Below are 72,089 nucleotides of genomic sequence, written 5' to 3'. Positions count from 1 at the left end.
AATATAGATATAATAGAGATACAATTTCCAAACTATTGACCTTCAAAGAATTGCAAATCTCTAACTCGGAAACATTCGCGTTTGAAACTTACCATTTTCAGACATTGCAAAATCAGATCATCTTGATTGCGGTTCAATCGAAATCTTGACTTGTGCTTGTCCTATACATCTTGATGTCGTATCTTGACTTGAAGTTAAGATCAGGGGTGGGAACATCTCCAATGTTAACAGTACTCCATCGCAGAACCAAATCTTGACAATATTGTTGAAAGGTACACAAAACTTGTTCATTTTGGGCCAATATGTCTCTTCCCAAAGCTGCTTCAGTTGTGACTGTTGTTTTAACGGATATTCAAACTGGCCAGACTCGTACAGCAGTGGAGGTCGTTGGAATGCAAGAGGTCACACACAGGGCATACATATGCTTACGTGTAATACGTTTGGGCTATACGGTTTTCGCGCGCGCGGCACTTGGCTCTGGGCCAAGACAATTATAATTGGCGCGCGCCGCAGCTAAGTGAAAAAGTCGTCAAAACGGGCGATATATTTTGGTTGAAACAATGATGATAACGACAGGACATCAATTTTATAACCATCAGCTAGCTGACCACAACTTAGCCTTTTTTTTAGTCGTTCAAATTAATAAGGCGTCCGATAATTTCGTTTAGGAATTACGACGTTGCACATGAATTCGTTAATGACTTTTTTTTATTTTATTAAGTGAAAAACGGACGTTATATTTTGGTCGAAACCATAACACACTATCGACGTAATGTAAATAACCAACAGCCGACCACAATTCAACGTCATTTTTGAGTTGCTGAAAAGACCGTCAGAAAACGGACGTTATATTTTGGGTAAAACCATGACATAACGATATTGTAACCATCCACTGACCAGAAATCAACGTCGTTAATTGATTCGTTGAAATGACGTTAGAAAACAGACGTTATATCATGGTTGAAAACATGACCTAATAACGACGTCAAATATTATAACCAGCAGCCGACCGGCAATTCAACGTCGCTTTTTAAGATGTTCAAATGACGTCAGATAATGGACGTTGTATTTTGGATGAAAGCATGACATAAGTACGACGTCAGTTATTATAACCAACTGCCAACCACAATACAACGTCGATTTTGAGTCATTTGAACGACGTTAGAAAACGAACGTAATATCATGGTTGAAAACATGACTTAATAACGACGTCAAATATTATAACCAGCGGCCGACCATAATCCAACGTCACTTTTTGAGTCGTTGAAAAAAAAAGTAAAAAACGGACGTTATATTTTGGGTAAAAGCATGACATAATAACGACGTCATGTAAAATAACCAGCAGCCGACCACAATACAACGTCATTTTTGAGTCGCTGAAAAGACGTCAGAGAACGGACGTTATATTTTAGGTAAAGCCGTGACTTAATAATGACGTTAAATATTTTAACCATCAAACGACCAGAAGTCAACGTCGTTATTTGATTCGTTGACACGACGTTAGAAAACGGACGTAAAATCATGGTTAAAAACATGACCAAATAACGACGTCATATATTATAACCAGCAGCCGACCATAATTCAACGTCACATTTTGAGTCGTTGAAAAAACGTCAAAAACGGACGTTGTATTTTAGTTAAAAGCGTGACATAAGTACGACGTCGGATATTATAACCAACTGCCAACCACAATTCAACGTCGTTTTTTGAGTTGTTGAAACGACGTTAGAAAGCAAACGTCATATCTTGGTTGAAAATATGACAGAATTGCGACGTCGCGAAAGGAAACACAAAAATAACAATAATACAACGTTGTTTTTCAGGCCGTTGTAAAGACGTTGACAAAACAACGTCATACCATGGTTGAAATTACGTTTGGTAATATTCCCGACCAAATTCCAACTTACATTTCGACGTTGTTGTTATGTAAAATTCTGACGTTAAATTGTCGACACTAAAGCAACGTCCGGCAGACGTTATAATGACAACGTCGTCTTTTGGTCGACTAAAACAACGTTAATTTTCGGTTATGTATGGTTGATCCGACGTTGCGACCATAATACAACCATAATACAACGTCAGTCTGACGGTCGGTGCCTGCTGGGGTAGAATAACACTTAAAATACACTTATTTTGAACTATTTAGACTTGGGTCATGAAAAAGTGGCATTTGGAATATTAAATACGATAAATAGCGGCAAATAGGGTATGCAAAGTTTATTGACTTCTTAAGGGGCACCATGGGTCAAATATAAAAGTTCACGCATCTGAAAATTCTGTTCATGTCACGAAGAGCCAACTTTTAGACTTGGGTCATAATAAAGTGGGGTTTTGAATAGTAATCTTATAAATATCTATAAATAGGGCATACAAAGTTCATTGACCTCTTGAAGGTCACCAGAGGTCAAATATAAAATGCCCTTACATGAAAATGCTTTTCATAGCATGAACACCTAACTTTTAGAGTTGGTTCTTGAACAAGTTGGGGTTTAAAGTGTAAATCTTATAAATAACTATAAATACTGTACTAAATACTGTATAAATACTATAAATACTGTATACTCATTGACCTCTGAAAGGTCACCGGAGGTCAAGTACGATTTTGTTTGTCATCTGATCATTATTTCCATTGCCTGAAGACCTTTGACATAGACTGAGGTCATAGGGAGGAGGTGTTTTCAAGAACAATTATTATAATTAGTGTATGTAAAGGTCATAGACCTCTCAAAGGTCACCAGAGGTCAAATATGAAATGTCTCCGAATCTGAAAGTTTTCTTCATGGCATGAAGAACCAACATGCGAAGTTTCATGCTTTAGTCACAAAGTACACAAATGTATCACATATTTGACCTTAACAGCCCCACTATAGCTACAATCAAGAGCCAACACGACGGTCGTATTTGATAAGCTGTTTTACAAAGGACTGGACTGTTTGCACCATTTGCCAATATAATGTAAAACGCTTTCTGATAGCTTCCGACCCCCGTATTATTAACATAAATAAATCATAGGTTATAAATTTTAACAAAACTCACAAGTGCCGTCCTTTTTTTTTTTTTTTAATATGCAGGTATCTATTTGTATTGATATTTATTTGATGTTGTTAAATCCTACTGTTACGTTTTTACTCAAACGGTTTCGCTGTAGATCATTATTCATGAAAGCACTGCTCTTTCTAGCCATGTAATCTCTTAGCATGGGTACCCATCTTTGATCCAATCTGATATAATCTCGACACTTCTCACTAGCATTTTGTGGGAGGGCGTATTGACTTAGCTTTTGTGACCGGGTAAAGGACATGGTTGCATTGGTGAGACATTGTTCGTTAACGGCAGCATTTATTTGCCGAAATGTTTCCAAATCATCCTGGAAGCCGGGCCCGTAAGCGTGGATTTTGTCCCACAGGGTCCTGTTAAAATGCCGGTAGAGTTTCACGTCAGCGTGGTTCAACTTGTAGATCTTCTCCATTAGGTCACTAGAGAGGTTTTTCCGAGCGGAGGACTTCCTGACGAGTTGTGAAACGTAGGTGATGTCGTCAAAATCCCAGCACAGCATCTCCTTGAGAAGAATCAAAGACTCGTCAAAGTATTCTGTAATCATGACCAAGTCCATTTCATGACTTAGTGCTTCGAACGTTTCACCAACGGTTTTATTATCTTGAGTTTCCTGGTCCAACCCCAGATCAAACATCTGTCCGTTCCTCATGAAAGGGAAAAAGTGCTTTACCTTGGTCGAAAACCATTTCGGGGGTATCTGGAACATGTCTGTCATGGCATGCTTAGGCATGCGTTTGTCCATATGGTAGAAGTTGAAGGCGGATTCAAACTGCGAAGCAGGCTCTCTGATGATGGTGAAGTAAAAGGCGTTAGGAATCAGGGCATCCTGTTCAGATCGATTATATCGTGCGTGGTTCGCTAGAATGTGGAAGCCTCCCAAAGCTGGCCATACCAAGTTACCCTTGGCGTCCTTGAGATCATACTGAAACACACGTGAGGCTTGAAACTTGACAAACTCGTAGAAGACGTGTCTTTTGGTCGGTAAGGCAAAGTTGAGGTTGTTTTTGTACCCGTAGCGCTGTAGCATGGTGGTGACGGTGGAGCTGCCAGTTTTGTGCGTCTTGACGAACACAATGCGTTGTTTTGGTTCGCAACGCACAGCACTTGATGATCTCTCAGTGCCCATCCAGGAATGCCATCTATTAAAAACAATAAAGACGAATTGACTTCAATTTGACAACAATTAATATTAATGATGGAGATGAATTTTCAGAGAATATATTGCACTTCTTCATGTAGCAATCGCGATTTCTTGATCGAGTTTTGGTAGACGGTATAGTTAACCAGATAGCCGATTCGTCGGTCACCAATGCCGGCCTTTTTTTGGAGTTTGGTGTCGAAATCTTGAATTCGTCTTCCAACTTGACTTAATCAATGAAAACATTAGCCTCGTATAAATATTTGGATCCAATGTTCCTGAAGCTGAAAATGCTACAGATCCCTCGCAATTTAGCCATCTATGAGGTATGTAATTTTGTGCCACAGGGACTTATTATAAGAAGGGCAATTTGTGCATTTCTTGTCTAAACTATAAAAAAAAATACATCTATAAAGTAGAAAGGAGGGCCGGCACCAGACCATAACCCCCCAATATCTCTCGTCTTAAAGATTCCTCTCTGTCTCTGAGTTGTTAATATTATAAGTGGCGGGTACTAGACAAAATGTTTCCGTCTTGTAGGGGCCGGCACCAGACCAAACCCCCAATATCTCTCTCAATATTAAATTTAAAACTCTCTATAAATAAAAGGAATACGTATGGAAAAAAAAAGATCGATCCCAGCAGGCTATTAAAAATACCCAGATCTATCAAGAGTGAGAGAAAAGAGGTGTTCATCACCCACAATCCTAGTAGTATATCGGCGGGACAAACGCTGAGGGTCAAGTTTCCTCAGTTGGGCGTAGACGACGTGATCGTCCCGGCACTTGTAAAGTAGCTTTCAATTTAGAACTCGACAGTGGAAGCGACAACAATAGAAACTTTTTTGGCAATTGGCGGTGGATTATAGCTGCATTGAAGAGTTCGATAATCAAAAAAATATAGCAATCTTTGAACGAGAAAATTATACTCGTCGAGACTATATTCAGGCTATAAGGGCTGAAGCGAGTAAATATAAAAACTTGACTAAAAAGACACTAGATGAACTCAAACTAATTGTAGACGAACAACATCTAGAATACGTACCGACGGGTTATTAAGGTCGTTTTTTTAAAAAGGATTTCATCTCAGCGATCAAGAGATTTAAATCTCCCGAAAATTTTCAAGAGGCCAACTTCAGAGGTACGAGATGGTTTAGAAATAACTTTTGAAACTGGGAACTGATTCCGAGACAGTTTAATAATGACGTTGAACTGTTTTTTCGCACCCACGCGCGGCAGATCGAAAGCAAAGTCGTATCAGAACTGAAAAAACTCAATAACATGAAGCTTCAGATTCCGATAACAGTGAGATACGTTAAAAATGTACCTGATAGAGAACGGGTGACTGCTGAACTTACCTTTATCAGTAACAATATGGTTACTTTGAGGGGAGTCGGGTAAAGCAAATTCTCAAAGAAGCGATCGATCAAATAAAAAAAAAACACGCGAGTCATACAAATCGAGGATCAGGTTGGGTATTCGATAAAATACTCGCGTTTTACATTAACGTAAACCGTTATGCTCAAGCGGGAGGTGGTTCTTACATAGAGCTACCCGACTATCTCAAAAATAAAAAGGCGATTATCAACGTACACAACAAAGACAACGAATGTTTGAGATGGTGTTTGAGAGCCGCTCTTGGTAAATATACGGACAAAGTAAAAAAGCGAATCGCAAACAACCCAAAATATAAGGTCAACGAAGAGAGAACTACGATATACAACACGAACGATGGATTAAAATTTAAAAATATAGACTTTCAAATGTCTAGGGTAGAAAGACACAATAATATATCGATAAACGTTTTTGGTTGTACTGAGCAAGATAATATACATGTATTGGCATTATCTAAAAACGCAGATCCTTCCGTTGAGGCTATCGATCGGTTGTTGTTTTCCGACGGTGATAAGAGTCACCACTGTTGGATAAAACAATTTTCTAGATTATTTTATACCGTAACGGCAGATCAACATCAGAAATATTTCTGTCGAAGATGTCTGTCACACTACAGAACGCAAGAAAAACTAGACAGACACAAACAAGATTGTGAGGGAATAGACAAGCCTCCGTCTAAAATCGTTTTTCCCGAGAACAACATATTAAAATTTAAAAACCACAGATTTGCACAGGACGCACCATTTGTCATTTACGCCGACTTTGAATCGGTACTAGAAAAAAATCCGCACGATAAAAAAGGAAAACATGCAAAAGACAAACATTCACAAAGCAAGTGCTTATTCGTTGGTAGTCGTTAGATGTGATGGCAAAATATGTATCGAGAAACTTACAGGGGCAAAGACGCCACAACTAAGTTTGTAAAGAAGATGTTACAATTACAACGTGATATCAATTGCATATTTGACTATCCCATACCCATGGAATTTACTGAGCGAGATAAAAAAGATCATGGACAAACAAATGCGTGTTGCATTTGCGAAAAACAATTTATCCCAATTACTCGAGCAACTGTCAGTGCCAGAAACCTAAAGAACCCAAGACGACAAAACAAATAAAAGAATATCAGTTCGAAAATAGTAAGGGATTTATTGAGTCTAAATGTCTCGACTGCAAAAAGAAGATTAACAAATTTAGAAAGGTGAGAGATCACTGCCACGTCACTGGTAAATATAGAGGCACCGCGCACGCTTACTGTAACACCAAGCTACGAGTTAAATCTGGTTGTACTCCGATACCGGTCGTCTTACACAATTTACAAAATTACGACGCGCATTAATATGCAAGGCATTTCTGTTTGCAAAGGTAAATTAAATCGTTTACCCAGAATTTCAGAAAAGTACATTTCGTTTTCAATCGGAAATCTACGATGATGTATAGACTCGTTCGATTTTATGGCGTCATCGCTTGACAACTTCGTCAAAGCTTGTCCAAAAGAGATAGAACTCGAACTATTGCAAGACGTAGACAAACATTTATTTTTTGAGAGAGCGAAACGAGGAGGCATGTCGCGCGTCGGTAGCGCGAGATACCACAAGGCAAACAATAAATATCTGCCCAACCACGATCCGCATAAACCAACGAGTTACGTGACGTATCTAGGCGCTAATAACCTATACGTTTGGGCTATGAGTCAGTACCTACCGTACACATATTTTAAGTGATTAAAGCCTAAGGAATTTAATACAGAGTATATCATGTCGATCGAGGAAACGTCAGAAACGGGCTATTTTGAGAGGTAGACCTAGATTATCCAGCTACTCTTCACGATTGGCACAACGATTAGTGGGGCTGTTAAGGTCAAATATGTGATACAATTGTGTACTTTGTGACGAAAGCATGAAACTTCGCATGTTGGTTCTTCATGCCATGAAAAAAAAACATTTCATATTTGACCTCTGGTGACCTTTGAGAGGTCTATGACTTTTACAGATACTATTCATAATAATTGTTCTTGAAAACACCTCTTCCCTATGACCCCAGGCTTTGTCAAAGGTCTTCAGGCAATGGAAATAATAATCAGATATCAAAAAAAAATCATACTTGACCTCCAGTGACCTTTCAAAGGTCAATGACCTATACAGTATTTATGGTTATTTATAGGATTTACACTTTAAACGCCAACTTTTTCAAGAACCAACTCTAAAAGTTAGGTGTTCATGCTATGAAAAGCATTTTCATATGAAGGGCATTTCATATTTGACCTCTGGTGACCTTCAAGAGGTCAATGAACTTTGTATGCCCTATTTATAGATATTTATAAGATTTACTATTCAAAACCCCACTTTTTTTGTGACCCAAGTCTAAAGGTTGGCTCTTCGTGACATGAACAGAATTTTCAGATGCGTGAACACTCATATTTGACCCATGGTGACCTTTAAGAGGTCAATAAACTTTGCAAACCCTATTTGCCGCTATTTATCATATTTAATATTCCAAATGCCACTTTTTATAACCCAAGTCTAAATAGTTCAAAATAAGTGTATTTAAAATATTATTCTACAGCATGTCATGAATTCAGACCCCAAGGACAATTTTATTATGACCTCTGATTTCCTTTACCCTTTTTGAAGGGTAGACAGGGGCGCACAACAGAATACAAGATACATTGGACAGGAATCACACTCTAACATTGGCCAGTGGGCCTGGTAAAAAGGTTAAAAATGTGGTGACCCATGTCCATCTAGATACCACAGAGTGTAATAAGTACACAAGAGTGACTATTGTTAGACATTTGTTCATATTACATTGTAAAGAAAGTCCAACAGTCTTCTTTCCAATTTTTTTGTGGGATTTTTTTTGTCACCCCAATTTTTTTGTGGGATTTGAATTCATTACATGACTTTAAAAAAAAAGGCGTCACAAAAAAAGGCGTTTTGAAAAAAAAAAAATAGCGAAAAAAAAGTATATAAAGTTCATTGACCGATTTAAGGGTACGGTCATATATGATGTCACCATATCTGAAAATCCTTTTATGTCACAAAGAGCCAACTTTTAGACTTGGGTCATGAAATAGTTGGTTTTGTGAATAACAAATCTTGTAAATATCTATAAATAGGGCATACAAAGTTTATTGACCTCTTGAAGGTCACCAGAGGTCAAATATGAAATTTATCCACATCTGAAAATTTTCTTCATGGGATGAAGAACCAACATGCGAAGTGTCATGCTTTATTTAGTCACAAAGTGCACAATCATGTCACTCAACAGGCCCGCTAGATTACCCGCTAGCACCGGAAAACACAGTCATACCCGAGACCGACCTGTCGGAGTATCAACGAAATCTGTTGTCGGCAGAGCCTAGTAGCAAAGTACCCAAATTAACCTGCACGCTAAAACCCAAACGCAAGTACGTTTTGCACTACGTCACGTTACAGCTTGATATCGAGCTCGGATTAAAACTCAAAAAGTACATCGCGTTTTAGGGTTTAAACAGAAGCTTTGCATGAAGTCGTACATCGATAAAACCACTTAACTCAGAACTAAGCGACCTTTAACTTTGAAAAAGATTTTGTTTTAACTCATGAATAATGGCGTTTTGGAAAAACGTTGGAAGACGTTAGAAATAGAATGGACGCGAAGTAAATCAGAGATGATGAGCATAAAAGATACGAAATGATAGTGTCTAAACCAAACTACAAACAGACATTGATCTTTAAAGAATGTGAGCTGTCATTTGTCGAAATGTACAAGACTAAAACAGTATTAAATAAACGGATCTACTGCGGAGTGAGCGTATTGGATCTCTCAAAGACGCTGATGTACGATTTTATTTTAATCGAATGAAAACGACGTACGGAGACCGAGTCAGATTATTGTATACGGACACGAACAGTTTACTCTTAAGCGTCTACACTGACGACGTATACAAATGTATATGCGAGAAAATAGACAACAATACATCTTTTCGAATTATCCGACGTACGTTCATCCTTTGTACGTCCCAACCATTAGTAAGTGATTGGTAAATTTAAAGACGAGTTTGGAGGTAAAATATTCAAAGAAGTCGTTTGCATAAGGCCTAAATAATGTACTCGATTTTAACCGCTGACATCAACCTAAAAAAAGCCAAGGGAGTCACAAAATCGGTCACCTCTAAGAAATTAAAACACCCTCAATACTACGACTGCATCTTTAAAAAGAAATTTCATTACGAAACGATGACTCAAATTAGATCGAAAAATCACATCCTTTACACCGTATCTCAAAATAAACTATCGTTGAGTCCGTTGGACACAAAGAGGTACATTTTACCGGACGGCATAAAAACGCTGGCTTTTGGTCACTACGGCGGTAATTGCGTGTCCTCGGGAAGCTCTTGTCTAACAAAACTCCTTTTTGGGCCGTCTTGCAGGTAATACAGCTTGGGGCCCGTCATCACTTTTTTTCCGTTAACCATTTTAAATTGACTCGTTCTTTTTTCAATGTTGAATATGTCTACGCTCTTAATTGGATCCGTGGCTCTTCTCGAAGTACCTCCCTCTTGTTCGCCCGGGTAATATAAATATCTAACCATAGCGTTTTGCCAATATATCCAAAACATCAGTCAAGGCATGTTTCAGGATCAACACTGGAAAAAATTAGCATGTTCTTTGGAGACAGCGATACTGAAAGCGGGCGTGGAGTAGCCAAAGTTAAATTTGACGGGTTGTGACCTCGGAGACTAGATCTCCGGAGACGAAGATTTTAGAAGTAGCGACGACAACAACGCTCACGGATCCGGTAGGAAACTTGGGGATGGAAGAGGCATCAACGTTCAATTTATCAGATTTTGGATCTGTTAGAGTCAGACTATAAATACGTATTTGAAGCGAAAGTCATCATTTGTCCTACCATCTTTAAAAACAAATCGTACATCAAAAGAAAGTGGGTTCAAGCAGATCCCGAGGTGTACCTCTGAGATCCGGAATTGTACAAGATGACGATCAACGAAGCGATAGATAGTTTCAGAAAAGCATTCGAGGGTGTTGCTACGCTGTTTATTGTAGACGATTGATCTTCAGATCACGAGATTAAATATCGTCAAACTACGTGCGCTTTAAGCAAAATCGCGTAAATCACAGTTGTTGGTTGTTGACTCAAAAGTATAACAGCGTTTTAAAAGATTATAGAGAGAATAAGGCTTGGTTGGCATTATTTTACTGCAAGGATAAAACATCTTTCGATCAAGCGTTAGACGAAAATAACGTCGTACCCGCCGAACTAAGAGATCATATAAAGCGACGTTTGAGAGATGTTAAATATAGTAAACTTATCATAAGGACTGAGCCTCCAGTTAGTTACGAGCTACTTGAGTAACTAGGTAATCAACAATTAATAGCTAGGTAATCAACAACTAATACCTAGGTAATCAACAATTAGTAGCTAGGTAATCAACAAGCTACCCAGCTGGCTACAGCTAGCTTTATAACTAGTTATAAGTAAATATGATCGTATTATTCGAATACTTACAATTTTTTGCTATTAGTCATAGCTCTTAATTTATCGTTTTACACTTACGAGTATCTACGTTACCGTACTATCATCCACAACGTATCATCTAGTTTTGTTGTTTCAGCTCTGCTCAAATAAAACTCGTTTGTAAATAAATGGAAGACATTAAACTTGCATTAAGCACATCCAGCTCGACCGATCAAAACACAGAGTATAAAGATCGTTTGTGCGGTGTAGTAGCAGCTGGAAACACTAAAAAGTACTTAGGAAAAGAGTATACCGTTAAAATATCGAAGGTCTTGACAGTAAGGAACTCGAAAAGCTGTATCATCCGTACGAAACTAAATTTGGAAATGAAATCGTTAAAACTGTTGGAAAGTACAGTTTAAGTATATTTTCGAGATTGTTAGGTGTTGTTACACCCGTCGAAGTTTTACAGTTTTAGGATATAACGTCACTATAGATTCTGAAGAAGAACTGACCAACGACTTGAGTTCTGATCCTATTATAAGCGCGAGTATGGCTGGTATGTTTGTTACAAGAACGGAACTTTTATATCACCCTTGATAGCTACGTTTTTCACAACAGAACATTTGAAATTTAACAAAACTAATATAAAAAATGGAATATCAACAAGCAGCCACAGCAACGCCTGTGGCTCAACCAGCAGAGACAGAGACACCCAAACCAGTAAAAACGCCGACGGTAACGAGAGTGACCAAGACTTAACATCCTAAACGAATACAGCAGGGTAAAGCTCTAGCCGAGCACAATATACGGATGAAATTAAAATTAGCAAAAATGGATGTAACATCGGACGACGCTACGAGCTCACCGGACTACAGCTCTTGGGCGATGTGGGGAGCTGTAGCATCGATAGTTGGACTGGGGGTGTTATTACTGAAAAAAATGTAAGGCAACTGGACCGGTGGTACAGCCAGTGCCTACAGTTACAACGCAACCCACTACACCCAGCGCCCCCAAAACACTAGACATGGAATAAACAGTAATTTAAAAAAATGTTATATGGCTCTGGCCACGCAAACTTGGTTGGTGACCCAGGGTATACTACCGGGCAGTATCGTCAAAATGACGTAATTTAAATGGCTTTATAAAATAAATGGCTGAAGGAGGATTTGAGATAGATCCCCTTGACCCATCGCAAGACAACGACGAAGAAGATGGTGTAGCAGAGACCAATCTAGATGACACTTTTGATACTCCAGATACACTCGCCCACACCACTGACATAGATGACGTTTCAGATAGAGGAAATGCAATGTTTAAAACTAATCCTCGCGTTGATGAGTTTTACGATACTTATAACATATACAATGAACCAATACTTCCGCGATACGAAAAATTTATTTTACAAATCTCAGAAAGGCTTAGTAAGGTTGACGGTTCAAATTGACCCAAATAGATTCTTGAGTCTGAGGACTATAGAGTTAAATGTAAGAAAGATGGGTCTTGTAGGCAGAGATTTCATTAGAAACAAATTTACGCGTTACGAACGTAAGAAACTCAGCGCCGAAAAAAGTCAACGATTGGGATCGATACAACCCGAGACTATTGAGTTAAAACAACTACCCAGAGCCGCCGATGAGGTAATCGAGATTATAGACGATTTACAACGTGACACCGGCGCTCAAACAGAAGGATTAAATTACAGAGAACTTGAGGGTTTAAACAAAATTCTTTAGACGTTGAGAGGTAACCTAGAACTCAATTTAGCGTGTCTCACAGAACTCGACCGAGAGATAGCAGACAAGAGACAAGAACACGACGAATCTCACAGCGAGGAAGGTCGACGAGAGTTAAACGATAAATTGAGCGACTCAAACGCTGAAAGATCTGCCAGATTAGAAGCCGTAAAAACCAACGAACGAGGGCTCAAAAGTCAGATCGCTAGAATCAAAGAAACGATTAATAAAATATGAGGTGGAGACACGACTCTGTGGAAAAAGATTAGAACTCTGTTTAGAAAACAAGGTGTGACCGTAATGAGTATTTTAGCCGCTTTGAGTTTAGCCATCAGCACGATAGTGAGTAGTATCGTCGCTAGCGTGAGAGGTGCGGGTGCCCCACCCACGCCATCGCCGACGCCTCCAAAACCTACTCCATCAAAAGGCGGTATAAAAGAGCAGATCCTAAACAACTCACTCATTTTGCATCTGCTCTTAAAAAACTCGAAGTGAGCGCGTTGGGTGCTCTGCCGGATATCATAGGCAGCGTTTTATGTTTGAAATTTAACGCACTGAGTAAGTCCGTATCGCGGTTGGCCGAACACGTGTGGGCTTTGTTTTTGGGTGCGGGAGCCTCGCTTTTTGCGTACCTGCAAAAACGAAGGTAGAGAGTAATTAAAGTTTAAAACAAAAAAGACCTTACCAGCACAAAGTTGGTAAGCCTTTTTTGGGGGATTAAAGTGTGACTTAACGCATTGCCTCGTAAGCCAAAAATCCAATGCCAACGATAGCTAACATTCCTACCGTCAACGATAATTTTTATTTATTTATTTTTTTCAAAATCTTTATACAAAATATCAGCTCAAAGGCTGTTTTACATTATGGTCCTGTGATAAGAGATAAAAACGTTAAAAAACAGTGAGAGAAAAACAGCAATTAAAATGATAACATAATAAAACTAACAATTAACAATGACGATAATAAGAATAAAGAAAAAAAAACTATTATTTTTATGTTATATATATATATAAAAATAGACATTTCTCCAACCCCCATCCTCCACCCTTTACGTTTATAAAACCGTTAATGATTCATTCTTTACCTAAGCAGGTAAGTTGTTCTGTAAAATAGCACTGGTAAAATTGTTAAAAAAAAATAAAAAAAAAATAAAATAAAATGTTGAGCATAAAAAAGTACTTGAAAAATATAGTTTCTTTTACATACATTTAAAACCATCGATGAATGCTTCTGGACCTTAGCAGGTAAGCAGTTCCATATAACCGCACTAGAATAATTAAAAGATTGCTTAAACACATTCAATGTTAGGTTTAGGGGGAAAAAGAGAATCAGCGTTCCTTGTATTAAATCCATGCCTATCAAAATACATCTCAATATTATTACAAAGTCTGTTAGGGGCTAAACCAGGAACACATTTATACATATTACAAGCTAAATAGAAATGTCTCCATTGATCAAAGGTCTGCCAGGAAAGCGCTCTAATAATTTCCTCACCATGAGAATTAACATTATCAAAGTTATTAGCGACTATCCTGCATGCTTGCTTTTGCAGTCTAAGAAGAGTCTTTCTATGTGTCATTGAATAAATGACCCATACAGAACTGGCATAGTCAAGACTTGGCTGAATGGTTGTTTTGTATAAGGTATTAAGAAGACCCTTATTGGTGACATGTCTTAATCGACCAAGGGAGTTAACAGACATTCCTAACATGTGGATCCCAGGTGAGCTTATCATCGACTTTTTTTGTATGGTGCATCATATAATATTATATTAATTTCAGGAATTTGTGCTATTTTAATGGGGTTTTCTTTTCTCCTATATGGGATTATGTGTTATAGGGTAAGTCTGCTCTTATGTTTGTGTTTTTGCAAAAAATAGTTTTTATTCATGCTATGGGAGAGCTACTTGACAGTGATTTAGATCACTTCTTAGCAATCCCGCAGGGGCATGCAACTATTTTGGTGTTAGGGTTTTAGTTTTTTATAAGGTTTTACATGTATGTGTATTTTTTTTGTAACTATGTCTTTTTATGTCTATACTGTCTGTAATATTATAATCTTTGTTTTTACTCATTGTAAATTTGACCTGCAAAATAATAAATGAAATGAAATGAAAATGAAATGAAAACTTCAATCCCTAAATACCTTACTCTGTCAAAATGTTCAAGCTGAGTGTACTTAAGAGAAAAAATATTCAATTTTTCAACGTTGTTTATACGACTAGATTTCAAAAGCATCATTTTAGTTTTATCAGAATTAATGGAAAGGCGATTACATTCGTACCATTCACTAATGCTATCAATATTAGACTGCAAAACCTGATTAACATCATTAAAATTACTCCCAGTTGTGTAAATAATAACATCATCAGCAAATATATTACAAGTGCACTTGGAATTAACACTTTGGGTGATGTCATTAATGTACAGTAAAAAGAGAATTGGTCCAAGGACATTTCCCTGTGGCACACCAATAGAAATATAATTAGGACTAGAAGTTTCACCATTGCACCTGACCACTTGTTTTCTGTTAAAAATGTAGTTCTTAAACCACTTAAGATCATAACCAGACACAATATGTTGCTCTAATTTAGAAAGTAACAAGTCATGATCAATAGTATCAAAGCACTTAGATATGTCAAGAAAACAAGAGCCAATAATCTCATGTTCATTGAAAGCTTCATAAAAATCATCAATAACACGATGCAAACATGTCTGAGTAGAGTGGTTTTTAAGAAAGGCAAATTGATCAACTGTAAACATGTCATGGGTATTGAGATAATCAAGAAGTTGGACCTGAACTTCTTTTTCAATAATTTTTGCAACATGACAAACAACTAAGTTTGGTCTATAATTACCTCGGTCCTTTTTGCTACCCTTTCCATTGTAAATTGGGGTGGTACGAGCAAATTTCCAATCATCTGGAATAGATCCACTCTTAAGAGACTGATTGATAATATAACACAATTGTGAAGAGAATCACACCGGAGAAAAGCACTGTGGTCACTCGGCAATCATTTATTCGCTTGAAACAGTCCAACAAGCATGATTTAACCATCACATGTACAATTTACCTGCTACCAGTTCTAATAATTAACAGGTCCATGTAACTACCAGCATGGCTAAATAAAATCCCATAGTTACCACTTACATGCTAACGGTTATAACATTCCCATACTACGGATATTCCTACACCTAGAAAGCGCAATTGCTTCACCCAAGTCCCAAGGGACTATACGGCTATCCCTACACCAATTTAGAAGCGCAATCACTTCTCACAAGTCCCAATGGACTACGGATATCCGTCCAGTTAGAAATAGAAGCGCAATCGCTTCTCCAAAAGTCCCAATGGACTACGGATATCCGTACATGCAGTTAGAAACGCAATCGCTTCTCACAAGTCCCAGGGGACTATAGATGTCCCTACATTTAGAAGCGCAGTTGCTTGTCGCAAAAATAAGCGCAATCGCTTCTCACACTTAGAAGCGCCATCGCTTTTCGCAAGCTGATAAACGCTGCGGATAAATCACTTATCCGCAGCACAAGAGCCCATGGAGGGAGATTGGCTGAGATCCATCATTCCCAGGATAATGGACGTGAGCCAGCACCCCCGGCGATAGTGGCTCGTCCGTTTGTGCTGACCCTTGGCCTACCACTCAAAATTTGACAAATGGACCATCTCACCTCTCTCTCCCTGGGCTCAAACCATCCGGCCAGCTACTCATACAGAACCCAACCCTTTCCCCGTCATCCAAAACATACTGTACACGATCCCATTGAATTCAAAAATATCATTTAAACTTGGTAAAAAAATCCTTTCAATACCTATCTGAGATTACAGACGATCCATTGTTTCAAAGCCGCAACCCTGAATAAGGAGATCGGGGTGGGAGGAGGGTCATTGACTGTATCAAGCGAAAACCAAACCGAAAGTGAGCGGTCTTTGTGCCAGTGCTCTGGCATTGCACGCGCTCTGGCAACCTGAGCAATGAACTCATGACCGCCTGACAACCGATGCAGACCAGACATCCACTAGCTGACTCCCAGCGCGCGCTCAAGTTACTTCGCCCATCTCGACACTCAATGTGTGACCGCGGTGTGACCTTTCACAAAGGGGCCTGCGCTCGATGAGAGCGCAAGCCGTGTTGTGAAGAGAATCACACCGGAGAAAAGCACTGTGGTCACTCGGCAATCATTTATTCGCTTGAAACAGTCCAACAAGCATGATTTAACCATCACATGTACAATTTACCTGCTACCAGTTCTAATAATTAACAGGTCCATGTAACTACCAGCATGGCTAAATAAAATCCCATAGTTACCACTTACATGCTAACGGTTATAACATTCCCATACTACGGATATTCCTACACCTAGAAAGCGCAATTGCTTCACCCAAGTCCCAAGGGACTATACGGCTATCCCTACACCAATTTAGAAGCGCAATCACTTCTCACAAGTCCCAATGGACTACGGATATCCGTCCAGTTAGAAATAGAAGCGCAATCGCTTCTCCAAAAGTCCCAATGGACTACGGATATCCGTACATGCAGTTAGAAACGCAATCGCTTCTCACAAGTCCCAGGGGACTATAGATGTCCCTACATTTAGAAGCGCAGTTGCTTGTCGCAAAAATAAGCGCAATCGCTTCTCACACTTAGAAGCGCCATCGCTTTTCGCAAGCTGATAAACGCTGCGGATAAATCACTTATCCGCAGCACAAGAGCCCATGGAGGGAGATTGGCTGAGATCCATCATTCCCAGGATAATGGACGTGAGCCAGCACCCCCGGCGATAGTGGCTCGTCCGTTTGTGCTGACCCTTGGCCTACCACTCAAAATTTGACAAATGGACCATCTCACCTCTCTCTCCCTGGGCTCAAACCATCCAAACACCCATACCTCCATTATTTTTTTTTTTTTTATTTTTTTTTTTTATTTTTTTTTTTTTTTTTTTTGTGGGCTGGTGAACCAGTTGTGGCCGACTGGTTATTTACTGGAGGCTATACGAAACCCTTAAGACATGTGATCAACTAAATACTGTTCTCCACTAACTCCTTGAATAAACCCAAAATCTAGTAAATTAATAATATACACATTACCCAATAATTTGGATCGTGCTGGTCTGATTTCGCACCACGGGTCCTTATATGTTACAGCCTACGTGGATAATTATTAACACAAACTTTGCTTCATCTAATTTGCCAACTTGACAATGCCACGTGTCTGGGATTAATTAAACCTTCACATCATTGCATATCCACATCAGTTTTCAAGCCTTTTTCTTCCCGTTCACGTAACTCTCGGGTAGCCAATCGAGATATAGTCGCCGGCTACGAAAACTCAAAACTCGTTGACAAAATGAGAACGTATTTTTGGCCCCAAGCTTGCTATCTCATGCCAACCTGAAGATTGGATTTCCATTTACAGACTGCATTACGAGGTTACTTTTCCTATGACCCTTTTGATGTCTAATTTAAATGGGTGTCCACTCAGTGGCGCAAGCCAACGTGAAGTGCAGTTCACGCCAGAACCAGAACGCATATACAATCGTAAATCCGGGAAACCAACTATACTGATAGTGATAAGTCATCGAAGGCGCTCAACCGCATGATATGTAATTATAGCCAGGAGTTGATCGGGTTGTGTTGTATGAAATTTCTTGTAAGTTACTCCCACTGGCCACTTCACAATTACGACATGAGCGGATACCGAATAATGTATAACAACCAATACACCTAAGGCCTGAACGGCAACGTACCACTTGTTTTTAACCAACCTGGTTCAGCAATGCCTCATGATTGACTTCGAATACAGTTTTGTTATAATCTGGTTTGCCATCAAATCCTGAACGACTGTTCATAATAATTGATTAATCAGTCAAATGATCGACCGCAAGTGTAACCGTAATACCTGCTCGATTGATGGCGTAACAAGCCTGGGTTTACCCAATAAGTCGGGATTGATTACAACTTGAACCTGGTTTACCACTAAGTCACGATCGACTGCAATTATGTGTTACACCTCTTGTTCTAATACAACTTCCGCATGATCAACTACCATGTTTTGTCGCCAATCGGCTGGTGTGCCAATTATTAATTAATCACAATTCAGTAGCAAAATAAGTATAATCCCTTCCATAGTCATATGCCCTACTACACTACGAATTGTCTCTAACCAACCTGGTATCCCTAAATGATCGACTACAACTTCAGTAATGCAATCAACCTGGTTTGCGTATACAACGTGAGTATGTGACTCCATTGAAGACAACACTTAATTAAACCATAATTGTAGTGACCGACCGTGTTAGTAACCCGCACATATGACTGGTACTCCACTTCAGTGTACTGCAGGCACCCATTCACAAGAGTATACTGTAAAAATGGTGCTTAGGATTTAAACACATTTCTTAACACTTATTCTGCACCCACTTTTTCCACACGTTTAGCACCATGACATGTTTAGATGTCCTTGTTCTGTGACACGCATTATCCGTTTGACCTGTTCAATGAATAATATGTTTAGCATTTAAACACCTTCCTAAGCGCATTTAGATAACAATCCTAAGCACATGTCCAAAACGTAAACACGTTTAGTTTCACAATACTAACAAAAGGTAGACGTTTAGAATTGAAACACATTCCTAAACGTTTTAAACTCTAGACACGTTCTGATGTGTTTAAATGCTAAACACTGTTTTTACATGATATATGGTTCATATGATAACTCATGCGTTGACGTTAACTGCAATTTTACTTCAACTGGGGACAACCCCTAAGTCATGATCGGTTACGTGTTTCGGGAGCCACCCACAATACTGTTAATAACATACATGTGGCATATACTCGTATGATGCCGCTACTATATGCCTTGACGATCTGGAGAATATTCTGTGACTGCATGCTCTTAATGAGCGTGTGCGGTAATAGTCTTAAGTATTTAGTTCCATATCACCCTATATACCTCGTAAGCTACTACACGTACATGTATCTCAGTCAACGAACTTCGACCGGGCGGCTCACCGCCATGCTTGGGGCTTCATACAATATTGGATGCAAACACCATTCCTGCATTTACAATAATCGTAAGACTTCAACATAATAGCCGGCTCAACGTCCTGTGATGTGTAAGTGTGCGTGTGGGTGATCTTGCTTTAGCACACGTTAGCCTTGAAACAAATTAAGTTACCCCCATAGACACCCCGTTGTCCCTACATTCAACAACCATTTGATACTCCGTATAGAGTGTTACAAACCGCTGAATTACGGCATAACAATTGCCTGTAATTGTCCCCTTCACTGTGTCCCAAATTTGCCGGTGCTGAAGGGTACCGGACGTGTTTGGGCTAAAACAGTTTATATATAGTCTGCCGCATGGGCTGCACAAGTCCGTAAGCCCCTTTAAGAGTTCGACTTGAGGAGGGTTTGTTGCGCGGCGTGCAACCAATCAAACCGTGATGAAAAATGTCCGACTCCTCCGTAGACCTGTCAGGTTAAGCCCCGAGGCTTTTTAGCAGAGGCTGTCCGTCAATCGCCCGCGACATTCGAAAACCACCGTGTATGTAGGGATTGGGCAACGACACAATACTGTCCGCACAAAATATGTCCGACAATCTGACGGCAACGCTTTGCCTCGACTCCCCACAGCCTGGTCTGCAAGTTCTGTGTTAAGTGCTGGTGAAACACCCACTACTCCTTCCAAAGCAAGGAATCTGCAGACTGCACTAATGGTTCCCATTGCAAGTCACCGGTCCTGTGGCCGGCCCCGCCGACCTTAACTCATCGGGATGGGGCTGCCGCCGCTTGCCATATTCTCGGGGTGCACCCTGTATGTGGATCAAAAACAGAGTTTTTGTGAGGGACCTAGTAACCATTACGGCAATTCACATCTTGTCACAGATTAACAATTAATAACCCATCGTTGACTATGAGTATGACCCACAATATGGCCGGTTGCAGTGCCAACTCACTTTAATACTCTGTTCAATTAATTTTCTTAGGCAGAACTTCGACTGACACGTGAGTGGCGCCAAAAGGTGCACACGCTAATGACAATTGCTCGTATGTAGGGCCTAGTACTGATTCAATTATTTATTTATCTATTTATGTACTTATGTAGTTAATCTTCCGCGACCGTGGATTTCACCCACCAAAGGGAAGGGACCGGGGGCTCCCGCGTGCCTGCCTTTATCTGAAACTACTAGCAAGGAACTGGACAAAGTGAAACGTATTCGTGTTTGGTGGCGCCCCTCCCGCCTCCCTATAGCCTACGCCATTGGCACCATGGCCTTTGCAATTATGGGAGCAATAAAATTGGCAACAATAGTTCTATCAAATAACCTCTGCTATCTTTTGATGCAATCCTCAAAGAACTGCACGCGAAAGCTTTCGGCATCCCTGTTGGGGACCTATTTTTTCCCCCTTTTATTTACTAATTGATTAATTTATTTCTTTTTAAATGTGCCCCTCTTGAGCTCTCTCCCCACACACATAATGTCTTGCTTTCCCTGACAAAACCCTGATGATGTTGTTGAGGCGTCATCAATGGGCATGCAGACATTGTGCAATTTACGCGTTTATTTCTGCATACATCCTTATCAGACTATGCCCCCACCGTTTGCTCAATGGTACCTAGTGAGATGACGGTTGCTCTCTTGCAGCCCCAAGCTACAGCACCCAAGCCCGCCTGCAGCAACTATCCGACAACCAAATCCAATTTGTTGCTGGCAGTTTTTGCTTAGGTACTATCTTAGTAAAATGTTAATGTTATGGAACCTGGCATTTAGTTATGTCTATCTAACTCCCCCTCATTCTCAAACTTGCCATGCTCTACAATTTTTCACTTCTCATCGTCGTTGATAAAGTGTAACTTTTGGTGACGTTATGTCATGTATGTCTCATACATTGGTATGCGGCATTCAAGTTGTGTTGAAACCTAAGCCCTTCTCTGTAGGGATTACCCGTAGTTTGTCTGCCCTACACTTACAACTTACGAGCGCTCACATGGCCAAATAAAATCCCCACTCCCCTTCATCTTAACGTCTGCTCTACGTTATTCTGATTGTGGTAAGATTTGCAATCCCTGATTCTCACCTGGCATTTCGACAAGACACTAACAGGGAAACCAGCAAGTACTAAGCAAAGCTGCATGCAAAACGTTCCCCAGCTCCACTAAAAGGAGGGTAGGTCTGACCATGTTGCTTACTAATTGGAGTGTGCGCTAATTCTAGGACACTCGGAAACTCACGAACATGCCCAGTCAACTCGGCCCGACACCCATTGTTATCTGAGCTTCAGGTATTACACAGTGGTAAAGGAATCTGCTCACCCGGTATGCATGAGAAGACACTCCACGGACTTCAGGACTTGTGGCCCGCCGCCGGTTGTCAAAGTAACGCCGTGGTCCGGTCACGCCCGATTCCGGTGGAACGGTGAGCACGCCGTTTGTCTCGGGTTCCCGTGCTCGGCCGGGGAGGGGAAAGCACACTGCACTGCAGGAAGACTCGATGTCGTGATGTCTGAGTCCAGTACCTTGACCCACTCTGTCGGCGTTGCTAGCCCATGCTCGCTCGTCTAGCCCCTACGCAATATCGTTCCAGACCGGATCATCATCATGACAAGCTTTCGGAATCGTCGCCTCGGCCAAAACGTTTCGATACGTATGGGACTCCACCTCCTCCCAGTTGGGCGGTCGCCTAAGTGGGGCGATCTGCTTCAAGTCGGGCAAATTCTCGTTCCATGTTATTGCTGTTGTCATTCCGATTTCAGTTGAAGAGTAGCAATTAAATAAGTCGATTTTCTGAACACTAAAATCCTGGAAAACATAGCGTGAACGAGAGCCCCGACAATCATTGACTGTATCAAGCGAAAACCAAACCGAAAGTGAGCGGTCTTTGTGCCAGTGCTCTGGCATTGCGCGCGCTCTGGCAACCTGAGCAATGAACTCATGACCGCCTGACAACCGATGCAGACCAGACATCCACTAGCTGACTCCCAGCGCGCGCTCAAGTTACTTCGCCCATCTCGACACTCAATGTGTGACCGCGGTGTGACCTTTCACAAAGGGGCCTGCGCTCGATGAGAGCGCAAGCCGTGTGATTTGTGAATATATATTGCACCTAACCTGAGAAGTTTAGTATCAAAGTCCCAAACATCAAGATTACTGTCAATACTCAGATGATGTAGAGATTTCAAAATGGACTTCTCATGTACATGATTAAAACTTAGAGTATGAACACATTCAGGGTTCTTCCAAATAAGAGGAGCTTTTTTAAAGGAGTTAACAATTTTTTTTACCAATGCCAGTGAAACAAATCATTCATTTCAGAGCAATTAAGATCAGGATGCGCAAAGTTGACGAATTTGCTATTACCAGTGACTTTGTGAATTTCTCGCCATAACTTCTTAGGGTCTTTACATTTTTAGCAGACACCTGATCGAAATACTCAAGTTTAACTCTTTTTGTCAATAAGGTGGCAAGATTTCTGGCTTTTCTGTACTCATTCAATGTATCTGTACAGCCATTAGATATAGAGAGAGATTTTAAGAAATCCCTTTTGTACCTGAGCTTAACAATGTCCGGGGTCATCCAAGGACAATATCTATTCTTAACTCTGACCGTTTTCATAGAAGCATGCTTATTACAAATCTTTAAAAAGTCATAACGCCAGGTAGTCCACAGCCTTTCATCTTCTGAATGGCTACCCGCTTACTGTCTAACAGTTTTTCGTCTTGGTGAATTTTTTAATTTCGTCTTGGTGAGTTTGTAGTTTAGTGGGCTGGGACGTTGGTTGTATAATTGGTTCATAATGTGTAGGTGTTGGTGATAAAATATCGTTCGTCGTAGGCTCCGGGGGTGTTGGTACTGCGACATCATCGGTGCCATCAGTGTCAGCGAAGGAGTCGTCCGGTTGAGGTTGCGAGTTTAAATCCGGCACCAAACCAGTTTTCATACTCGGGGTAGCTATTTGAAGATGGTTGTTATATCCGTCGTGCGTTCCTACCCCAAGGTTCATATCGGAAGGAATGAGATACAAACCCGATTTCACGACAAAATTTAAAAGCGTTCTAGCATGCTGCAACGAGTCTTGAAATTGATCGATACTCGTTTCCATGTTGTCTCCCGCGTTGATGATGTTTTCTACGATAACATTGAATTGTCTCTGAGCACCGCCTGGCAAAGTGTACACGTAAGATTTGATCGATTCGTTGATTTTGATAGTCCCCGTGGGGGTAAACGAACTCGTGTCGGGTATAAAATCTAACCAAGCCTTTTGTACCGATTCGTGTTGTTCGACGTAAATAACCGTCCAAGGAACTTAACGGCTTCCAGTCTTTTAGATTATCTAGACCGTGGTAGCCGCCGTAAATAACGTTGTCGTCGTCGTTGGGTAATGCTCTACTGTATTCACCAACCGTCACAAACCTGCCCTTATTAAAGATGTACGAGGTACCTTAACCGTTAGTCGTGGAAGCAAACCCTAGCCGGCACAGGCTGGGTTATTGTTGTAAAGGTTTGGAATTAAACAATTATAAATCAACAAGCTGGTTTACCCGATCATAGATCGGGTAGGGCGTAGTGTTGGGGATGAAAATGTGGGGAGTTAAATGTAAATGGGGGATATAGTTGGTGAGACATGCAGTTAAAGAATAGCAATTTCTGTGGTGTGATCTGAGGCAATTTCTGATCACTAAAACCAATTTGAGCGAAAGATCATCTGTGAAAGTTTTGAGTTTTGAGTAATTGAATCAGCTACATGTATTCTGAGCAATAGAATCATTATTGTAGGCTACAATATTTTTATTCGGGGAAGAAAAAGTGTGGGGGGGGGGGGAGACCAAACAATGTCCCCCCTCAAAATGTGTGTGTGTGTGTGTGTGGGGGGGGGGGGGTCCCCTGTCCCCCGTCGATTTACGCACATGATAATTATGTACCATGGCAACTGTCTGTAAATGTTGCCGTTGGTCTGTTAAATTGGCTTTTTGTGAGGCAATCGCATTTGGAAAACGTAGTGAAAAGGTTACTGTAGTACACAGGCGAAGGCTGGTTGTACAGTTTGACAATAAATCATAATGCAATAAAACGTGAAGGTGTCATTTAAAATGAAAATGTTGAGTGTTACCAAAAAATTACAAACGGTCTGAATCATGGAGGGAGGTCATAATTAAGTTTTAGTATTGGACTCTTCAACAAACGTAAACTTGAACTTCTTACAATTTGCGAGACCGTCTGCGATTCAAGTTGGTTCAACCATCTATATATAAGAGCAAGTTTTACTCGGCCTCCGAGAAATGTTTGCTTCTGAAAGGATCCGAGACCGCGGCGATCCTTCGTTGACCCAAAACAGGCCCCCGAAATTATAACACGACACTGAATTATACCATGGAGGAATTCTTATTCCTCCATGATTATACGTGGCAGGCAGCGAACTCACAACGCTCAGCCTTGGTGGTGGAAGCATGGAGCTGTAAACACATTATGGAAGCAACAGCACTCTATCACGTCACATGCTTGCGCTTCAAATAGCGAGCACCGTAGACCCAACCTCGTTTCCAGGGTGTGGAGCAGGCTGCAGTACGCGTTGCCATCGACAGTTTTGCATAGCCCGGAAATACTACGCAGTGTAGACTTTCGATTTGTCAGACCGCACAAGGCATACTTAATGTGTAGTCCTTCTGAGTATTCGTTGCACTCGGCGCAGGGGCGGCAAGCGAAGCATATGAAAGAATAGGAGCACTTGGTGGCCACGCACCATGGAGAAAAAATATTTTACCAAGGTCACCCCATCCACAATTTGGTGAACGCTTTTGCAGAACGGCCGAGTAGAACACGTAAACGCAACCCCTACGTTGACCTCGCTGACCTCGCACAGTCTAGACACGCAGAAAAAGCCAGGACAGGGGGCGGCCAGGCAGTCAACGTAAAAGCGCACACGACGGCAAATTCCTGCGCAAAACGCAGTCACGAAAAATCGACTAAACGGATCGCCGGTCCGTACGGGAAAATCAGGACGACCCGAAGCGTCCGACCCGGCGGAAGACACCCTCCGCATTTTTCCACGGACGTGGAGCGATTTTGGCGCCGCGGGAGCCCGCGGTCTCGGATCCTTTCATGAGCAAACATCGTCTCGGAGGCCGAGTTAAACTCTCTCTTATATATATAGATGTCAACACATTTCACTGGACAGGCTAAGCGACCCTGGAATATGGCTTGCCGAACCCTGTCCCACGACCACAGTCGCGCTTTCCCACACTTTTTGCGGAGTGAAAAACCCTCAAGGTAAACCCACTCTTCCTGTTTGCCAAAATGAAGAGTCAAAATCCCGTTGGGAAAAACTCCGCAAAGAAGCGCCGAGAAACCGCTAAGTGGCAGCAAAAGTCTTCGGAGCACTTACATCCGAATACTTCGGATAATTAATACTTAAAGGCGGCGAAGGGGAGAAGGCGGGATAACGATGTTTCCACATTCAGTTACTGCAACGAAGTGGTCTTCACCACGTGACAACAGCCCACACCTTGCCTCTGTCTAACCACGTTGCTGCTGGGCTAGCCAATCCGCTCATTAATGCATTATTCATGATCTCCAATAAATCATTAACATAAAAACCATTCGTGCTGCGTGTAAGATATTTTATCGTTCAGTCGATAAAATTGATTACACTCAGACACGAATACATGCACAATCAAAACATCATTAACCAATAAATTGGATTTGCCGCAGCCTGAATGTGTTTATTAAATCTTCATGCCAAATCAAAGCATGTTTTGTTTTCCGTTTTATGCACCACCAACATAAATAGACGGCCAGATACCAGTCTTTCATTGCTGAAATCCTTTGGGCAAACTGACTCTTACAAACCATTGGGTTGGTCAGGCCCACCGAACCTGGGGTACATAACCGGGCCCCCACTCCGGATCCACTTTAAACCGTACCTGGGGTAATAACGGTCCCCCACTCCGAAAACCACATGTGGTATATCCACGCCCCTTCTAAATTGCTCCGAAATTGATAGGACACTTGTAGAAACTTTTAAAGTAATTGCCTTAATTGAAACACAAAGTTCGCTGGCATAAATAACTGGAATGCTTCGCGGTTGGAACCGACTTCGTGGAAGCAAACCCTAGCCGGCACAGGCTGGGTTATTGTTGGGTTATTGTTGTAAAGGTTTGGAATTAAACAATTATAAATAAATGTCATCACATTTCACTGGACAGGCTCAGCGACCCTGGAATATGGCTTGCCGAACCCTGTCCCACGACCACAGTCGGCGCCACCCGCGCACTAGGGCGCGGCCCAAGGGACGAAGGACAGCCACCCCAAAGCGAGCAGTCCAGGGAAATGAAAATGTAGTCATCTTTAAAAATAAAAATTACGCAAAAGACCATTTATGCAAGACTGCAGGTTGTCCCTAAATAACCGAGTACCTTCCAGGGACAAATGAACTCCATCAAAGTGGAAAAGCTGAGAAGGACATGACTCAAACTGAGGATGATGTAAAATGTACGCAGTCAGTCTGTAAGCCATAGCCCTGGCCCATTATTCAATGTGAGTCGTTTTTTATTGATACCGGCATTGGACTGTGCGCCGTAATAAAAGAGCCTTGGTAGAATATCGGACCAAACCAGGCAGACAGATGGATAACGAGTCCTGAACTCTTCCATGAGTAACCTAATACGCTGGCGCATACAAAAAGTATCAATGGAAACAAGGTCATTAGTACCTAGGTGTATTATTACGACGGTAGGAGCCACGCCATGAGCCATAGCGTCAAGGCGGCTTAACAGTGGGAGAAAATTGCCTATCCCTGCCCTACGGTGGCCCACAACTGTCACGGCAAAAGCAAAAGCGCCACGGCAAGCGCAAAAGCGCCGCGGCAAGCGCAACAGCGCCGCGGCAAGCGCAACAGCGCCACGGCAAGGGCAAAAGCGCCACGGCAAAAGAAAAAGCGCCGCGGCAAAAGAAAAAGCGCCGCGGCAAAAGAAAAAGCGCCACGGCAAAACAAAAAGCGCCGCGGCAAAAGAAAAGGCGCCACGGCAAAATAAAAAGCGCCGCGGCAAGCGAAAAAGCGCCGCGGCAAGCGCAAAAGCGCCACGGCAAGCGCAAAAGCGCCACGGCAAGCGCAAAAGCGCCACAGCAAGCGCAAAAGCGACACGGCGAAAGCAAAAGCGCCACGGGTTTATTGGGAAGGGGCGTAATCATACATGCCGCTACTACATCAAGAAATAAAATGGGAAGGAGAATGGCCGCCACCATGAATTCTTTTAATCACAGACTTTAATTCTTTGAGAAGTGATTTTATGGCTGAGAAAATAGCAAGGAAAACCGGTCAGTGCAAGCAACGTTCTGGGAAGAGTTTTGAAATTCCCGCTCTCTGGGAATTTCTAACCTAATGGGCCCACGGGCGAGTTACGTGTTGACAAGCCTTATCCACCCACTGCCGCAGCCCTGCAGGAGAGCCTTAATCGACTTCCTAGATGTGTATGATATACTGAAAAAGAAAAAAAAACTTAACTCATACACTCTGGGCAGCTCACTTGCGTGCCTACACTGGTATACACACCTGTGAACTAAGGCTCAAAGTAACGGAACTCTTCTCTGCATGCTAGTCGGAAGGAGAAAAAAAAGTCTTCTAAAATACATCAGCTCACAGAGCCTCCCGTCCTCGTAATTGTTTGCATCCCTATAACGGCACTGATGGTGCTGATATAGCGAGTCCTACTTTCCCTCTCCTTTATAAACTCTGATTCACGGCAGGAACTCTCTTGGAATAATCTTGGAATCATCCTACAACAAATTAATATCGACGATTTATCAGTCCCTGAACGTTGCTTCACTGACCGGTTTTCCTTGCTATTTTCTCAGCCATAAAATCACTTCTCAAAGAATTAAATTCTGTGATTAATAAGAATTCCTGGTGGCGGCCATTCTCCTTCCCATTTTATTTTTTGATGTAGTAGCGGCATGTATGATTACGCCCCTTCCCAATAAACCCGTGGCGCTTTTGCTTTCGCCGTGTCGCTTTTGCTTTCGCCGTGTCGCTTTTGCTTTCGCCGTGTCGCTTTTGCTTTCGCCGTGTCGCTTTTGCGCTTGCCGCGGCGCTTTTGCGCTTGCCGCGGCGCTTTTGCGCTTGCCGCGGCGCTTTTGCGCTTGCCGCGGCGCTTTTGCGCTTGCCAGGGCGCCTTTGCGCTTGCCGTGGCGCTTTTGCTTTTGCCGTGGCGCTTTTGCTTTTGCCGCGGCGCTTTTGCGCTTGCCGCGGCGCTTTTGCGCTTGCCGTGACAGTTGTGGGCCACCGTACTGCCCCACCTTTTCCCATCCAGTGTATTTGTGCCTCGCAATCCATGTTCGTCTGAGCTCTGCGAATAATAGAATCACCCATGATCCAAACTGTATCTGTACATAGTGATAAAATTAAAATAGAAATTTTCGCGGCATGACCATGCAGTTACTCCAGAAAAATGACACTGCGGAATTGTTGTACAGGTATAAGTGTTGACCGCATCCAAACGCCAACGACTGATAATTTGGAATTGCAGTTAAGGGCCCTGAAAGTTGCGGTCGTAATGCAATAAACGTGTCCGCACTTGACAGATACAAGAAATCTGTAGTTGGGTCTGGACATTATTTACTTTGGAAAATAGCCCACAACTGATTGATAAGTTGCTATAGTAGAAGAGACTATATAGACCCAGTAATGAAAAATATACCATAAATTCACAAATGACTCCAAAAGTCTCTGGTAAAACATTGGTAGATTGGTGTGTAGGAAAATTTAGAAATATTTTCAAAGGATATTTGTCGATAATTGGGCGATAATAATTGTCGGTTACTGACTGAGATGGAAAACGGGAAGAGGCGTCATGGACAATTCCGCACTCGGCGCGGCCTGTCGAAAACGATCCATCTGGAAACGTGATAGAGAGTCAGCAACAACATTGAATCGATCGGGAACATGGACCGCCTTGAAAGAAATATTATGGCATAGACACTGACAGACGAATGACCGGACTAGCTGCATAAGTTTGTCACATCGCGACGATTGCTTGTTAATAATATGAACTACAGCGCTGTTGTCAGTGCGGAATATGACTTTGCGATTTGCGAGAAATGACCCCCAGCAATAAACAGCTACGACCAAAGGATAGAATTCTAAGTATGCTATAGACAGAGGCGACTGACCTATCGATTCGGGCCATCTCCCTTGAAACCACTTCCCTTGGAAGTACGCCCCGTACCCTATACTACCGGCGGCATCTGTGTAAAGCTCAAGCGTGTCATTTGACTCCCAGCCCTTAGTCAGAAACGGAGAAACCCCATTAAAATGGTCAAGGAAACAAAGCCACATCATGAGGTCCATTTTAGCCCCATGATTAAGGCGCACCTTGTGATGCGGCTGAGATAAACCCCGGGTTAAAGCGATGAGTCGCCGCTGAAATGCACGTCCCGGAGCGACCGCTTTACACACAAAGTTAAGGGAGCCTACCAGGGATTGTACTTCAACCAATGTTAGTTTAGATTGACGCAGTGCCTTGGAAAGTTGTTGGCGAAGAGCCTGCACCTTTAACTCAGGAACTCTAACCTGCTGTTGGTGAGAGTCTATATCTAAGCCTAGATAAGTAATTGTTTGCGATGGGCCCGCTGTTTTCTCTTCAGCAATTGGTACCCCCAAACGCGCACATACCACTTTAAAAGCTTGGAGTGAATCATGACATGCATTTAGAGAATGGCCAACAAAAAGAAAGTCGTCCAAATAGTGGGTTATTAGCGATGTGGTGGCCATCTGTTTGGTCATGAACTCAAGGAAAGTGCTAAATGTTTCGAACAGAGAGCAAGATATGGAACAGCCCATCGGTAAACATCTATCATAGTAATACAACCCTTGAAACGTAAACCCAAGTAGTTCATAGTCAGATGGGGCTACTGGGAGTAAACGGAATGCAGACTTTATGTCCGATTTTGCCAGCCAGGCGTTGGGTCCTGCCTCCATGACTAATTCTACTGCCCTATCAAAAGTTGCATAATGTACGACACATTTGTCTTTGTGTATGTAATCATTGATAGATGTTCCTTCGGGATAGGATAAGTGGTGAATAAGTCGAAAGGAGTTGGGCTGTTGTTTAGGCACCAAGCCGATGGGGGAACACTGCAGATTGGGAAGTGGGGGTTTGTCAAAGGGACCCGCTACGCGACCTAAGCTAATTTCCTTATTGATCTTTTCAATGACTATTTTGGGCTGTTGTGAGGCGGAGGAAAGGCATTTCGCCTCACGCGACACACGGGGACCTTGGTAATGTAAAGTAAACCCATCAGAAAATCCTACACGTAGTAATTCCACCGCTCTAACATCGGGATAAACGGATAGCCATTCGGTTAAAATGTCAAATTTAATTGGGGTTGGAAGAACGACAATTGTCTCCAGCACGCGATTCTCTGGCTCTAGCCCCCCGCGAAGCCGTCGGAGGGGGGTTCCTAGTACTAGCTACGCCAGCAGTTTTGTGCTGCGCAGAAGTCATCCCAGAAGAGGGCTGCCGTTTCGGCTCGAAAAAACCTACACGGCAAGTTAGCGCTCCATGGCCAAAACGGTTACAACTTGTGCACTTATGACCGAATTTACAATTCGCCCAGTGGCAACCCATCGCCTGGTTAAAGGCGAAGCAGAAACCACCGCCTTTGGAAGTACGATGCGCAAAAGTGGCACCAGAACTAGGTGGTGCAGATGGAGTGGAATTGGCGAGTACGGCAGCGGCTGCTACCGTAACCCACAACTCCATGTCAATGGCCCCCCAGGAATGGCTCGGATTAGCTTCTTGGCGCAGACGAAACTGCTCGTCATACGCACGCCATCCTAAGCCGCTAAATTGGGAAGCAGCCATCCTCACCGTCTCCGCGTACTTGAGTAATTCGCCTACCCGGAGAGGGTGGCGCACCACAAAAATGGCCGTAAAGGTGTATCAGTCTTGTACCCATGGCTTTCATCTTAATAGAAATACCATTTTAATTTCGAGGCCATAATAGTAAATGTTTACCACAAACAAAAACACAAAAATGGTAAAAAGAGTGACTTTTTTTATAAATTTCGTTAAAAAAAGATTCGTCATGTTGTATCTCCTATAACACTGCATGAATCTGGATAGAGGTATCTCTTTTTTTCAGTCTAATGCTCTTTAAAACAAAAATGGCTCAGATGTATAGTTTAGTATCCATATGGAAGGTTATTATTTCGTTGACGATATATTGATTTTGGCTACAATGACTCAGCCTTCGGTTCAGTTTTACTGGCAGCATAAAAATATCCAATTTCTGTCCACGTCAACCTGTTGCGAAAGCTTAAAAATGCCGGTTTTCCCCCGGATGTGTTCCGCAATCCATATCTTTCTAGAATTTTCTCAGCCTCGGAATTTCTCACATCTGGAAATTCCCAGGCAGTTAGCATTCCAACAAAACAAAGGTCCTTTTTGTGCCATCGTTGCGCAAAGATTTTTCCCCAGTTTATTTATGGCGTGGTTTTTGTCTACTATTGCTTGTATCACGTTGGTATCACGCGCTGAGCTCATGCCTTTTGTCCAATCAGCGAACGCCAAGTATATGGCGCCGCTGCGCACTTGAACTCCGGAGTAATAAATCATGCATTTGGCGCCAAACAAAATAATGGTTCTCGCAACCACATATCAAAAAAATATCCTCTTTATTCCAAAAAAGAGCAAAAGAATTACTTAGATACCTAGAATTTGGGGTATAATAAAAAGTCTATGCTAACACACTTTGCCTTTGAAGGAATGAATAATCTGAATCCGACATTGATACAGCATTAAAGACACAGATTTGTCTCATGCAAAAACGGAAACAATTTCAATTAGGGTCGTCAAATTCAAACTAGTGCATGACGCAGCAAAAAGTTCGCCCCTCGTATACGATCCGAGTGCAAAATCGTCGTTGAATTTCAAGTTTTCTAAATAAAAGCAATGGATATTAATTATCAACTAGTGTTTTTAAAGTTTTTAATAAGCAATTAACAGTTAATAAAACATATATTATACTCGGAAATACTCTGACACTATCCGATTGTCGACGAAATGAATTCGGCAAACTTCGGACAGTTTCGGAAAAAGGAGGAATTCCTCCCGTTTTAGTCACGTGATGTAAATTGTAATACATTGTATTACCGGAGGCTACCTGACCTAAGATTCATCAGGAATAGTCGGAATCTTTTGGTCTGGGAACCAGACTACGCAAAACGATGATCAACAAAATGTAGTGGAACAAAACGGAGCATTTAATATCGCTTTTTAGGCCCTAATTGATCGTGGACTAATGCTGGCTCTGAAAAGCCAACCAAAAATTTGATTGAGGAAATAAAATAATTGGAAATCACAAGTTCATGGGGAATATTTCGTTTCCTTTACAGTGTTCCATTTCCGTGTTTGTTCTTGTTAGTGCCATATTTGGCAACTATATGTGCGTTATTAATTTAATTACACAAATGAACAGGTTAATTAAACATAGCACCATTGAAGGTACCTAAAAGTAAACATAACAGCATAGAAGACCGACAGACGAACATAAAATGTTACAAAAGAAATAACAAGAAATAACAAAAGGATTATGTTTTGTTTTATTTAGTCCAGTCCAATCCAGATACTGATTACTTATGAAATCATGCATAAGCGTTTTTTTTAATTGCAAAATTGTTAAAAACAGACTCCTTTTTCCAAATGTTTGCCCCCCCCCAAAAAAATGGAAATAGCAGCTGATTTTTCCCGATCCCGGAGCTCTGTGCTGGCATTGGGTGATGGCTTTTAGTTCGATCCTGGTGTTCCATGCACAGATTGGTGGATGGATAAACAGAAATCATATTAAGTGAAGCTGTTTTTTTTTTCTTTTGAAAGCGAAACTTATGTTATCAGTAATGGATCCTTATTTTGGGATTGATAAAAGACAAAAAGCTATTCCTTGTTAACCCAGGAAAATAATAGTTCCGCACCATTCACATGCAAGCTCATATTTTGTTCTTAATTACATGTATATGCACTCGTTTTTAAACAAAAGGAGTCTGCAGTACAATGTGAAAACATGGTGAATAACACGTCTATATAGTTACTGAATTTTGTGGCTTCATTTTCCTAAAATGGTTCTTTATGCGATGAAAATGCATTTGCCAAATAGTGAATGGTTTTCCAAATCTTCCACAGCGGTTTTTTACCCATCTATGCTGGCCTTCTCCTGACAACCCACATAATTATAACTCCGTCGGTCATAAATCTCAGCCGGTTGCGCGAGGTCAAACAAAGAAACGACCCACACAGTGCCTAAACTTTGGCGGGAGACCTGCAACTGGCATTTTTATCAATGACATCTTTCTCAGGCCTTGGAGTGGGCGGAGCTTAAACTACGCGCGTTGTAAAAATGCATGTACAGACATGTATGTACATGTACAAGTACATGTACTTTGTAACAAAAAGGCCATTGGAACTTACACATTTATAATTTGTTTGGTTGTAAAAGGAAACAACTAATGTATCAAACATTCTCTAAACTCTCGATATACGCCTGTGAGATAGAAAGGTTGAATGTATTCATGTATTCATGTAAACATGTATTTCTTTATGTCAACACAAGATAACTCTATCTGGTGTGAATAATTGCTTTGCTCTTGTTGTAGTCATGTCAAGCATGCGTGTGAAAAGTTTGGAACAGTTGTTGCGTCAGTCAGCCAAGGAAAATGATGTTTATTATTTAGTCCAGTCCAATCCATATACTGAATACTGTTGAAATCATGCATATGCACTTTTTTTTATTTCATAATTTTTCAAAACAGACTTCTTTTCCGAAGTTTGAAGAAAAAAAAAGTGCAAATGGAAGCTAGTTTTTCCCGATCCTGGAGCTCTGTGCTGGCAATGGGTGGTGGCCTTCAGTTCGATCCTGGTGTGCCATCCACAGAGATTGGTGGATGGATAAACAGAAATCATTAAGTTAAGCTATTTTTTTCGTTTGAAAGCGAGACTTGTGTAATCAGTAATGGATCCTTATTTTGGGATTGATAAAAGACAAAAAGCTATTCCTTGTTAACCCAGGAAAATAATAGTTCCGCACTATTCACATGCAAGCTCATATTTTGTTCTTAATTACATGTATATGCATTCATTTTTCAACAAGAGTGAGTAAAATATGAAAACATGGTGAATAACACGTCTATATAGTTACTGAATTGTGTGGCTTACATTTTCCTGAAAGGGTTTTTTATGCAATGAAAATGCAAATGAGTGATGTGCTTGTTTTGTCCCAAACCTGTCATGAAAATTAATTATCACCAGATTATATTTTTTTTAACGATGCATGTGCAAAATAGTGAATGGTTTTCCAAATCTTCCACAGCGGCTTTTACCCATCTATATGCTGGCCTTGTCCTGACAACCCACATCATTATGACTCGGTTATAACTCCCAGCCGGTTGCGCGAGGTAAATCAAAAGCACGACACACACAGTGCCTAAACTTTGGCGGGAGACCTGTAACTGGCATTTTTTTTTATCAAAAACATGGATTCTCAGGCCTTGGAGTGGGCGGTGCAAGCTATACATGTAGTCCTTATACATGTAGTTTTTGTAAATACATATGTATTGTTGAACAATATAGCCTTTTGGATGATCGTTTAAAGGGAAGATTTTGTTGCTAACTAAAACAGAAATACTTTAGCTTTTCCCCAAGATGGTAGTCAAACGAATCGTTCCAAACAAAAGAATGTGAAATCATACACTAAATGTCCATCCATGTATATGTTTCTGTAAATGAATAATTATGCATAATAATCTATACTTTGATGCTTTTGTAATATTTTTTTTACTAATAAACAGGAGCGGGTTTTAATGTTCAAAGACCTTAATGATCTTAACCTATTTGTAATATTGTTAAAAAGGTGATCCAGAAAAAAATATTGAATACGCACCTTCAGAAAGTTTTTAGTGAGTTGTTCTTTAATTGTGTCATCAAATTGAGGGTCGAGCATGTGTGTGTTTTCTGAGAGTGGGGGGGGGGGTATGTTGGAGGGGAGGATTATTGCCGGGGAACAGGGTGACTAAAGGATGGAATATTTTAATTAATCAAAAAGATATGTATTATTGGGAAGCCTTTGTTAAACTCACATCATGTATGAGAGTCATTGCTGTGAATTCAAACAGGTCGTGTTGGTTTGTGCACTCGGTTTGCATCATATTTAGCTATTGCCATGTTTTCTGAGTAAATTTCCAAGAATCCTAAAAGTCCTACTCTTTGTTTGTTGTAGCTTAACATTGAATTCGACTCTAGGATTAAGTGGAGTATTCTTCTTTTTTGTTGCTTAGGAGACTTAAGATGGAACCAAGAGTAATTCAACGAGGAGTTGTTACGACCAGTAATGAAATAGTGTACCAATAGTGTCATACCGACCAGTAATGTAATAAAAATTGACCAGTAATGTAATATCGACCAGTAATGTAATAATTTCTGCCAGTAATGTAATACATGAAGCGAACAGTTATGACCAGTAATGTAATAAATGAAGCGATTAATTATGACTAGTATGTAATAACCAAAAATTGACCAGCAATGTAATAAAAATTGACCAGTAATGTAATAACCATAAATTTTGTACCATTTTTGAATTTTTTTGAGGAACTTTGTATTTTGTGTGCGTGACGGTGTTGCGATGTTAAACATAAAAGCCAGATGTTGGAGTATTTGCTTGGGTATTGATAAATACATGCCCGCAACTGTTGTTTTTCCTCATGTATAGTGTTTGTATGATTTTGGAAATAAATGTTGGATTGGATTGGATGTTGGATTGGATTGGATTGGATTGGATTGGATTGGATTGGACTGCTTTTTTGCAACAGTTTATAAACAATATTTAAACAGGTTTAAAGGGAGAGACAAAAAGGACTTATTTAATCTTTTAGTGAGATTCATTAAAGAGATATCCATGTACGAAACGCAAAGCCTCAAACAGCCGTTTTATTTTCAAAAAAAAAATGAATTTCAGGTGAAACTATAAACATTCCGTTTCTTCCGTTTTCATTCAGTATAAACGTATGTATGAGGCCCGAGGAGGGACAGGGTGGAATTTGTTTACGGTGCTGACAGTAATTAAATTCCCACGAATTACTAATTCGTTCCCTGAATTACTAATTCGTTTCTGATTATTTAAGGTGGGCATGTATCTATGTATTTTTTTTTAAAACGAGGGCATACATTTTGCCGGCGTTCGAAACCAACAGCTTTATAAGAAATCGCCCAAAGGTAATGACGAAACAACGAATCGGAAAATACCGCGGTTCCGGGGTTTCAAGAGTTCCAGAACTCCAACCTGCTATCAAATTCTTGGTTTTAGTTACAAAGATACCTGAAATCCGACCCAAAATTGATTCTCTTAATCGAATGAATTTTTTTTAGAAACTGTTGCAAAATAAAGCGTTTATATATTATGTGTGTTCAAAAGTTAAGCACTAGATTGTACAATTTGAAAATTCGGTAAGAGTATTACGAGGTGCGTACTCACGTTGTCTCAGCTGATCGTGCGATTTGAATTCGATTCAAAAAAACTGTCTCCAAAACAACAACGAAACACGCCATGATAATCACAAGTGTGAGCATCGTAAGTTTCCATTTAGTGACGGGATGCATCCTGGAGCAATACGGAAACGAGCCCAGTCTAATGTCACCGTGGATTCGGGGGTTCAAGGTGTGAGATTCTTCTTTCCCTCTCAGATTAACCCTGCGCAGCGTTTACAAAAAAATCTTTGCAACAACTCGTCAACTGCTGCACAATGTAACTTCCCTGCGCATCGTCCGTAAACGGTAGCGCCAGTTTCATAACTCCAGCAGTACCACTTATCATAATTTATGCTGGCGCTACCTCCGTAAACTGCGCAGTAGACGTAGCTTGTTGCCATTTTGTGATTGGACAATGAACGACGTTCATTTGATGGTGTCTTCATATCTCCAGTGCAAGTAGCTGCAAGCGCGGTCGCAAGTAGTGCTGCTTACGCACCTGGGATCCGTCCGCACTCATTATACAATGCGTTCAGAATCATTGTAGTGACGGTCTGTTTTCATAAATGAACATCATGTAAAGAAAATAAATTTCCAATTTTCCAAATGATCTATGATGACATCATGAGATCGTTTAGACACACCTCCATAAATGCATGAAAGTGAATACGGAATTGGAGTGTTAAGTAATTCTTCCAGTCACATTATCAGTCCTTTTTAGATATTAGGGAGGTTTTTTTTTTAAATTAAAACAATGATTGAAAAGAAAAACAGGGATCAATTTAATACGCATAATATGTAGATAAAATTAATAAATTTACATTCTTAAAATAATGTTTTAAAGAAAGCATGAATATAGATGAATAATATAAGTTTCTTTTTAAAGAGAGAAGTAATTCTTCCATTCCCAAAGTTTATGCACAAAATTAGTGTCCAATGAATCATTGCAGATAGCTTGCAATGTTCATTTAAATATCGAGATATATACACAGTAGGGTTTTGTGAAATGATTTTTCTTTTCCCCTTTCTGTATCGTTATGTGAACGAAATGTGTCACAAAAAAACCTGCAGAATCTAGCCTTGTACGATGAACATCTACATGCGGCGCCCGTACGTGTACATGGTTACCGTACGTACTTGCGTACATGTACTTCAACGTTGTTAATTGACCAATCACAAAATGGCAACAAGGCTACGACTATTGCGCAGTCTCCGACAACAATTCGCCATCTTTCTTTTCATTCCCATACTCACCGCGCTCAAGGCTCGTTCATTGGCATGATTTTATTGATCGTTGAAATGTCTCATAAAATCAATTAATGTTAGTTTTAATAAACACAAATATTATTTAAGACCTTAAGAATTATTGCCTGTGCCCAAGTTAGTTCATTTATATAATTATTTTTGCTTATATTATTAAGAAAAATGCACATGACAGATCGAGTCTGATTCGCCATGGTAAATAATGTATAGCGTGTGGACGTGAACGTGCCGGCGATCGCTGCACATGACTGATGGAAACAATACATGTATTATCGTCAACGCTCTCTAAGATATACATTGCCGACCAAAGCGAACCCTTTCCGTCGCCGTACGGCATTTCATGGACAGTGGGAAAAACATTTATTATAATTATTATTATAGGTCAGGACAGCCATCAAGTGACGATTTTTTTTCTGGTGAATTTAACCCGAATGAGACATTTTTTTTTCATGGGGCAACATAGCCGGCCAAAGGGGATACGCACCAAGATTCGGACACTCATTCACTTTGTGTGACAACTAAAACTCTTCATTTGTCTACGGTGGGCTCACTGCGCATCAATATAAATTTCAGCATGCAAATACAAACTTGTTCGTTTATTCAGCATCGCTAAAGTTTTGGAAGACACAGCCTTCACCATTACCTCCCTTGGCCTACCATTCCTGTACATACATAGGAAATGGAACAACTGTTATTATATTGGTGGGCTTCAGCTTCATGGAAATGTTATGACTCGACCAGGCACAGTTCATGTGCTTCGGTTTGCTAGTGACAATGTGCGATTTCATTCGTACGACTCTAATTTCTTCGTTTCAGGACATGAGGCCATAGAACTTGGTGATTTTATTTATGTTATGGGAGGTTACGAGGCCAAATCTTCGGAAGGCAAGGCAGAACCATCATCAACAATGGCACGTATACACACCCCTCTCTGTTTAAAGGACATTCACGGGTCGAGAGAGATGCAACACTTGTGTTTACACCATGTTACGCAGCCAAGACAGGACTTCGAGAAATGCTGATTTTACATGTAAGCCAAAGGGCTGTATGGAAGTTTGTAGCTGCAAGGCCACCAGTAAATGAAGATGAGCCTGAACCAACTGCTGTAGTGGAGGAAATGGCCATCGCGCAAGAAACAAACAATGATGATGATGACACCCTTGTAAATCTTGAGCACTGAACATTCATCAGAATCTGAATTGACGACGATGACGATGATCCCCTATTTTGTAATGTGGACTCGTGTACTTTAAACGACTTGCCAACTCCTCAGAAACAAAAACTTAAGTGGCTTCAATTCATTAAATGTCAGGACTGGTATCATGAAAGGTGTATGAAAACCTAAATGTGCGAACTTTGTAATTGACTGCATACGAAAAAGAAACGGTAAGGCCAAACAAAATAAATGGTGTGTTGGCCCTTGGCGGTAACAACTTAAAAAAAAAATCCAGGCAGATACATGTGTAGGTAGGGAATTGGAAATAATTTTGTTTTATTTGTGTCCAGTTTCAAATGTGGGAATGATTATGGTCATGTCAAATAATTCAAACCAGTGTGTATTTAAAATTATCAACCAGCAAAATGGCAATAACAAGTTTGAGGTTTTTTGCCGCCAAAAATCCAGGTCGGGTTACCCTAAACACAGCTTTTCTGTTTTGGCTGAATGAAACACCACCCAGATATGACTGCTGATATTCTATTCTACCTCGTTTCTTCCTCGAATCATCAGGCTCTTTTTATAATTCATTTTTTTTTCGAATTGAAAACCACGTTAATCAAGTTTGAAAAGCCAAGTAAGAAAAAAACAACTGGGTTTCTCGTTTTTGTTTCTGAGGAATTGGCAAGTCGTTTTTTTTTTTTTTTTTTATGTCATTTAATAATTTTGCATAAGATAAACTGACGGTTATTTTAATTTTTGCATACGGTTCTACATTTGTACAGTACACCAAACTAGGGTTGGTATAGTCTACATAATCTACGCAATAATTACACATTTTACCATGTAGTGCTCTGGAAGAGCTGAGAAAAATTGGGAAAATCAGGAAGCCGATGAAGCATGAATTACATAATACATGTACATACATGTACATTGTACATGTAAGTGGTGTTAAATTTTGATCTTGCAGGGAAGTCAACTTTTTTCCAGGCCTGTTAAGTGGTGTGTAAAATGTACATGTACATGTAGGTCAAGTATACGTCAATTTAAGCAAAACAAATAAATTAAATTTTCTTCTCTCAGAAGACTGGGCATGTACGTATAGCTTTCAAAATTGTGATGATTCTGAATTTGAAAAAAAGGGACACAAGTATAAATAAACTGACAAATATTTTTTTTTTTAATTCACATACACGTAGGCACAGCCTACAAACCTCGTTTTTTCTCCTCGTAAAATGTTATACTTCACTCTAAATGAAATAATTTCACTAGTAACTTCAATGTTACTTAATATTTTCCGGTGCTTTCACTGTTTTATTAATTGAGCAGAAATTCTCTAAATAATGTTCACCTGTAAGTACAATTTTCATCCAACATTTTTGAACTTTCTGCAAACAAAAAGTGTATTTTTTTTGACATTTTCAATTATTAAAAGAAAAGAAAACTGGCTTCTTGATTCCGTACCACCTCCTTTATTTACAGTGACACTTGTACAGTAACTGAGTAAGTCAGTATTGAACTTTTGAAGGATAATTTGTTTACTCATGTTCTAAGAAATTCAAACATTACTTTACATAAATTGTGTGGTTCATTCAGGCAAAATAGATACACAACAAAAGTTTTCCATGCTGTTACAAATCTCAAAAATCACAAGACACATTCGAGTACCATATTTGAATTTCTTAGAAACTCTACAGCAGTGCCCATGTACTTCTTTTCATAGTGGCACTTTGAATTTTAAAAGGGACCCTTAAACGTGTTTTTAAAAAAAAATGAATTACTACGTATACTGTATGGGCCCCGTGCACAAGTACCCTGTCAATGGCCAGAAAAGGAGAGTTGGGGAGACTTTAATAGACTGAACATCAAAAACACATGGGCTATAATGATTGCTGGTTTTGGCAAAAGCATATAAAACTTCTAGCACTACCCCTGGCTTAGACTATGGCAAGTAAGCACAATAAATCAGAAAAAAAGTTTCTAGGCTAGACTGAGAAATCTGGCTTTGTTTCTTGCTTGAAACACTAGGTTTTTAATAACTCTTTGCTTATCAAGTTTGAAAAGCCAAGTAAAAAAAACCCCTGGTTTCTCAGCAGAGAAATCATGTCAATTATTTAAACAAGAAATCAGCTTTGTCAAATTCAAAAAGGCAAGCTTGAGCAGCCACGCAGTTAGGTCCGGTAAGAAAGTTTTATCTTGCTGAAAAAATTCCAGTTGATATTTTTGTTGGGCAAGCTGCCTCTTGGCCGGTCACGATAGGGTGAAGTGAAGGCGGCGACAGCCTCGATCGTCTGCCCGGCAGGTTCCAGTCCCAGCCACCGGTTGACGGGGGAGTTCATCAGGTGGGACACGGGAAACGACGCGTAGTCGACGGACGTCGCAAGTTCCGCGGTCCCTTTGTATACCGTGGGACTGGGGAGCGGCATCCTTATTGACCGTCTGCTAGCTGCGCCATTCACCATGCTTCGGTTGGCCTGGAGGGAACTCGTCTATATGACGACTTTGGTGTTGCGGTAAGTCCATTCATGTCGAACTTACTCCTGAATCGTGGGTTACAAGTTCCCATTGCTCGTAACTTCGGCCGCTACATAACTGATTCAACTGCTTCTTTCCTCTTTTGCCATTGATGCCACTTTAACTAGTGTATGTGATGATTTGCGGTGTGGAGTCTTCCTTAATATGCAGGAAATAATTTGGCAAAGGGAGTGTGTAGGGTTCGGCGCACTTTTGCAGTCACTTCATTTTCATGGTTCGAGTTTACTGATGATTCTTTTGATTATTACTGTTTTACTTTGAGTCGCCGGCTTGGCTGATTTGTCCTCATTATAAGCAAACTCCCCGTTTAACATCAATCGAGTAGTTGACATCTGCCTTTCTAGTTTTTTGCTTCGGTTTATTTGTGGCAACACCCCTTTTCGCATGCTCGTCATTTGCTGTTATAGGCAAAAACCATCCGCTTTGCCGCATTTTGACGTGTTGGCTATGCCTGGCGAGATTATGATATTCAGTTGCGCCTGCAGCAGGCGCGTTTGCCGTCCCGCTCTGGGGCTACCATCGATGCCGAAACTTACAACAGCCTAATTGTCGTTCCAGCAGAGCGCGATCGTACTAATTCGAATGCTCCAATTTTCTGCGTGTTTTCCATTACCATAGTTTCAATGTACACACGGTTTGAAGGAAGGTTTTTATATGATTTTCAACTAGATTTTTCCGGACCAAGGGTTAGTTCTTCTGCGCGTAATTCTCAGTCTGCTCGTGAACACCCAGCCATTTTACATTGCAACATCAATTGTGAGATTGACTTGGGTCATGTGGCCGGTCCGTTTTTGTCTGAGCCCTTCCCAATTTCACGTTGTTCACCGGTGGGTCTGGTACAGGTACCTACGCAACTGTTTTCGGTTGATTCTTAATTTGTCCCCAATACCACTAGTTCAGTGAACGGCTTCGTTGACCCATCTATCACTGCCGTCATTTACACGAGTTTGATGATGCATAACTCGGATTTCTAGTTTCGATAAGCTAGGATGCACTTTAATACGGTCGGATTTGACATTAGATTTTCGCCTTTTACCTGTTCATCCGGATGATTTTGATTTGCTGGGGTTTTTATGGCCATTTTTATTACGATAAATGTATACCCATGGTATGCGCTATTTCATGTGTCATGTTTGAACGGTTAAGTACTTTCCTTGAGTACTCTTGTACTCGCAAGGTTGCTACTCTCAAAAACATTTTGGAGTTTTTATGTAATTTCTCTGGCATGGGTGCTAGTCGCTCTAATGAGTGCGCCCGTTCCCTTCAATCTATCAAGTGGTTTGGGAGCGCATTTGCCCCCACGTTACGGAGAAAAAATCGGGACAACGAACCTTACTTTGGGTTTAGCATTTTCCATGGTTTCGCAGCAGTTACTATTTGCAAAACAGTCAACAATAGCACCAGTACAGTTACAAAGAACCACGTGTTTTTCGAAATTTCTCACGAAAACACCTGAAGGTCAGCACATGTTAAGGTGAAGTTCCTTTCTATCGCTTGTACGGAGTTGTTTCCATTTGTGCTTGCATGGCAACATTGAACAGGGATTTTTTGACCAAGGTGTTGTAGCTCCATGGTTTGATCATCAATAGACTTTCGTCCAAGCGTCATCAGTTTCCAAAACGCCATTGCCCCGGCCCCTCGCACGAGCCTTTTATATTGGAGGGCTTGACATCTTTTCAGTTCCGTGCACGCCAGGAATTTGATGCCGAGCGTTGTCCCTCCATGCTGCAGCTTGTTAAGTTCATTTTATTGTCGGTATCTAGTTATGCCCCTGCTTCGATTACTTCATACCTATCTGATTTTTCTTCAAATGTATAGTAGCTGAGTTTTCCTCATAAAAGTAACAAAGCAGTTTGTAGTAAAACGATGATAGACGACGCTCCATCACTTTGGTATCTTATGCCGCATTGTGTCGGTATATAGAGGCCGTTTGCATGCACGAATCACTTTGATGCTCGCCTTTATATCGAGTTGCCTTTTTTGTTGCATTTTACGGGTTTATTTGCATTTTACTGCCCTGGTCCTGCAGTTCGCGTTCCCCGCTATGTCACTCCGGTGTCACTGTTGTGATTGTTACGCCATTTAGGTTTGAACTGGAGCTGTGTATTTCAAAAACTCAGGCTGACCAGTTTATGGTTACGTTATTTCCTTCCCAGCCTTGCAAACTCGTCATACCACGCCATGCCATGCTCTGCCATGCAGTACAGGTGGCTATAACATTGCTGGTTCCACATTACCACTTGCTTCAGATATTATTTGTCTCTTTTCGATGGGAGCGCGGTCACACACGTCTTCAGTTTGCAGTCCTTTCGTCGTGCCCTTGAGTTTGCCGGCAGGGCCTCACAATGACAGGTTTATCACATTTAGGCTATTTCGTATTTATTTACCGTTGTTACACTCGTATTTCGCCCAGTATTTTTAAACAAGATCTATATCCCCAGTATTAATGGAGTTTTCAACTTTTCCTTTTCTGTTTTCATGAGATTCGCCACCTGACAGGCCGATTGGAGAAGTTGGCGCATGGAGCTATGAAAAGGAGCATGTAGCTGTAAAAAAGATCTCCATGGTTGGAGCATGGAGACGCTTTCTTGAACTGGTTTTGCGAGGGTGGCGGGGTCATCACCCTTGGGAGAGAGCCTCCATTGCAACAGCTGGCACACAATGCGGATGACCGAGTACATTGAATTTTTAATGGATGCCCTAGGCATGGTCTGCGGCTTCGTCATTGCCTGCCTTTATGGTGCAGAGTTACAGGTCGGCTCCATTGACTTCGGCTTCGTAAACACAAGCAACTCTGGAAACTCACGGCGGGCTAGCGTATCTATGACAACAGGCAAGACGCACGGTGACACTTTCCTATTTCATTATTTTCTTTTCCGAAATTCTGCAAAGCATCACCTACATAACCGTGTACCGAATTACGCTTGTAGGCAATCCGCCGTTAGACTTTCGCTCATTACGCATTTATTTCCCTGTTTTGGAATGCATATAGGGAGTCATTAATTTTTGGCTGCCTCCAATTCGTCGTTTGAGTATATGATCAGACAGATTTTAATTTTAACAATGTTAATACCGGAGTCTTATATAGCCAGGTATCTCCCTACATTAAGGTATACTCCAGGCGCTGGACATTATGTCAGTTATTAAGAAACACCAGGAAAAACCCCTTCTCTTAGTAACCAAGTCTTAGCGATAGGTGTTACTGGTTTCTTTAATGTGCGTTGCACAACACACGGAACCTACGGCTTACGCGTCCCATCCGAAAGGCGAAGCGATAACGGTAACGTGCCTTGCTTAAGAGCACAAGCACCGTGTTCCCACGGTCAGGATTCGAACCCATGTACCACGGCACACGAGTCGAACACCGTAATCTTTGGACCACTCCGCAGCACCCTACAGATGAGGTTCACCTGACCGATGAAGTGGCTCGTTTATTTTGGGTAACCGATGCTAAACACTATTTGCGTATTGCTTTACATGATTATGTTTATTTATCCTCGGTTGCATACGACCTGAGTCTATTTGGCGGCGGTCATGTTGCGAAACTCCGTCCCGCAGCATGTCCGTTTGGCGAGAATTGCATTCCAAGACCGCAAATAGGCCTCAGATATTGGCCACTTTATTAATTATTTATGATGCTTCTGGGATTTGGGTGGCAAAACCCTTGACCCCTGCCTTTGTCGGTAATTCAGGCACAAGATGTTTAAGGGATTAATCGCAAAAGGCATGCAGTCTGTATTCTCTTACCTATTTTGCTGATTGATATATTCATAAGTTACACTTGAAGTTTATCTGTCATTATTATGTTGCTCATGGCTAATTGCAGAGTTCCGCGTCACCAGCTTTGGACCGGAACTAACAGTGTCAGTACTGTTTTGCTTATAATTGCGGTTTTGCTATCAAGCTTTGGAGGGGAGCAGACTTTGACAAGATTGTTTTAACTATACTTGCTAAGTATAATTGCAGTTCTGCGCCATCAGCTTCGGGCGGGAACAATCTGTGATAATATATTGCATATCAATCTGTGATATTATTGCTAATTGCTGTTCTGCGCTATCAGCTTCAGGCGGGAACAAACTGTGAGAATAATGCTAAACAATCTGTGGTATTGTTGCTATGTATACATGTATTTGCTGTTCTGCGCTATCAGCTTCGGGCGGGAACAATCTGTGAGAATAATGCTGAACAATCTGTGGTATTGTTGCTATGTATACATGTAATTGCTGTTCTGCGCTATCAGCTTCGGGCGGGAACAATCTGTGAGAATAATGCTGAACAATCTGTGGTATTATTGCTATGTATACATGTAATTGCAGTTCTGCGCTATCAGCTTCGGGCGGGAACTATCTGTGAGAATATTGCTGAACAATCTGTGTTTTTATTGCTATGTTTAATTGCAGTTCTGCGCTATCAGCTTCGGGCGGGAACAACCTTTTACGTTATTGCCAAATATATTTGCAGTTCTGCGCTATCAGCTTCGGGCGGGAACATGATATTTGGCATATTGAATAAACGGCTGCTCAGGCCACAGGTAACAAAGAATGCTGAGTGTGCAGCCTCTGATTCCGGTCTCTTGTGTCTTTGGTAGCATGCGGGGATAATCGATTTGAGGCAAATGGAATTGAAGCTTCAAATAATTTATCACCGCTGGACCGTTGACAGGGATGGTTGGAAGGTTAGCCATTCCAGGTCACTCCCCTTGTGGCCACAATGATTTAAGTGCATGAACTAGTTCACTGTAATTGGACTGTTACTGAAAGTTCGAGCACACGGTCACTTTTGCTTGAGCAGCCACGCAGTTAGGTCCGGCAAGAAAGTTTTGTCTTGCTGAAAAAATTCCCTCCTCCTCCCCGTTCGTAGTCACCTAATTGCACATATTCCGCATAAACATTGCCATGGTAAAAATTGATGTTTTCGTATTGCACGATATGTTTGAGTGATAATTTGCCGATTCTAGAGTGTTTGACGCAGTGATCATGAACTTGCAGTACTCGGTTGCCATTTATTAGTGGAGCCAGAAAGGAAATTCCCCCCTTTTTTCCCTCTGTGGTTTTTGAGGGGGTTTTCGCCTTTCTTAGAATCGGCAATATCACCGACGGAGTAAAGTTTGGCGGTAATTGCATTCCAAGACCGCAAATAGGCCTCAGATATTGGCCACTTTATTCATTATTTATGATGCTTCTGGGATTTGGGGGGCAAAACCCTTGACCCCTGCCTTTGTCGGTAATTCAGGCGCAAGATGTTTAAGGGATTAATCGCAAAAGGCATGCAGTCTGTATTCTCTTACCTATTTTGCTGATTGATATATTCATAAGTTACACTTGAAGTTTATCTGTCATTATTATGTTGCTCATGGCTAATTGCAGAGTTCCGCGTCACCAGCTTTGGACCGGAACTAACAGTGTCAGTACTGTTTTGCTTATAATTGCGGTTTTGCTATCAAGCTTTGGAGGGGAGCAGACTTTGACAAGATTGTTTTAACTATACTTGCTAAGTATAATTGCAGTTCTGCGCTATCAGCTTCGGGCGGGAACAATCTGTGATAATATATTGCTTATCAATCTGTGATATTATTGCTAATTGCTGTTCTGCGCTATCAGCTTCAGGCGGGAACAAACTGTGAGAATAATGCTAAACAATCTGTGGTATTGTTGCTATTTTATACATGTATTTGCTGTTCTGCGCTATCAGCTTCGGGCGGGAACAATCTGTGAGAATAATGCTGAACAATCTGTGGTATTGTTGCTATGTATACATGTAATTGCTGTTCTGCGCTATCAGCTTCGGGCGGGAACAATCTGTGAGAAAAATGCTGAACAATCTGTGGTATTGTTGCTATGTATACATGTAATTGCTGTTCTGCGCTATCAGCTTCGGGCGGGAACAATCTGTGAGAATAATGCTGAACAATCTGTGGTATTGTTGCTATGTATACATGTAATTGCAGTTCTGCACTATCAGCTTCGGGCGGGAACTATCTGTGAGAATATTGCTGAACAATCTGTGTTTTTATTGCTATGTTTAATTGCAGTTCTGCGCTATCAGCTTCGGGCGGGAACAACCTTTTACGTTATTGCCAAATATATTTGCAGTTCTGCGCTATCAGCTTCGGGCGGGAACATGACGTTCACTTTTGGTTTATTATAATTCTACTGCAGTTTTACTGCAGATATTACTCCAGATTTAGTGCCGTAAAAATAAATACAAGTATTGTAGTTGTACAGTAACTCCAAAATCACTACTACATTTCTTTTGGTGCAGTTTACCACGACGTACACTACATGTAATTCTTCCAGCAAAACTGCTTCATTTTCCGATGAACAGTGGACTACAACATTTTATGGGCAAACTAACTAAAAAAAACTTTAAAAGGACACATAATAAAAAAGACAAGACTTTTTTTTCTTTTTCATGTGCATCATCCTATATTTGTCACACAAATAAAATAAAATTTACATTTCACAAGTTGAGCAAATACATGTACATGTACTTGAAAAAAATTGTATCTTCACTTTCAGTTATTTGTTAAATGAGCTAAAGAACTGTTTTGATGCAAAAAGTGTTTAAAGACAGTAAATTGAACTTGTCAAAGGGTAAAATAAATTGAAAAATATAACGAAGGAGTTATCAGCTCATACTTGTGTTACACATGTTATCTGCAAAAAGAGACTAAGTTAAACAATAAACATGTACATGTACGTCAATGTTGTGGCACCTGGCTTATATGGCACCTGCAAAAAAGTATTAAATACATGTACATTACTTTTACTAACATTAACATATTTATGATGTTTAAATGACATGTCACCCTAAAAAGTGCAAAAATAAAAAAATCATTTAACTAAACATGAATCAAATGTTCAAAAATGCATACACAAGCATTCTTCTCAAACAGGAATGCACAGGTTTTTGAAGGCAATTAAAATATGGTCTAATCCTTCAATTAAGCTCAAATTTTGCTTCATGACTGCACAAACAGGGTGTCTTAAATCTGTATCTTAGAAAAAGGACTTGTTCACATTGTACAAATCCATGCACACAATGTATGCATCCAAGACTGTTGTATAAAATTAAACCTACATGTTCATGTATATCGAGTTGATAACAGCAAAACATTTTAACCTTAAAAATATTACGGTCTTAAAAAAGTTATGAACAGGAAAATAAACAGCTGAAAAATACAGCTGAATACACTTAAGTTTGGGTTATTACAAAGGGGATGGTGCAGTCTTTAAACACAACGAAGCCCCGGTTTTATTGTGACAATGTTTGCCACAAAAAGCACATTTGTCTGTTCAAAGTGTCTTTTATAATGAAAATGGGCCATCTATCAACAAGAATAGTTTTCAAAGTTTGAATTGAAGGGTTGTGACTGTGAAACTTTAAACAAACAAAGACTGCCCACAGCTTACATGTTAATGAAGTAATACGCATATCATCTGCAATGCCTTGTAAAAGGTAAAATTATGAAAATGTACTTCCAGCATATACATGTTTTTCAGCTTGCCCTGAAATTGAATATAATTTATTGCTAAACTTTCTTTGTTAAGTTTGTTCTTGGCAAAAGTAGGATGCAATGAAATCTTGTTGTGAAATTTCCCATGAGCCCAAGTAAATTAATAGAGTAACAAACATATGTACAGTATGTATGGCTGAATGGAATACCTGGATTGCTGTGGTTTATAATACATGTTTTTACACATCACCAACATGACCAAACTTTTGTCAGGGGTTGGGGGATAAGTTCTTGGTGCTAATGCTGTACGATGTATCTGAAATGAAAAATAATACACACACACAAATAATTAAAATATTACACAAACTGGGTCCAATTTTTTCAATAATAACTTTCCTAGTCATTCAGTTGAAACTTTAACATATGCTTACAGCTGATTTAATATCCAGCATGTCTGATCCAAGTGTGGCGTAGGACAGCCATAACGGAATATCATCAACAAACTGAATAAAAGCCAAACGTGAATTTGTAGACTTACCGCATACAACAGCTTGTGATTGTGAAGCGTGACTCCGTGAGACAAGAGTCCAGGCATTTCTCCATGGTCCAGGCATACCATGCCAGGCATCATCATGTCTATAACTCTTAAGCTCCAACATGTCCACCGATCATCCATCCAGTGTATTTCTACATGCTAACCATGTGGGATATGGATGCGTATGCACATGAACAGTAACCTATGTCCACATCAGGCACACATGTCATGCAAATAATTGGCATGATTTTGACCCAGTTTAACTCAACTTTTCTGGCCTCTTGCAAAGCACTACAGCATTATTGCAACTGAATGCAGTTTTCAAATTTTCCACACTGACCGTTTATCTGGTATGCAAGGTCATTGCGTATTGTGACTTGCCTATATATGCTACACTATGCATGCTGTGTGTGTGTGTTCGGCTAGGCATGTAACATATGATTCTCTTGATGATGTAACATGTGGGCTGTTTCCTGTTTAGCTCAATAAACTGTGTTGTGCAGATATGGTGCTGTAGCATATTCAATATGTTGCATGGTTCAGAATGCGAGTGGTAGACTAATTATTTGGTGTCCCTCACATGCAGTTCGATGTATGGAGATCATGCAGTTTTGTCAAGTCTCCACAAGGCATATTATTTTTGGAAACATGACTACACGTACTTAAGTAATTCGTATGGCTTATTTTTCTGCTGAAAAATGAGTACACGTTAGATTTGAAGAACTACATGTAATGTACAAATACACGTAAAAACTGTTACAAGACTAATATGATTACTTTAGATTTGAAGTTGTTGTTGAGTTTTGGTGAAAAAGTGACACAGAAGAAAGCACTGTGTTAAAAACTGTAGTCCCACTTCACTTTTAAAACTAAAACTACAGTTTTTGGATGTAGTGAAACTTCAATTAATATGTAGAAAGTGCTGTGTTAACTGTAGTCCCACTTCAGTTTTCAAAAAGTAAAACTAAAGTTTTCGGATGTAGTGAAACTACTGTTAATATGCAAAAAATTAAACTATAGTCCTAACTTCATTTTTTTTTTAAAAGTAAAACTTCAATTTTTGGATGTAGTGAAACTATAGTTAATATGCAGAAAGTATTGTGTTAAAACTATAGTCCTAACTTCAGTTTTAAAAAAGTAAAACTACAACTTTTGGATGCAGTGAAACTACAGTTAATATGCAGAAAGTATTGTGTTAAAACTATAGTCCTAATTTCAGTTTTTAAAAAGCAATACTACAGTTTTTGGAAGTAGTGAAACTACAGTTAATATGCGGAAAGTATTGTGTTAAAACTGTAGTCCTATATTCAGTTTTTAAAAAGTAAAACTACAATTGTTGGATGCAGTGAAACTACAGTTAATATGCAGAAAGTATTGTGTTAAAACTATAGTCCTACTTCAGCGTTTAAAAAAGTAATAGTACAGTTTTTGGATGTATTGAAACTACAGTAAATGTGTAGAACGTAGAGTGTTAAAACTGTAGTCGTACTTTAGTGTTTCTATAGTTTTTGTATGATGTGAAACTGCAGTAAACTTTAATACGGCACCATATATTTACTACAAGTTAACTTTAAATTTTCTACAATAATACTGCAGTATTTACTCTAGTAAAATTACAGTAACTTTACCTTACACAACACTTTACATATATTATACTTATCATAGTAAACTTTGATGAACTATAGTAAAACTACAAATTTATAATGGTGAAACTATAGTGGATTTTTTATAAGGGTATAGTTGTGTATAGCCCTAGAGCAGTGACAGCGCAAAACGCGGAACAAAAGACTAAGTTCAATGAGTCAACCTGTTTTGCAGAACTGCACGAGGTCATCTTTTGTGTAAAAGGTCTGGCAAAGGTGACCCTTTATACGAAAGTAAATGTCATATTTATTTTTACGCTATGACAGGTGAAGGTAAAAGGTGGCCCTTTATACGAAAGTAGATTCGTCATATTTATTTTGTACAATGAGTCAACCTGTTTTGCAGAACTGCACGAGGTCATCTTTTGTGTAAAAGGTCTGGCAAAGGTGACCCTTTATACGAAAGTAAATGTCATATTTATTTTTACGCTATGACAGGTGAAGGTAAAAGGTGGCCCTTTATACGAAAGTAGATTCGTCATATTTATTTTGTACAATGAGTCAACCTGTTTTGCAGAACTGCACGAGGTCATCTTTTGTGTAAAAGGTCTGGCAAAGGTGACCCTTTATACGAAAGTAAATGTCATATTTATTTTTACGCTATGACAGGTGAAGGTAAAATATAGACTATTACAACCGAGGTCACACGCAGTGAAAAGTAATAAGAGATCTCTTCTCTGGGAAGACTGCAACAAAGTTTGGCATTAGAAATGCATCACTGAAATGTCAATCACCCAGTACAATGAGTTAATATCTAGCACTGTGGACTGGTTCTGCCCATACTGTGTGTACAAGCTGCCATTTTCTCATGCTCTGACAGTTCATTCCATGAGGAGTTTGGCAGTAATCATGAGCTCAATTCTACATTGGGACCTGAAAATAATTTGAAGAACTATCCTTTGGACTTCCCTGCATCTTCAAAGACTTACAGGAATTCCATCTCCGGTCTAATTCTCAATGTTCGTAGTATCTGTAGTAAGAAACAGGACATGCAGTCATTTCTGGAGCTTCATCCTGTGGACATTGTCTGCATCACAGAGGCATGGCTGTCAGCAAATAATGTCCTAAGCATACCTGGATATTTCACTATCCGACGTGACAGGATTAACCGAAGTGGTGGCATCATGGCAATAGTGAAGGATTCGCTGCTTCCGGCTCATCTCGACCACCTTAACCCCATAGTTGTACTTCTGTTATAGGTTTCGAGGTCGCATTTAGAACTTGTGTTGCATTTGATGACAAAACACGTGTCGATGATACATTTCTGGTGAAGTTAGTGCTGAGTGCCGGTTGTGGCTGATACCACTGTGGGGGGACATATATCAGAATCGACCGGAATATTATAAGAAAATAAAAGCAAACTGTTAGAATTTTCAGGATTTAGTCCTATAGCATGGAGCTATTAAACAGAAATTCGTTGTACGTCCAAAGCCTGTTTTTTTTCCCCTGACAAAGTTACGAATTTGTTTCATATAACATTCTCAGGGTACGCCATCTTAAATAATCAAAGCGAGGCATGTGAGGCAAACACACATGGATGGCAACGTTAATAGTTTGTCCGTTAAGCGAGTGACTCTCGCGTAGTTATATCTGATTGATCATCTCACTAGTGGATGTAGAGCTCAAATTCATCGAAACATCAATCAAATTCATCGAAACATTCTCGGTAGGTCACGTCTCGTTGTGTTTTGAAGGAGGATCTTATGACTACAAAACCTAAAGTCAGTGGCCGAACTAAAGTTTTCGTGTTAGTTTAAAGCTTATAAATAGCACCGCCGTCAGAAAAACGTCGGACTTTCTATTTTTCACTTTTCCATCCGCGGCGGTTTTCTGAGCTGAAATTGCACCTGTTTAGTAGATATTTAAGTTATGAGGCCAGCTGGATTTTCAAGATGGCGTTCCCTGAGAAATGTCTATTTCACGAATCCACTTTGATGGTGTGTACCGTACAAAGGAAGTGAAAATGTATGAAACAATGATATTTCTATAATAACGACAAACTTCGCAACTGTTCAAAGCGACAAAGGTGAGCAAAATGCTTGCAAATTGCAATGGCATGCGTTTTCTGTACTTACAAATTATTCAAAGGGTCTAAGCCATGATTTTTTTCCAAGAAACACAAGTTGTGCAACTTTCTACTCCTCTTGAATGTATGAAACCTATCTGACATCCCTTTTTGGTTTAATACTTTGATTGAAAGGTGCATTCACTTTTTATATTTAAACAAATTGTCCGTGCTTTTCCGGACAACTGACAGCACTGTTACTCTGATGTCATTTTCAGGAGGGAACCTTTCAGTTTAGGAGTTTTCTGTTCAAATCATAAACCCAGAATGTTTATTGAAAACATTTGTGACAAAGGTTTGCTCAATGGCTTACTGTCATGTACCGACATAACTTACGAATAGCCAAAGAAAAGAAAATTCTGGCAACTTGTGCTGAAATAGCTGTAACATTGTTTCTGCCTGATATGACATCACACTTTTGCTCACGAATATAGAGATTTGCGTATAAGCACTAAAACCAAAAAAAAGCACCAAAATACCCCTTGGTGAAAATGCAAATAAGGAAAAGGTGCGTTTTCATGGATTGCATTTTTTTTTTAAATAGTAACATTCCATGAGCCCCGTTAGTTGCCAACAACGTTACCTGTAATGCGTGGTCGGCTGCCCGACCCAAGACGTGGGGATTGTCACTTTTGAAAAGACAAAACTCCCCACCTCTTGGGCAAAATAGGGACAATCTCCGACACGCGTGGGGCGCACTAGTGATTGCCTTTCCATGTAGTACGCCAATGGTTTTGGGGTGACCAAACTGAATCCCCACCCCAGGGGCATGAAAAACGTGACCAAACCCCGACTTCGGACCTGCGGCCGGCCAGGGAGGGGGAAACATTTGATATAGGCGCATAACAAAACTGCGTTGAAGCCTTTTGAACAATGATAACGAGATAGATATAGATAGTCGCAGAACAGGGGTAAAACAATAGATGCTTAGGCCTATAATGTTAACAAGAAAGAGGAATAAAAAAAATCCGAATGCGACCGACAGTTTAAGTTTAAACAGGAATAAACCGTAAATGTAACTTAACGATAGCTCTAACGGGAACTTGTTAGGGTGTGAGTCTATGGCATTCTGATAGAATCAGTTGAAGTTGTTTTCATCGTTAATTTACACTCTTAAAGACATTAGTTTACAATGCCTATCGATCAATCATAAAATGGTTGATGGTTTCGTCGCCCGTCGCTGTAGGATCGGGCATGGAGGAAGGAACCTTGGCTCGGGCATGGACAATTCGGCACTAATTTGTCAGGAAAATTGTTCGTTATTTTGAGGTCCCGGTTTCCGGTCCAAAAGAAATAGGCAAATTTATCCTTTAATTCTGATATCGAATTTGGCAAATGGTGTTGAGTTTTAGGTTCTAATGAATTACGAAATCTAAGGAATCATTTAATGATTACAGACCGAAGGCGCTTTTGTTTTCGATATTTTTTTTACTTGGCTATGAATCGAGGTTTGTAATGAGTAAAAAGAAAATGAGCCATAAAAGCTTTGAATTGGCACATGATACAAGATAACAAAAAGACAGTCATGAACTCACCTGCTTATTGCTGGTGCCACAATACAAGAGCGTATACTAGTCCGCTTGTCAGTATCGTCCACAGCACCAACGACCGTCGGCACGCTTTGCCGGTAGGCGAGGCCGTATTTCCAGCGTAAGTTTTCGATCCATTGAGGTTGTTGTTGGAGGTCTTATTTGATGCCATTATTTCTCAGTCGCGTATTCACACAAACTGGGTCGAAACGCAGAAGGCAGTTCCCAGAAAGTTCGTCGGAGAATTATGTCAGGTTTGAAACACTGCGCATCACTTTGTACGATTCTGCTCTAGCTGCAGTGATTTAATGTGGGATGGAATGTTATGTACATAGGTGCACGTACAAAGCTCAATTGAGGGCGCTGTTGTAAACCCGCAACCCTTCATAAGGTTGCAGACCAGTAAATCGGTCCGAAATTGCCTACGCCGGCCAAATCACGATTTGCATGCCCTCAAAATCTTCAGTCACGGTATTTGAGCATGCTGTGGGCCATGAACTTGAGGGTTTGTAAAACAATATGGGTGGAAGCCGTGCACAGGTATGTGAAGTTGTAGTTCCGTTCAATTTGGATGAAACTGGGGCCCTTTAAGCGCTCTATTTTGCAATGGAGTGTAGGCATCGTTTTTCAAAATGGCGATGGGCTTCAGGACTATTTTCAGGGGTGATCATCTTCGGGTGGAAATTTCTCCTAAAAGTCATCACTTGAACCCCAAAGAATTTAAAAGAAAATGAAAGATGACGAAATAAGCTTTAATTTGATGTGTGTCGCGAACACCTTGGTGAGTTGTGAGTATTTTTCCCGAATTTCTTAAGTTGGAGAATTTACCATTGGGGTCTATGGAAGTTTATTTACTGGTCTGTAACCTATAGTTTCAAAATGGCGCCTTCCATCGTTTGTTGTCAAATGTGTGCGCCCAAAATCTGATCAGGCTGATGGACCGTCGTCCGATCACAGCAATTTCGAGCGGACAAGGAAGGGGGGGGGGGGTGTAATTTGGGGTTGAAAGGAGCAAAAACTCAATTAACTCCCGTTGGGGGCGCCCTACAGCAAGGTAGCCGCAAAAAGAGGGCTTGTTTTTAGGACAGAAATCACAGTCAGAGATTTTTTTCTCGCATTTGTTTTGATGAAATATGAATCATCCATCCTTCCTCGTGCCGTACAAGTGGTTTGGGGGAATTTTTAAAAACCTCGCTTCTTATAGTTTCAAAATGGCGCCTTCCATCGTTTGTTGTCGAATGTGTGCGCCTGCGCTTAACATTCCACGACAGTGTTTTTTTCAGGGGGGCGGGACCTGAGGGGGGGGGAGGGCCCAGCGTTTCAAAAGGGGTCACCAATGGCGGTTCCGCAACAAATGCGCCCAAAATCTGAATCAGGCTGATGGACTGTCGTCCGATCACAGCAATTTCGAGCGGACAAGGGGGGGGGGTAATTTGGGGTAGGAAAAAGCAAAAACTCAATTAACTCCCGCTTGGGGTGCCCTACAGCAAGGTAGCCGCAAACAGAGGGCTTGTTTTTAGGCCAGAAATCGCAGTCAGAGATTTTTTCTTGCAATTTTTTGATGAAATATGAGTCATCCATCCTTCCTCGTGCCGTACAAGTGGTTTATGCACCCTATCAAGATTCCTGTCGGTTTAGTATGGGGTAAGACAATCCGACACCCTCATATCCGACTCAGAAGAAAACCGGTAGCTTTTCAACAGGGCCATCGGATTTCTATCGGGTTAGATAAAGAGATTAGTGCTCAGTTGTCTGGAGTAAATTGTTTACACAAGGATTTAAAAAATGTGTTGTTTACACAAGGGTGAGTGGCCGCGCGGGCCGCCAATATTTTATTTACACATTAGTACAGGGTACCAATTTTTCAGGCGACTTGAATCAAGGTTATAGGAATGTAGAGCGCCGCGCAGCGGCGCTCTACAATCCTGTAGCCTTTTACCTACGCGCGCGCGCGTATATTCGAGCGTATACTCTCTCCACACGTGCGAAGTATATAATTTACGAATTGCCGGGTCTGATCGAGCACCGCCGTTGCCTAGTGGTTATGCAGGCTGGCTAGTAATCAGAGGTTTTCGATTTCGATTCCCTGCTCTACCCCTTTCGGATTTCGCTTTTTTTTCAAAAAGTCAAAGTTTTATCTTAGAAACGTTATATTTCAGTAGGATACTACTTGTATAACAGCAAGTTTCTTTTTCTTTTCTGATCCAAGGCTCTTAAGGATTTTTTAAAAAAGGGAAATAAAGTCCGAAATCCGTACCAAGTTGAAAATTAGTAGCCTCCACTCCAGCCTGTTTATATTAAAAATGCCCCATAGGAAAGCGCACAAGGTACCCCAGATAGTTGTGTAATAAAAAATATCGCGGCCGGGCCAGGCGACTGACACCAGACAGCATGTGGTAAAGATAAGCATGGTTTGCAGTTTTCCAGTGGCAAAAAGAGAAAGCATTATTGGGTGTTCACCTCATGGAGTTAAATATAATTTTACTTCACTGTAGACCTTTTTGAGCAAGGGGAATACTTTTGTTATCAATACATAAAGTAAAGTCACTATGACTTTAGTTTGATTTTTGTATGATCAGGTTTGACCTTCTTTCTCTTCCCTATCTCTAAATATTTTTGTAGGTTTTTTAATTCCCAAATTCTCATCCGTAGGCCATGATTTAAATAGCGGAATATAGCATTCTGGTTTATAATTTTCGGATAATAAATTCGCGGAGAAATATTTGGGGCGAACTGACATCGGGGCAATGTGGCTACTATAAAGGCAATGAATACGGGGCGAAGTGGTTGAGAGTCCATTATGGGGGCAGAGTCAATGACTGGAATTAACAGTCACAAACGGTGAAAACAAAATACGGCACTCACTTTACATTTTTGTTTCATTCTCCCTAAAATATAAGCTAAAGTGCCCTTTTCACTATCCCCGTTGAAAATTGTCACTGAAATAAAACTCCGCAATTGGACGCAGAAACAGACGAAACGATCCAACCAACATTTGTCCCACGGCACAGGGGCACGGTACATTGACATGCCACGTGGCCCAGTGCCGACCGGCCAGTGCCGCGCATTTCTGCACGCAGGCAGTGGCCAGCCAGTGCATGTACATCGTACACACAAAGAACGTGAATACACGAAACTCCCCCATAGTGACATCATTTTCGTTTCACTTTCCGTTGATTTTCTTAAATCTTTAATCGTCGTAATCTATATCAATATAAAGCTTTAATATGAATGTTTTACACACACCTTGTACCCTGGTAAATATGAGGCGCCATGTGTAAATAAATTATTTAACAAAATTATTTATATATAATTCATTATTTATTATATAATTCAGTTTCCCGGACAATTATATATAAATAATTGTTTGGCAGTTTGCATTATATGTAAATAAATTTATTTGCCACTGCATTATATATATATTATTTTTTTGAAACCTTATTATATATAAATAATTTTTGCACAATTTTTTTATTTATATATAATTTATTTGCAAACTTATTATTTATAAATAATTTTTGCACACTTTTTTTATTTATATATAATTTATTTGCAAACTTATTATTTATATATAATTTTTGCACACTTTTTTATTTATATATAATTTATTTGCAAACTTATTATTTATATATAATTTTTGCACACTTTTTTATTTATATATAATTTATGTGTAACCTTTTTATTTATATATAATTTTGCCCACTTTATTTATTAATATATAATTTATTTGGTACCTCATTATTTATATATAATTTTTGCCCACTTTATTTATTTATATATAATTTATTTGGTACCTCATTATTTATATATAATTTTTGGCACGCTTCAATTATTTATTATATAATTTATTTGGTAACTTATTATTTATATATAATTTGTGCACACTTTTAATTATTTATTATATAATGCATTATTTATTATATAATGCATTATTTATTATATAATGCATTATTTATTATATAATGCATTATTTATTATATAATTCATTATTTATTAAATAATTTATTATTTATTATATAATCGATTATTCATTATATAATTCATTATTTATTATATAATTCATTATTTATTATACAATGCATTATTTATTATATAATGCATTATTTATAATATAATGCATTATTTATTATATAATTCATTATTTATTATATAATTCATTATTTATTCTCAGACAACACACAACACCACACAGTGAGAGTGTGGTAACTTATTATTTATATATAATTTGTGCACACTTTTAATTATTTATTATATAAATGCATTATTTATTATATAATGCATTATTTATTATATAATGCATTATTTATTATATAATGCATTATTTATTATATTATTCATTATTTATTAAATAATTTATTATTTATTATATAATCGATTATTTATTATATAATGCATTATTTATTATATAATGCATTATTTATTATATAATGCATTATTTATTATATAATGCATTATTTATTATATAATTCATTATTTATTATATAATTCATTATTTATTATACAATGCATTATTTATTATATAATGCATTATTTATAATATAATGCATTATTTATTATATAATTCATTATTTATTAAATAATTATTATTTATTCTCAGACAACACACAACACCACACAGTGAGAGTTGATTTGACTTTTCTGGCATAGATTTTATGAGCCGCTAATTTATTTCTCCTCGGTCAATGTTTAACTGTATTAAATGTCCGTAAATACATTAACAAGCTATAGCATACCAAAAATTACCTTTTTGCTAAAAGATATTTGCCTTAGAAACATTTTAAACAAGCTAAAGACGGGGCACGCTTGCCCAAAATACTTGCCATGCTTGGCATCACTGGGCCCGAAACCTTGGCACGCTTGCCAACCATTCACTAGCCCCACCAGAACAAGTGGATGCTAGCCAAAGTGTTTTGTCACATGACTTAAGTATTTGTCACGTGACTTTAGTATTTATATGCCTATATTACTCAAGAAGTTATTTGTAGTTAAAGCACACCGATTTGGTCCATGTCCCATCAGTACAAATGGGTGCTTGGCGTACTTTTTTACAAAGATTAAACACAACTTGTTAAATGTTTAACGTCCAAATTTAAAGGTTTTACCTAAGAACTATTCACCCAACTTGTTTATTTAGTTTGAATTGAGGCACTGCCCGTCGCTCCCAGCCAACTTCGCCAAACGCGCAACGCGCGCCCCATGGGACGACAGGCAGTACCCTCACACACTTACCCCGAAGAGTGGAACCCCAAAAGAGAAAGACTGAACTAAACAAATACTAGCGCCAGGGTAATACTGGAGTTGTGTATAACTATTACCAACTGAGGATAGAGTGCGAACTGCTACCATTTCTTTCTTGTTTTAAAGAGTTAATGTTGCAAACATGATTAATGCTGTAACCTCATCGGCATGCTTGCCACAAATCTTTGGCACTCTTCCTAAACCACACAAGCTGCCTCTTTGAAATTTTTGAAAATTAAACATGCATAATAATAATACACATTACAAAGTTAGGTATTATTATCATAAGCCACAACTTGATCATTGGATAACGTTGTCAAAAGAGGTAAAACTAATTACAAATGTTGATATATTTCTCAAACCAATCGATCCTGATCGATATAGATTCAATTGATACAAAGGGGGAAATGTTAGTGGCTACCTTCTATAAAGCTGGCCTACAAAGTGGCAAAACCATTCGTGGACAAAAAGAGGACGAAATGTACTATTTTCCCGTGGGTAGATCTAATCTAAATCTGTAAGGGGAAATATCCCCAACATATCAACCTCCTATTGTGAGTATCACTAACGTGAACTAAACAAATTAGCTAGTATTGCTCCTGAAAAAGGCGAAAAGCCAGTACGAAACCCATCCTAGTGGAAAAGATCGAAAAAATTCCCTTCCGGCCCCAAAATAGGCGACCAAGTTTTCTTTGTAGTTTTTGGAGCAAAATTATCTGGAGGCATAAAGATTTTTTTTTTTTTTTTTTACTTTTCAATTGTTTATGTTATCTTCCAAAAGTACAATTATTACTTAAATCCCCTTAAAACAATGAACTTGTTGAAGTAGCCGTTATTCAATATAAACAGTCAATGTAAACAGTCAATGTATACCTATAGTTATTCATTTAAACTGTTACCTGAAGATGAGTGTTCCGTGTTCAATGTAAAATAAAATACACTACAAAATAGTGTAAAATAAAATACACTACAAAATAGCCAGGACTATGTGCAACCTACAATCCAATACAATGACATCAAAAGCATGAATGCAGTTTAGAAAATTCCAAGTTGTAATTTACTTAGCAATATTCATTTCATGTCAAGAAATGTTTCTAACCAGCTTTATCTGTTCCTTTTTTTTTTGAAAAATCATAACCAGCAGGAGGCTTAAGTACGGTGCATCAACGTTAACATGACAATGGGAAATATTATTACACTTACAGGTAGGCCTACATATGAATAGTACAATTGGGCTGCTAAAGATCAGGATCAAGCATGTAAACGCGCAACGTGTGGTTAAATGTATGTCTACAGATCATATAACTTAGCGTACACTTTTTGTTGTATTATCCTCCTCAATGCCATCATGCTTTTAAATCGCGTCAACTTAATTGAAATGGATGTCCATAGAATTTAATAGGTCATGGTCAAAAAAGTGTGCCGCTTTTTCTGTTGACAGCTTTTTTCCTGTTGACAGTTATTTTCCTGATATTCGCCTTTAGGCAACAGTTTATAATCTGGACGCCAAACTGGCCAAATTTCTGGACGATCAGTACCAACCGAACTTGACAAGATGTCCAACCTTGGAAGACCTCTATGTTGCAAATCTGAAGAGCATTCGATGGTATGAGTCCCGGTCCGAAACCAATTTGTAGCGTGTGCTATCCCATGACATCCTGCAACAGAAAATACTCAAAGCAGCAGCTATCCTTTGCAAACATATCTATCCTTTAAATGTATTCATTTATTTTTTGTTTATGTGTTCGTTAGGTTGTTTGTTTGTTGGGATGTTGGGGTGTTTGTTTGTTTTATTTGTTTTGTCAGGATGTTTATTATCATTATTATCATTATTATTATATAATCTACAGCATCCCACAAATGGGCGACAGGTTTTTTTTTTTTTTTTTAATTCATTTGGCAAGTCACATCTGGATTTTGGCAACATGCCATGTGGGGGTGACAAATTGGAGTCACCCTATTGTTAGAACGACCCTTAGGACAAGGAATGTTTGTGTTGCAAATTATCTAGCTCGAGAAAATCACCAAATTTCGTGAAGAAAAGATAAGAGGTAAACTTGGATTAGGTGATAGTTTAGGTTTGTGCACAAGTCTATGGTAAAGTCTCGCTGTTATAGCATTAGTAGAAATTATTACTGTTTAATTATTAAAGTTTGTAGTATAGTATTTCATTATAATTTTAAATGTTATAGTCAGTGGGCTTATGGTCGAAAATGACCCCCCACTATGCAATTTTGGGTACATTCTTTGAAACTCTCAGGATCACTAGAGGATACCTCAAGAAGTTCAAAACCACTTGATGCCATTTTTTTCTGACCCTTTTGTGGGCGTGGCCATGATTTTAAAAAGTGGGGGGCTTCGCGCGTAAAAAAATATTTAAAAACAATTAATGTTTTTCACATTTGGACAGTTAACTCAAGTGCTACATCATAAGAAAAAAACATTCCACAATTGTGCCTCTTTTGGGGGTGGGACAACCTTTTAAAAAAAGTGTAATAGGCTATCTTGAGCTTTTTTGTTTCGTTTGTGTATTTGTTACAATCCCTTATAATTTGGTGTGGAAAACATGTTTACATGTCAACTAATAAATTCTTTGGTTCCCATTTGGGGGGCGTGTCACACTTTCTTTCATAAAAAGGGGGCATACGTGTATTCCAAAAGGAAGCTTGTGAGAGCCCTTATGGATTTATGGCACCTATGGACACCTCAACAAGTGAAAAACTGCTCCACCCTACTTATCTCTCCCCCCCCCCCATTGGCCTTTAAAATGACAGCCATTTTTTAACATATCTTGCATATATTGTACACATACGAACTGACAATCGATTTTGAGAGACATTTAAGTTTTGATATAAATCTCCATAACTCAAACTTCAAGAGAGTGGGCTCCAATTTGAGCTAAGCAGAGTTTTGAGTTAAGCAGGGTTGTATATATCACTGTTATAGAAGGGAATAACGTCCTTTTTTGACTTAACAGGAGGTTTGAGTTATCAACAGTTTGACATTTTGAGATTTCACTGTAGTATATTTCGTCCTGACAACAATGCTGACCTCGTTTTATTACACACAAACTGCAATAGGCTTTTTAACCTCAAATTTATTTATCTTCACTTCATTTATAAAAATGATATTATTAAATGTGGAAATAACGTTTGAAAATGTCAAAAGTTCAATATTAAGAGAAAAACTTATCAAACTTGGGTGATTAAGTGAATCCTTTATAAGTCACTCGTAATTGGACAACATATTTGGCATTTAATATCCATGACCTTATTTAGTAACAAAAAAGTGCGAGACTATATTGTTAATAGTTTCAGAATCCAGATCTGGATGGATTACACAAGATTTGTTTCACTTAACAGTTTTAAATTTGGCATATCACCATAAATGATATGATTGGTGATGTACCTCAAGATTGGATATCAAGAGAATTTGTAGCCACCGAGTAGAGAAACACATCTTAGGCTGAAACTTTGATGACTATATTGCCAATAGTTTCTGAAAACCCAATCCACATGAAGGCCCAGGCAGAAATCGAACCCTGCGATGAAAGGCGAGGAAAGTAACCAATGAGCCAACCTGACTCCCCAAGCGCCAACCTGGCTCCCCAAATATTCAAGAAAAGCATGTGACTAGATGTGAACTACAAATCCTTTACCTAAACATTCCAGCATGGTTTTCCAAAGCGAAAAACTCAAAAGTTAGGCAAATCTCTTGACAGAGGCTTGGGGTATCAAGTTTCCTTCTGATATATCCAATCTTAAAGTATGGCACCAATTGTATTAATGATATATATATTTAGTGATATGCCATATTTAAAACTGTGTTTCACAAAAAAATGTTGTGTAATCCATCCAGATCTGGATTTTGAAACTATTGACAATATAGTCTCACACTTTTCTATTACTAAATAACGCCATGGATATTAAATACCAAATATGTTGTCCAATTACAAGTGACTTATGTAGGATTCACTTAATCACCCAAGTTTGGCAAGTTTTACTCTTAATATTGCAATTTGTAATTTTCAAACTTTATTTCCAATGATCGAGTACAACATTTCATAATATCATTTTTATAAATGAAGTGAAGATAAATAAATTGCAGTTTGTATGTTATCAAACAAGGTCAGCATTGTTGTCAAGACAAAAAAATCTACAGTGAAATCTCAACAAGTCAACCTCTGATAAATCAAACCTCCTGTTATTAGTTAAACAAAGACTAATTATTCCCTTCAGTTGTATAACAGTGATATACAACCCTGCTTGACTCAAAACTCAGCCCCTTCTCTTAACGTTTGACTTATCGAGATTTCACTGTATATCAAAACATAAATGTCTCATAAAATTGATTATGTGTCCATTTGTACATGTACATGTATGTGTACAAAATGCCAGATATGTTAAAAACGGCTGCCATTTTAATGTCCAATGGGGGGGGGGAGTAGGGTGGAGCAGATTTTTACCTGTTGAGGTGTCCATAGGTGTTTGTGAGAGTTTGAAAGAATGTGCAATAATCCATATGGGCTCTCACAAGCTTCCTTTTGGAATACACATATGCCCCCTTTTTATGAAATAAGTGTGACACTGCGGCATACGGGTGAATGAGAAAAGTCCCCATGGAACTCTAAATGCGGTCTTATCTACTGAGTCTGGATGCATGATTAGCTGAAAATAGCCGTGTGCCATGTCCAATGAAGTGAAGTAGCGAGAGCCCCCCAACGCCTCTAGAGTTTCTTCAAACCGCGGAAGCGGGAATGCATCTCTAAGTGTAATAGCGTTAAGCTTACGGTAGTCTATGCATAGTCGGATTGACCCATCCTTCTTGCGGACAAGGACCGTAGGGCTTGCATAAGGACTCCCAGACCTTTGAATAACTCCCTTCTCCAGCAAGTCCTGTAACAATGTCTGCACTTCCTTCATGTAATGGGGAGGAATACGTCTGTACGGTTGTCTGATAGGCTCGTCATTTGTCAACTTAATCTCGTGAGGAATAAGAGTACACCTCCCAATATCTAAAGGGCTCATTGAAAAAGCTGCCTCATTTTTCTTAATCAACTCTGCAATCAACAAGGCCTCCTCATGATTAAACTCCCTTAGACTGATTCCAGGAGGAAGCAGGTATGAGGAACCATCAGGGAAAACAACTGTTTCTCTAGGCGCACTAGATGGACTATCCTCACCAGAGACTCCCAATACAACCGCTTCATCCTCAACATCGGTTCCAGGATTCTGAGATGCACCTACATTTTCGTCAGTCAATACTTGTTCCACGGTGACCTGCAACCCACCCTCAGTCTCCCAGAGGTGAACCTCCTTACTGAATGTTGCCTCAATAGCAGTCGCTATTTTCAAGTGTTCCGGAAGGATTACCGGAGTTTCGCCACAATTACAAATCAAAACACGCAGAGAGGAATCCTCTACGAGTTGCACACCCTCAATAACATGGATTTTATCCATCATTGACGCATTCACCTCACCTCTTGCATCATTAGCATGCACCCCAAGAGAAATCGCCTGTGTAAGAACACACACGTCACAAGAATCAGCCTGCAATGGTTCACTTAAAACGCAGGATAAAACACAGGCCGAAAACGGAGCAATGGTCTCATCACGAGCCATGCAAACACTACCAACAAACCCTTGCGTTGGCAACATCGACCTAGGAACTTCACCGTCCTGCTCCTCATCCAAACAAGTCAGCCACTGCAGAGCAACCATCCATTCATCTTTGGACGGTCCACACGGGGTGACACGCATCTTAGCAAGAGTGCGCAGAATGTTACAACCAAGAAGTACGGGGTACATCTTGCGACGTTCAGTGGGTGCCTCTGAACTATCGTCTCGAACTAGAAAACATGCAGTAATGATCAAATATTGTTTATAGAACGTTGAAGTTATCAAGGATGTCTCAGTACCACTATCCAAAATACAATGAGTGGTCACACCTCCCATGACAATCTCAGCCGTGGGACTACTGGCAATCAATTTTTCTCGCAATTGCTTCTCAGTATAAGCACGATCAGTCCCTAAAACTTCAACGGCATTTGACTCTAAATGCTCATCATTGGTCAACTCATCAGGGTTTAGTTTGGGCAGGTCTATCCCCTCCACCACCTTGCCCACTATGGTGAAGGGCTCGGGTTTTCCTGTACTTTGGGTTTGCCCCATCACGATTCTCATCGTTTTTCTTCCAACAATTTCTAGAGATATGACCTGTTTTCTTACAGTGATGGCATGTAACTGTTGGTCTGTTACTCTTGGAAGCGATAGCCACATCAAGCTTTGTACTCAATACTCTGGTTAATTCTGCCATCTGAGTGGTAGCAGCTGCCTGCTGCTGTGACAGAGTTCCAATTTCTCAACAATCAACTGATTAGAAGTTACTAACTGAGACAAGACATCATCAGACCTCTTAACTGCAGCCCGAACTTGAACATCTTTAGACACCTCACCACAGACTACAGTTTCCCTGACCTTATATTTCTTAGCTAGTTTCCCTTCAGACTCTGGGAAAAGTTCCAGCACATGCTCCCTAAACTTATAGAAAGTCAACGTGGGCTTTTCGATCTGTATACGGTGCAATTCCCTACGAGTTGCATCATTACGCGTACTTTGTACAAAACGCTCCTTTAACGCTTTGTCGCGCATAAGCTGCAGCGCAGCTAATTCAGGCCCCTGCGCACTCTGTTCCATGCGGTCATGGATTCTCATCAAGGCACGACTTAACTCTGCTAACGTTTCCCCATCATTCTGGCAGCGAGCAAACAGTGTACCTGTCAATGCAGCGACACTCTCCGATTGACCAAAGACCTTGCATAAGCGTGCAATTAATTTTTCCAAACTGTCCCTTCTGGTGGACTACAAAGAACCTCCTCTTTTGCCACGCCCCCCAAATGGTCTAAGGCAACCCCCACTTTCTCTTCCTGGGTCAACTCTAATTGCCGACAGTATGAGTCAAGTTCCTCCGCCCATTCACCTAATGTCAAGTCCCCAGCATTTGCAGGTGGTCCAGTGAATTTTGACAATTTTAATTTTGGAGCCCTTGTAAACTTCAGACCTTGGAATGCCTTGGCAAGTGTTTCTGCTAGAGCCTCATTAGATTTGGCAATGACATCCGCTATGCCCTCAGCAGGAGCCATTTTGCCATCAACAGTAAAGGAAAAATTCTAAGTATAACTCAGAAGTTCAGCTTTACAATGCCTATCACGTGGTCAAAGGTAAATCAATTAACTGTGGTCAATACCCAGCTAAATGAGTTCAAATGAGTGGCAGGCGTGTTAGTCCCTACATACTCAGATTGATTCTTTTGTAAAATTTTGTGACAATCTTCAGAATAAACGTAATCCCTTGCAAGCCAATACTTTGTGTTGTTTCTTCTAGAATCTACTGATCCAGCAGACCTGTTTTTTTTAAATTATCATCCATTTCATGATTTTATGTCTTGCAACTATACTTCTTTCATTTTGTTGCAAATGTCATGGAATAGGATCTAGTTGTCTCCTATCAGGGAGGGGGTGTGGACTCCACCTCGGGGTTGAGGGTGTGTACCCTTGGGATGGAATAACAACTCTGGACTGCACTCACTGATCTTGAACTTGATTATCTCATCATTTAATTATCTTGGTTCGTCTTCATTGATCATCAATTAGCATTGGCACATGGTAGGAACATCAGTATAGTAGAACACAAAAACCCCCAAGCCAGACTGCTCTCACTCACAGCCGCCTACTGCAATAAACAATATAGGGCCGAGTTGGTTGCACGTGTACGATACGCACTATTATTTACGAAAAACAGCCATTCGTACACCCCCAAAAGCACACATTTTCCAGCTAAAATAACCAAGCCATTCAGCTTAAAGTTCCCTCATCGGAAGGAATAAACTATAAACTTACTTCTGGCATCCTGTCGGGATGCCTATCATCTCCCAAAAAGAAAGAATTTGGCTTCCAATTTCCAGCAACCTTCCACGTCTTTCAGCCCATCGACAGCGAAAAGCAGAGATAGTGAGAACCCTGAAAAGTTATTACACACCCGTACTAGCTGAGAGGACTTATCACTCCGCACTTAGTAAGTGTTTATCTTAATTAACAAAAGTTATAATATGTCCCACAAACTATTCAAACAGAATTAATAATCAATTATGTAAAGCTGAATTTCCCATTTAATAAGCAAAAGGTTTTCCAAAGCTTGCAAATGCAAGTACTATATTCCAATGGTTGAGAATGGATACAGTTGTTTACATGGGTTAAGTGGCATCTGCCCAGATACAGTGCTTAACATTAAAGGGACTTCATGAAAGTATGGACACAACTCGAAGAAGTCTACACAATCCAATGCATTAAAGGGGAAAATACCCCGTTCTCCCACACAAAGAACAATCTACATCTGTAGGATTCTGCAGAACAGAATAGAACAGAACAGGAACCTTATTGTTGTGATATTGTCCAGCTGGAAAGTTCGAAATGTATTGGCCTTAAGCGCAATTTGACCTACGTCGAAACGTTTACCCCATCTTACCTGATTTCAAAACATTTAACGAACTTAAGGTTCATTAGCGTTGCTAAATAACCTCAGTATTGCCGAATCAACATACGGTCACACATGTTAACTTTAAATCTAGGTATTTGCAATACTGTTATCACAGTAAAAGTACTGTGGATTCAAAAGCATCAAATAAGCCGACGAACCTATTATCCTCTGCATTTTTTTGCTGGATTATAAGCATAACTTTTAACAGACTCGAAACATACAAAGAACCCCCGTTGAACCGTAGCTTTTCATAAACCTACACCAAAATGCGAACTATTTTCAAAATAGACAGTGATAACATCGTGCTTTCCAACCACTAACTTAGGCTATACAGTCAAAGACAACGCGTTCGATTCGGCCTTTTTTTTTTTTGCTTTCAAAGAAACCAGGGACGTTTACGAATATTCATTATAAAAAGAGTAAAGACGTTCGGTGAAGATTTGATGGTGTTCACTCGAAGTTTCGGTCAGTAGTTTTTATCGTCGTCACGAGAATAACTCGTTCTAGTTCTCCGAATATAGGCCTATTTTTTAGGACTAGTCACAATGGTTTCATATGTACTGCCTTCTATGCAATACCCCAAATATTATTTAGCAATGCATTTCGCAGTTTAAACTATGATATAGTTGATACACGCAAGACACGCGAGCCTAATTATGCATTGAATTTGGCCCACTTCTTGAAATTTCATCATAAATATTAGCCCAATAAAGACCTCAAAATCTGAATAAAAATGAATAAGTGATCTGTGTGTCCCCCTTATTAAATAGACAATTTGTTAAAAAAAAATATGTAAAAGACTTGCTCGTGTATAAATTACATATATGAACATAGGCCAATCCTAGACCTGGCAGATTGCGTGATTATCTGCAAAAAAAATATTATGTAAATACCGAGCAAGAAAAGTGCCTTAGCTCTTTGTATATCGCAGGCTTAATGTATCGATAGCCAGAATGACACGTTTCTCATTTGAACAGTATATGTCACCTTTTATACCTTTTCCCACTTTGCTGGTACCCCAATGTTTCCTTCAAGACAAGGGCGATTGAAAGAAAATCTTTCTCGCACATAGGTATACACTGCCTTTTTTTAACGGAGGATCAGATCATAGACATATACATTTTTTTTTAACGGATGATCAGATCATATATAAATGAACTAGTTAGCGGCACCCGCTAACTAGCTGGGCGGATTCATATGCTAATGTTTATTTTGACATAAATTTGCATGTTGACCCCAAGTGGGCGTGGTAAACATCGGTGAAGCATTTTTCCCACGTTTCTTCAGCAATGTTATGTTTAGCGTAATAACGATACGTTTTTGAGTATTTTTATCGAGATAATGTTGGAATGTTTAACAATTGAAAGTCTGAAAGAAACACATTTGCCAAAAGAACAAAACAAATATTTTTTTTCCCCCACATGCCAATCGTTACTTCAGAGGACTGTGAAATCGTATCATAGGACCTGCATGCACTGGATATTTCTCCATTAACGGTTACATTTTGTGCACACTCTTTAGGCCTTTTACACAAAAACGTGACACACATACATTAGACATCAGACAGCGTAGGATCTTAATTAAGTGGTTGTAATTTATCCTCGTATTGTTCAGAACCGGGGAAGATAAGAAGATCTGAAAACGTATAAAAATTGAATAAAGTTATACTCTGTTAATGACATTTTGCAATTATGGCATTTTTTTTTTACGGAAGTGAAGTACATTCACAATTTCGGCTGAATAGTTTAAGTTAATTTCTGTTTCATCATTATATGATGGTCAAGAGGTCAAGAAAATGGCTGCACCCATGGCTACATCCCCTATGCAATTTTTGCATTGGGACTGACCTTACGATTGTCTGTGCTGTCTGTTTGTGTATCTGTCACGTCTCTAGAACTTCATACTTCACATTGGTCATGAGTATACTCTTGCCCATAAGCCTGATATCGGGGCTTACCTCGACTTTTCGGCTCCGGTGGACATTCCAATATGGCGTCAATCAGTATAAACTGGGTCTACGTACTCATGTGTACATGAGTGTGCTCGTTACATCCGGGTTATCGTTATGACCGAGCTCGTTATAACGGGAGTCGACTGTATAGGCACTGGACTCTGCATTTTGCCCCTCACTGCTGTGGAAGCTAGATTTAGATTCTCCATACCACTTGCTTCGCCACAAGAATGGCAGGGATACAACACTGAACTTCGGAACATATTGAACCCAATCCATGCTGCCTCGGGATTAGACATGTTAACGCCTGCTGAAAGCCGGGGACCGACTGGGCGAGTCTATACGTGACTTTCTGTTAACTAAGCCGGAATTCAACATGGATAAATCAAGCGCCCGGTACATTAAACACAAATCGAAACGGCTTGAAAATGCAAAAAAGCTGAAAAAAATACTACCGCAAACGCATGAAAGAAACCAACTCGACTGAAGACCACCAGAAGTTTGTCCAAGCCCTTCGTACTCATAGCAAATTAAAAAAAGACCAAGTCAAACAATGCCAAGAAAAAAACGGCCCGCCACCAAGAAAAACAGTTTTAAGAGAACTTCTTGACGTTTTCAAAATACGCTTGCAACAGAACCATGGGAAAAAAATCGTCTTTGCCAACTTTAACCAGAGAAATTGCCGATGTTTACTACCCCGATAAATATTCTCGGTCGGCCAACCTTGACCTCACTCAACTGACATGGTTTCCATACATTAGAACCAGTGAAACTCCTTTTGACATGGATCCTATCCGCCCAGCTGATGTGAAACGGGTAATCCAACGTAAAAGCAGTTCATCAGCCCCAGGCCCCGACTTAATAACTTATGGAATCCTCA

General features: G+C 39.9%; 1 protein-coding gene and 1 long non-coding RNA gene across 2 annotated transcripts; both read right to left on the bottom strand.

The window, feature by feature from the left end:
* Positions 1-3,091: 3,091 nt before the first annotated feature.
* On the bottom strand, positions 3,092-4,183 carry LOC119724023 (galactose-3-O-sulfotransferase 4-like). The gene has a single exon (XM_038194945.1). The coding sequence runs from the start codon at positions 4,181-4,183 to the stop codon at positions 3,092-3,094; it is 1,092 nt and encodes a 363-aa protein (XP_038050873.1).
* Positions 4,184-48,690: 44,507 nt separating this feature from the next.
* On the bottom strand, positions 48,691-55,791 carry LOC119723766. Its single transcript, XR_005270574.1, has 3 exons — positions 55,493-55,791; positions 50,253-53,197; positions 48,691-50,030 (listed from the first exon to the last, which is right to left on the bottom strand). It is a non-coding gene; the product is annotated as an uncharacterized LOC119723766 (long non-coding RNA).
* Positions 55,792-72,089: the final 16,298 nt, after the last annotated feature.

Source organism: Patiria miniata, unplaced genomic scaffold (assembly GCF_015706575.1).
Source record: "Patiria miniata isolate m_02_andy unplaced genomic scaffold, ASM1570657v1 HiC_scaffold_17, whole genome shotgun sequence".
In the NCBI taxonomy this organism is placed as follows: Eukaryota; Metazoa; Echinodermata; class Asteroidea; order Valvatida; family Asterinidae; genus Patiria; species Patiria miniata.
This window is presented reverse-complemented; position numbering and strand designations above follow the sequence as displayed.

Excerpts from the sequence above, each read along its gene's own strand:
- LOC119724023 (XM_038194945.1), bottom strand. The coding sequence starts at position 4,183 with ATGGGCACTGAGAGATCATCAAGTGCTGTGCGTTGCGAACCAAAACAA.